Below are 72,089 nucleotides of genomic sequence, written 5' to 3'. Positions count from 1 at the left end.
CCATTCACGATCTCAAATCATCATCGAACCTTCATCCATCTTCTTGAGCACACCTTGACCTTCGTCAATCATCACCGTAATCTCAATCTGTTGCAGAACATTCAACGCAGATACCGTTCAGCACCAAACTCCACGCAACAATCTTCGACAAGTTTTCTTTGCTTCTGCGTCCAACAGTATCGATTTCCACAATATCTTCAACGTGCTTCAACAACAATTCGGTTCATCATCATCTTTCATCGTCAATGCGAATAACAACATCAACGCTGAATCTTCAATTCTCCGCAACCTCAACGCCAATCACTACAAACAACAGCAACCACACAAGAACTGGAAATCGCAAGGGAGATCGGGAAGAAGAGATGAAGAAAACATAAGCAGAGAGATAAAGAGACTCGTACCTGAATCTTTGAGAGGTTTTCCTCTAGTTTTCTCACCGGATTCCTCAAGATTGGAGAGTTACCGGATGCTTCTTCGGTTAAGCGCCACCGTGTTGTAAATTGAGAAGCTGAGACGGAGATAACGAGATGATGAAGGTTGTTCGACGGTGGCCGGAGGATGATCGGTCGGAGAGTGAGAGCTCAGCCGTGCGCCATTTGTGCGAGAACGAAGGAGATGAACCTTCGTGATTTCAATAAGCCATAACATGTAACCCTAATCCTTTTCATACTAATCTTTGCTTTTAGTTTCATTTAACTATAATAATCAGATTTAAATTGGATTAATTGTTGGTAATGGTTGTTTGATTGAGTTTAACGTGAAATGAGAGATTAAGTTGAATCAAAATCTGAATAATAACTTGGATCATCATGGATTAACAATAATCCTTGGGCCTTGGACGAAAATCCCTGCGCACACCCCCCTCATGAGCCCATTGCCACCGATTTTTTGGCTGAAAATTGAAACAATAAACATTCATTGGGCCAACAGCTTGGGCCTGGCGCCCTTACTCCATAGCACACCATATTTCCAGTAGTTCACCCCCTGTATGCATGATTTTGATGTTTTAGATTTAGTTTTTTTAACTAGTTTACTTTCCATTATTTTTAGCATAATAAAATGACATAGAATCATAATAAACTTTGTTAGATTTAGAATTTAATCTTGATATTGTTTTGTTAGATTTTAGAAGTTAATCAAATAGTTTGTTTCGGTAGCTTTTGGTTGAAATAAAATGCAATAAAATCAATTGTTTTGTTAGACTTTTGCATGATAAAAAATAATAAAAACATGTGATACTTTTTGCTTGTTAGAATTTAATTGTTTTGTTACATAGTTTAGTTCTAATTCTTTGATAAAATGCCATAAAAAAACAATTTAATTTTGTTAGATTTTCTTTTAGAATTCATTTAGAGTTTAATTGCTAGTATTTTCTATGGTCGGTGCATGCTTCCTTGTTATTACTGATTTGGTTGTTGAGATGTGCGAGGTACTTCGAGAGAGCCTTCGATTGCTTCGTGTTCCACTTTATTTGTGGGACACGAATTTATTCCCGATGCGATTCACCCGATCTCTCATTCATTGAGATGTATATTCCTGTATTGTCTGGATTGTGTTTCTCTTGCAGGTTGCTTGTGTGGTTGTGTTTGATACGCACCACATGGCGGTTGTGATTTATTTTCACACTGCATCGCTTTGACGCTTATGCTGGACTCCTGGCTTTGCTGGATGATAGATTATGTGAAGTTTCTTAGTTCTGCTTGTGTTGCTAGCTCACTGCGGATTTGCTATCCGCTCGGTATCTCATTGTCCCTTTTACCGTTTTCCGCATCATCCTATAACATGAGAAGTAGGACTTAGACATGCATCTGGCCAAGTCCTCGAAAGAGGCTCTGTTTTTGTTGGTGTGTTTACATTTGTGCTTTGCGGCAGGGAGTCATGGTGTAATAAGTCCTATATGGCACTCCGTTAAGTCCTTATGGAAGGCATGCGGAAAGGGTTAGCAATCAACCCCCGCCTAGTCTCATCGAGTCTGTTCAGTATGCGCACGCTACGCGTTGCTCGCTTCTGAACCAACACAAGATCTTGTTATCGAGTATGTCAGGAAAAGGGTTCATGCAACCGGACCCCCGCCTTTCTTATAGCTCGCGTCGCTCGACGTTGATGCTCGGTGTACGCACGCACCGTTTTCCTTTACGATCCGTGACGGCTTGGTTGCTGAGAGGGAATCGCTCCTCTTGTCTATGGCCCGTTCATTTTCGCGAGGTCTAATGCTTGGTTGACTTGGGTTGAGTTGCTCTCCTTGGCTATGGCGGGACCGCCTTTCTACCATTCGGCCAGTGCCGTTGGTTTGTTTGCTTTACGAGCGGATGCTCGTTTGTGTGATATTCTTGTTTGCTTCCCCTTTTTCCCGTAGGTTGATAGTTTAGTTTAGATTGGTACCCTTTGTATGATAACATTAGGTAGCAAGCTTTCCCCCTTAGCTTAGGTCTTCCTCATGCATTCTTTAAAACACAAACCACACTCTTTGATTTTCTTTTCTTAAGAGCTTGTTATTTCCGCTCCATTCCCAAGCATAAGTCTCCAAAGGTCGAGCAGCGGAGTGTGAATGTAACTCGTTCACCTAAAAAACACAAAACAAACAGAAATTAGTTAGCCGAGCTACGGTAGCTCTGATTCTGCAAAACAGATACGTAGGCAGCGGGGTAGGGCCCGTGCGAGCACAATTCTTTCTTTTCCCTACATTTTGCATGCATTTTAGTCCAGATTAGCGCAATTTGCTTATACACCCATAGTTTTAGACACAAGCGTGGATACCATCGAGTACGATGGACGCGTGGGGTGTTAATACCTTCCCCTCGCGTAACCGACTCCCTTACCCTTTTTCTCTGGTCGTGAGACCATTGTTTTGTTTTGTGATTTGCTGGCATTCCCTTCCTTTTCAGGATAAATATGTTAGTGGCGACTCTGTTAATTTTCGCGGTAGCGACAGCTGGCGACTCTGCTGGGGACGTCTCGACCTATTGCGGGTCCGGACTTAGCGAGTCAATCCTAGCGCTTGTGTGTTTATCTTTGGGTGTTTTACTGCTTTGCATATTTATCTGTTTGCATTGCATTCTATGTGCGCTTTTACTTTTCTGCATCATATTCTGGACTGTCTGGATTTCTATCTGTGGGTGGGTGTTTCAAGAGGTAAAAGACCCAATACACAGGTCATGAGTGATACCTTAGGAACTAGGACTAGAGTGGCCGTGACGGACAGAAGGCGTATGCCTGATTGATCTGATCACGTATCCACGGGCAGAGCTTGGTGGAATGAGGCAATATCGTATGATAACGCCTACATTCGATCCTCTGTTGACTTTTTGACCTACCCTGGCCTAGATTTACCCGTGAGTGGGGCGGGAATCAATCATTGCTTAACAGGTACATTGATGGCGACTTTGGTTCTTGTTCGAGGGTTACCGTGGTTCTTGTTCGAGGGTTACCGTGGTTCTCGTTCGAGGGTTACTTTGGTTCTTGTTCGAGTGGTTCTGTTTCCGTGATGGTGACTATGGTACTGTTTCTATTGGTTATGTCCCGTGATCTACGGGAAGTTCCGAATTGGTGCCGAACCTTTGAACCTGTGCCGTGTGATTTCTCGGTATCCCAGATATATCCAGTATTTGTGGTTCCCACCACTTTGCATCATTGCATATTTACTTTCAAAAAAAAATGATGTACAAAAAATAACTAGCATACATGTTCCTTCCATTTCAAAGGAATCATATCTTTAAGCCTCGTGTCGATCTTTTCCATCTCTTATTTGCTAAAAAATCAAAACACGAGATTTCCTTGGAAATCGAATGGACATGGCATTGCATTCATATCATGCATCTCATACATTTCATGCATAACAGGTGTTCAGGATCGAGGATCTCTTATTCATACTTGGTACTCTTCTTCAGACTCAGAGACTTTATTTGTTCTTATTGTGTGTTCAAAGATCAGTCATGAAACAACTTTGTGGGGTGATCAAGAGGAAAGCTCAGTTGAGGTTCTTTTTGAAGACTTGTCTTATGCTCATGTGCTTCCATGCTTGCTTTATTTGCAATTGGTTAAGCTCCGTACTGTATTGATGTTTGCAAGTTCTCTGCTTGATGATGATGGCACTAGGTGTGAGTTCTATTCTGGGGCACCTGGTCGTGATGTTAGTATTTACAAGTCTTTGAAGTTGCTTGGGGCTCCCGACCGAGGGATAAGCAAGACCATTCTGTCTTGAGCGTTGCACCATTTGCATTGCTCGAACCCCTAAAGCACTTACAAATTCCGTGTGACTTCGTCAGAATCTTCTGACAGGAATTAATCAAGAGTGTTCTACAGAGATACCTCTCATTCTCAAGGTTTTGCTCCACATCCTGGGTCACCCCCTCCTCGAGTTTCCTTTTCAGTAGCATTCGCTTGTCAACAGAGACGGAAAGAGAATATGAGAAGCAAGCCGATGTGATCCTAATGCCTTGTGTCTAGTTGCATCCTTGCTTGTTGGAATTGCAGTTGGTTAAGATTCGTGCTTTGGATGTTTCTCACCACAGATGGCTCCTGATTTCGATGACAATACTCGGTGTTTTCCATTCTCGGGGCACCTGATCATAATGTCAAGCCTTACAAGATGTTGAGGTACAATAAGTCCAGGACTTGCTCGATACAGAGATGTTTGAGTTCATTCATAATGGTTTCCACCGATCAATCCCATTTCATCTGCTGCAAATGGAATGTTTGGTCTTCCTCGAGGAGTAACTCATAAGAATCACTTTCAACTTGTACTACCAGAGGCTTCTTTCCCAACAATTGTTGTGTGTTCCAAGTAATGACTCTGATGGTCAAGCGTTAGAGGTTATTGTTGTTCGCTGATAGTAATACAAGTTTCCTCCATTCATGATGGTGTTTTCTGTTTCAGCAGCTATATTTAGGGCTCCCGACCGAGGGATAAGCAAGACTCCGTGTTCTTGAGTTTGCATCATTGGCAGCTCAAATCCCTAAAGCATTCACAAACTCCAGTTGCTATTTTGAGGGCTCCCGACCGAGGGATAAGCAAGACGCCTTGTATCTTGAGTTCGTGCACCACTGGCACGACTCAAATCCCTAAAAGATGGACACTTACAATTTCCTTATGACTTTTCCGGAATCTTCTGCTGGGAAGTAATCTAAAGTGTTATACGGGAACATATGCAACGCTTGGTGTGTTTTCCACTCTGGGGCACTTGGTTATCTGATTGAAGATTTACAGACATTCAAAGACAAGGTTCAAGACCTGATTTACTCAAAGGCTATCACATTCGTACCTAAAGGCCAGAATTGAAGTTCTCCTTTGACTCAATGGATCTTCTGAAGCAATAAGTCCATACGGAGAAGATCTCCTCAACATTGGCAATTCCTAATGCATGTTCATGTTTAAGCTTTCTTGCTTTGTTCAATACTGTTTGCATGCAAAACTTGTTTGTTTTTGAACTATAATCATAATGCACTGAATATGTTTGTCTTGAAAAAATCCATTCGCTTTTGCTCGTATGTGTTTTTCTACGCTTTTTGTGGTACTAAACTCTTGTTAATAAAGCATGATAACTCCAAAGGGAGAATGATGAACATTATACCAATAACCTCAAATGGTATGCTTTTGAGTAGAACCCTGTTGATGATGTACAGACATTGTTTCAAATTCCCAAACACCGGAGATATAAGGGAGATAGACCTTCGTTAACCCTTCTGAGCCTTCGAAGTAGGAGTTTCTTTTCTCTATAAAAAACCCTTATTTTTAACCCAGGGGCGGGTAGTATTCAGTTAACCTGATCAAGCATTCAAAATTCATCAGGAGTGTGCACCTAAGGATATAACAATGGTTATCCCTCACATTAGGAGGACGAAACGCCAAAACCACAACAGTTATCCCTCACCTCATAAGGTTGAGACATCAAAATTATCCCTCACCTCCGGAGGTTGAGACCAACATCAAAGTCGCGGTGGTTATCCCTCATATCATGAGGTCAAAGGATGACGATACCACAATGGTAATTCTTCATCTACCAAGAATTCAGGTAGTCATGATCACTTCCAATAAAACAAAGGTAGTGCGGGATCACACGACTTGTCAAAAAAAAAGAATGAAAAAAGAAAAAAGAGAAAGAAAAAAAAGGAAAGAAAGAAAAAAAAAAGAAAAAAAAGGAAAAAAAGAGAAAGAAAAAAAGGAAAAAAGAGGAAATGATAATGAAATTGTTAATCAAGGACAAAGTCGTGTGATGTTAAATCAGGGGATCAAGAAAGGTGAAGTGATTGTCGTGTCCAGAAGACCTCACTGACTCCTCAATCATTTCAAGACTCCTCTTGAAAGATGAATGTGTCATACCCCAATTTTTGACCTAAGATACCACCTCATATCATCTGCATATGCATCATTTGCATCTCTAACAAATTGCATAGCTTGTGTTTGCTACTTGTGCTCAGCAGGGTTTAATCAAGAAATCACTCATCAGTACTGGTAACAACCAATTAGGGTTTTGTTCTCCCTTCATTTCAAAAGAACTATCTTCATCAACAGTCACCATCTGGTCCTCAAAGTTTCATTTCAACAAGCTCAAAAGCTATGAATCAACCAGATTAGGGTTTTGACTGAAGACAGTATACTCCTGACTTTTGCTCAGGATTTGACCTAATGACTTGGGACATGACCTCAGGACCCCAAGTACATCATTTTGACCTAATCTATTGACTCAAGACATCTCCTACACAAGGATTGATCAACAGTGGAATTTCAAATCATCAGATTAGGGTTTTGAGCTATCAGGGACTAAAATCAGGGATCACATTTGGGAAACCCTAAAAAGCTCCAGGGAATCACTCAAAGGTTTCAATCATCTTCAAATAATCCCTATGACAATATCCAATGGAAATTTCATCTCAATTCAAGATCCACAGTCATCAATTTCATCAGGTCGACAATTAGGGTTTTTGACCTAATTCACCTGAACCACTGACTTTTTAATCAGAACATGGTACCACAACTCAAGCTATGATTAAATATCCTCTAATACCTCAATATTATCCATTCATACCATTCATTTGGTGAGGATAGCCTGGTTCATTTGAAATCTCCAGAAACGCGATTCGTCTGAAAAAGTCAATTATGCAAGATCACCATTGACTTTTGGGGAATTTTGGTCAACCATGACTTTTGAAGTTTTGAATCATCAATATATGATATATGAAGTCATTTGATCAAGAAAAATCAAGAAAATCAATCAAGACTCAAAAAGTCAAAAGTTTGACTTTCATACTTAGAAAATTTTCTAAGTGTTTTTCAATGGTTTTTCCAAACTTTGGAAGGGAATAACTCAAAATTTCACCTACAAACTGAAAAAAACTTCCAACATGAAAGTTGTAGATTTTGATCCAATGAACAACTTTGTCACATATAATGATTTTCCAAAAGATCAACCATTTAAGAGATATGGAGCTTCAAAGTTGGTATCTTTTGAAAAATGCACTTAAAATCTCATTTTCTTCAAAGTTCATGGATCTTTTTCACCCATTTCCTTAAAGGTCTTGAAGAAACTTTCAACTAGGATTTTGAAGTACATAACATGAGCTTTCCAAAATGTCCAAGAGCATGAAAAAATATGGAGTGTAGCTATGGCTTTGAATTTCTCCATTAGTGACCATTTCACTTGAAATTTCAAGTCATTTTTGCCAAAGTTATGTACTATATGACCTATAATGCAAACAATGATGCATCAAAGCAATAATTGAAAGATATTTTCTGATTTGAAGATCAGAATGGAAGAGGATAGGAAGCTTGGAAGAATAACCATGGTTAAGTTACTTTAACCATTTTGCATTAAATGTAAAAGATTCCATTTTATCTCTTAAGCCAAATCATCACTCCTTGATCAACTTGCAAAGGTCTGAGTTCAGAACTCTTGGCCTATAAATAGAGGTTCAAATCACTCTTCAAATCACACCAAAACCTCATAATCATAGGTTTTCTCTCTTCTTTCTTAAGTTGCAAGTTTCATAAGTTTCAAAGAGGAAGAATTGCAATTTCCATCTCTTGCAATTTCTGAGCAAAGTGTTGCTTCTAACACTTCCTAAACATCATATGGAAGTTGTTTGATCCACTCACATACCCCAAAAACACCTAAATCTCAGAATCACTACTTCACTTCCCAAATATGCATATCACTAGCCTTATCATGCCAATTTTCATTCTAGCTCATTTCTGTCCAAGTTAATCATCCAAACACATCCCATATACCATATATGAACTATCCCAATCATCATCCCTGACCTGTAACTCCAAAATCACCAAGCTTGATCCTCACTTGAGCCCTACTGCAGATCGGGTATCACCAATTGATTCAGAGGTTTTCAGTTCATTCCAATCATCCAAATATGTTCCATAAGGTCCATTGAAGCTGTCCAGATCAAGAAACAACATCTGGAACCTCTCATTTGCAGAATTCGATTCTCAGTTTTGGCATTTTTAAGGTAAGCTCTCTTGAACTTCAAACTCCATCATTCATGCATCATAAATGAAAAACTGGTTTACCATCATGTTTCTGCATACATATGGATCATTAACCCTCAATCAATTGCATCATAACTTGCACATACACGATTTCAGTTTGAATCATAGAATTAGGGTTCTTCACGATTTCCAGAAAATTGATGATCTTAGAGTGAAAATAAATGAAATTAAATGGTACCATCATGTTCCTTGTGAAAAATCGAGCAAGATAGGTTATTCACTTGATCCAAACAATTCAGTTTTCAGAATTTTCAAATTCAAATTGGAGTTGTGTTCTTGGCGCCAGATTTTGAAACTGAAATTAGAAATTGATTCAAAAATATAATTAATTCAAGTCTTAAACAGACCACGCGCGTGGTCTAGTTGGTTATGTTTTTGAATGGTAAACACAAGGGCGTGGGTTCAAGTCCTTTAGAAGACAAAACCTAATTATCTATCACTATTTTTCTCTATTTTTTTTACAACTTCAATCAATTATTTAACCAATCAAATCAATTCATTTTTTCTTCATTTTTTACACACTTCTCATTTAATATTTATATTTTATGAATATAAAAAAAAATCACAAAAAAAATATTTATTTTACACTTTTTTTATTAGGGTTAAAATGACTTATTTTTAAGTGTTTCTAATACTTTAAAAAATAGTTTTTTTCCACTTGATTTTCAAACTTAATCACTTGTAAATATTTTTTGTGATCAAAACCTAATCATTTAGGTCTTAGTTAAACATAAGATTTGTCTTTGTTTAAATTAAGTTGATTTCTTTCAAATTTCAAACCGTTTTAAAACAAACGATCACAGTCTTTCAAAACAAAACTTTCAAACTGTTTTCAAAACGATAAACATCGCGCTTTTAACAAATCATACAACCATGTTTTATAAAATAAAACAAGGGGCCTCCACATAGGTATAAGTCTCATTCCTGTACATGAAATTAGGTATTTCATTGTACACATACCTTTTTGTATATATCTCGTTCAATTTGTTTTTTTAACTTCGAACAACAAATCAAAAAATGAAGGTTTTCTTTAAATCTTCCCAAAAATACCATGGGCCTCCATGTAGGTATAAGTCCCGAGCCCTTTTGTGAATACTTGTTTACATAGCTTTTGAATAAACTCAAGTGGGTCTCTCCCCGAGTATAAGTCCCGAGCCCCCGTGTTTACAAACGGATCATGCTTACAGGTATATTTCCTTCATAAACTCCATTGTATACACACACCTTGTCATATATATGTGCTTGTTCATACTTGTTCATATTTGTTCATGTACTTGTTCATATTTGTTCGTACTTGTTCATATTTGTGATTGTGTTATATATATGCTTGTTCAACTTAGTACAACACTAGGTTCCCCATAGCCTCCTATTGGGCTTCGTGCAAAGAATCTCCCTAGTTTAGGTTAGGACATAGAGTATGGTTTCCCGGTGAAATCGCTCTAAGAGCTCAAACCAACTATACCATGCCTCCCCTTGGGCTTCGTACAAACGACTTGTCCCTCCCATAGCCTCCTCTTGGGCTTACAATGCAAGGACCCTCGGTAGTCCCTCCCATAGCCTCCTCTTGGGCTTACAATGCAAGGACCCCCGGATAGCCTCCTCTTGGGCTTCGTACAAGGACCCACGGGCTTCTTATAAGCATCCCCAATATCCAAATCAAATACCCTAGGAGATTAGACATTTATCATCTCTATGATAGGAGTATCTCTTCTATATCATCACAATCAATCAATCAATCAATCAATCAACTTAACTTTTTTGCCACAAGGCTGGCTAATCAATCAAACCTTTTTGCCACCATACTGGCTAATTAATCAAAGTTTTTGTCACAAGGCTGACTTCATTGAAACTTTTGCCACATGGCTGGCTGATTAATCAAAACTTTTTGTCACAAGGCTGACTTCATGGAAAGTTTTTGCCACAAGGCTGGCTAAAAAACATCTTTATCATTCTAAGCACCATAAGTGGCATGGCCCAGGGCTTATAATGAAAAGATTTTCAAACAAAATCAAACAGATGTATGTGATGATATAGATTAGATACATCGAACATTTAGATGACATTTGTCTCTTATCCTTTGCTTCCACTAGCATAAGTGGGAACTACGATTGCTCTGACTTTCTCAACATCCCTTTGAGAATACGTAGGCACAAGGTCGTATCCTTGGCGAGCAAAACTTCTCCCTCAAACCACTCAAACCTTAGCACCCGTAAACCCCGAGCTACAGGTGCTCTGATTCCCTCTAAGGGATATGTATGCAGAGGATCGCGATGATCTTTGCGAGCATAATCAAACAATCACCCTAGGTCCCACCTATCTCACAAGAACCTCTCCATAACATAGAATGAAACAAACATAACAAAGAAGCCTATAGAGTACTATAGATACGTTGGGTGCTAATACCTTCCCTTCGTATAACCAACCCTCTTACCTGGAATCTCTCCCCCACTTTTAAGGTTATTGCAGCTTTTTTCCTTTTCCTACTTTGGAAACAATAAAAAGTTTGGTCGAAACAAAAGAAAAATCATTTTTTTGAGCACTCGAGCCCAAAGAAGGCATCGGGTGTCTCATCCCACAAAAAAAGATACGATTTTTCCCCGCGACAAAAAAATGGCGACTTCACTGGGGAACCATCTTTTTATTGTTTCCAAAGGAAAGGTTAATTCTAATTGTTATGTTTTTATTTGTGTTACATGTGTGGTTCTGTTACAAGTGATACATTATGGACAAATCCTAACCCGGATTAAGTACACATAAGAATTAGGTGGAGGGTATAGTCATGTATAGGCGTACGTGAGAATCCTTCCGCTTAGTGGAGGTTCCTTGTTGGTAATATATGTTTAGCATGTTTCGTAGCGAAGACATTATTGCTTTCATTGAACTGTAGAAGCTGAGTTGGCCGTAGAACCCCAACCCATCCTGGCCTTATTAGGTTGTGGCGCAGAAACTATTCAGGTGTAGACTTGGATTAGTTGTCATGCGGAGAGCCACACTCAGACGAGTTTTTCTTGAGAATATTGCTAGCTCACAAGTTCAATTGTGCAAGTCGGTAATATCCGAAAGAAAAATGTAGACTCTGACGTATCAGTAGAACATGTTGTGCAGGTGATAAACCCTAGTACTATCCCATGTTTGGTTCTCTGACCTCATGCTCGTGACGCTGGACCTTTGAACCTATGTGTACCATGTTTGTATTACCATGTTTGCAATACCATGTTTGCGATACCATGTTTGCGTTACCATGTTTGCATTACCATGTTTGCTTTACCATGTTTGAATATGTGGCATTCATGCATCCATGCATTCATACATTCATTAAAAAAATCCATCTTTTCAAAAAAAAACAACATGATTTTTCCAAAGATTTAGAGGATTTTCTTTGCAAACATTATAGGATTTAGTTATGGAAGGGGTAAAAAGGCATACCAAAAAGTACGGTTTCAAGGCGCCTGATGTGGAAAAACTAAGAGAGTTAGCATCTTCTGTACAAGATCCTTCCGATTTTAGGAAAAGTTATGGAAAGCTTTTGCCTATCCTGAACACTCATGTTGATGAAGGACTTCTCAAAACTCTGGTTCAGTTTTATGATCCCGTCTACCGGTGTTTTACCTTTCCAGACTACCAGTTGGTACCGACCTTGGAAGAATATGCCAATCTTTTGGGTATTCCTGTGTCTGACAAAATACCCTTCAATGGTTTGGAAGCCATTCCTAAGTCACACGTCATTGCAGCAAGTATCCACTTGAAGAAATCTGAAGTAGAGAGTAATTGGACTACCAAAGGAAACCTCCCGGGTTTAACTTCACACTTCCTAATAAAGAAAGCCTTTGATTTCATCGAAACTGGTAGCATGATAGCTTTTGAAGCTATACTAGCCTTGCTCATCTATGGGTTGGTTCTGTTCCCCAACGTCAACGACTTTGTTGATATCAACGCCATAAAAATCTTTTTGAATGGAAATCCTGTTCCGACTTTGCTTGGTGACATGTATTTCTCTGTCCATCATAGGAATCGCCAAGGCGGTGGAATCATTGTATGTTGTGCACCTCTGTTGTTCAAATGGATTGTTTCACACTTACCTGAGTCTCCTATTTTCACGGAAAACCGAGAAAGTTTGCGTTGGCCTCGAAGACTTATGTCTCTTACTAATAATGATATTCATTGGTATACCTTGGCTCGCTGTGGTACAGAAACCATTGATAGTTGTGGAGAGTTCGCCAACGTACCCCTCATTGGTACACAAGGAGGAATTAACTACAATCCGGTCTTAGCCCGACGACAACTCGGGTATGCAAATTCAACTAAACCCATTGGTCCCACAGTGGAAGGCTACTTCTACCGAGAAGGGGATAATCCTCAAAGGTTGAAAACAAGAATGGTGAGAGCTTGGTACGACGTCTGATGGAAAGAAAAAGGTGAGGCAAGAAATTGCATTGCCATGGACGCCTACACCTGCTGGGTAAAGAAAAGAGCAAAGGAGTTTCAAATGCCTTATGCTTATGAAAAACCCATGTTCCCAGTGGTATCTCAACGGCCCAACATTCCCACTATGGAGGAATACCAAGACACTTTAGCCAAGATGAGGTTAGAAAAAGATGCTTGGGAAGAAAAGTTTCGTATAACTGATGTGGAAAATAGAAAGTTGAAGAAAAGAGTGAAAGATCACGAAGAAACTCTCTATTATCAAGATGGATGGCTCATGAGTAAAGATGAGAAGATCCGTCAGAAAGACGCTGCAATCAAGAGGTACATCAAAGAAAGCAAGAAAAAGTTTGAAGGCTCAACAAGCAACGCTCCAACTCCTGACGACTGGAAGAATGTTGTTGACAAGCTGAAGACCGAAAAGGCCGAATTGAAAGCTCACTATGGGAAAGAAATCCTGAAGCTCAAGCTGCACAACGCATTTGGTTCTTCGTCTGATGAAGATGCTTAGGATTGTTTAGCTTTTATTTATCATTTGCTTCTGTAAGGAGCTATGCTCCAATGTTGTAACATTTCCCATTATTTCAATAAAAGAATAGTTTGTGTTCAAATGTTTGCAAGAAAATAATCTTTAAAATATTTGGAAAAAATCATAAACTTCTTTTTTGCATACATCATTCTGCATATCGAGTCTGTTGTCTAGAGTCTTATCTTTTGGATTTTCCTCCATTAGATCGTCAAGCTGTCGCGTCTCAAAGTTTCTCGACCACGCTCACAATCAGATCACAGATACAATACTCGTTCAAGCAGAAGAAGAGTAATGGAACACTCTGAACAAGAGAATATTGAGCTCCGTGGTACAGTTGCCACCCTTCAAGAAAAGTTGGAAAGTCTCACTACTCTGGTTGACTCCTTAATGGCCGCACAGAATCAGCCGCCGCCACCCAATAGTCAAGCAACAGTGACATCTGAAGTCACTACTCCAGTCTCTACAGTTGCATTCAGCATTCCATCTTTCTCCATGCCAGAAGGTTGGGGCACGCCTTTCAGCTTTGGTACGGGTTTTCGCCATAATTTCTCTGGGATTCCAACATCCACAACTGAAGCGCCCGCTGCATAAAGTTCACTGTTCACTCCAAATCAGGGGGTAGTTTTTTCTCAGATCACTATGGCACTCTCTCAACCCACTATGACAGTTCCGACCCCTACGGTTCACACTGTTCCTTATGATGGCAATGAGATTTATCATGATCAAGGTGATAGCACAAATCAGTGAAACCTTGTGGAAGATCTCCAAGAACAATTCAACAAGATACAGCTAGAAGTTAAAGCTATTCGTGGGAAAGATTTGTTTGGAAAGAATGCCCAGGAGCTATGTTTAGTTCCCAGTGTACAAATACCTGCTAAATTTAAGGTCCCTGACTTTGAGAAGTACAAAGGTAGTTCTTGTCCACAAAGCCATCTCGTGATGTATGCCCGAAAGATGTCTACTTATGTAGATAATCATCAGTTGCTCATCCATTACTTTCAAGACAGTTTGACTGGTGCCGCACTGAAGTGGTACACAGGTTTGGATAGCACTAACATTCGAACTTTCAACGACCTAGGTGAGGCCTTTGTCCGACAATACAAATACAACTCGGATATGGCTCCAGACAGAGATCAGCTTCGATCCATGGCTCAGAAAGACCATGAAGCTTTCAAAGAGTATGCCCAACGATGGAGAGAAACTGCTGCTCAGATTAATCCACCGTTAAAAGAGAAAGAGATGACAAAGATCTTCTTGAATACTCTTGGCCCGTTTTATTATGAACGCATGATTGCTAGTGCTCCAAGTGATTTCACCGAAATGGTAAACATGGGAATGCGTCTAGAAGAAGGAGTCCGAACCGGACGTCTAACTAAAGAAGGTGGATCTTCAAGCGGAACCAAAAAGTTCGGAAGTGGTTTCCAAAAGAAGAAAGAACAAAGTGTTGACATGGTGTCCCAAGGAAAGCCAAGAGGAAATGTCAATCGTCAACAACAGGTTGCTACTATCGCGCCAGCCGTTAACACAGCACCAAATCCGGGATTTACCCCGCAATTTCAACAACAACAGCCTCGACAACAGGCTCAACAGTTTAACAATAATCAGAATCGTGTACAAAGAGCTCCACAGTTTGATCTGATTCCAATGACCTACACAGAGTTGTACCCTGCTTTGATTGAAAGAGGGCTTGTTCAAACTAAAGCACCACCACCAGTACCTGAGAAACTTCCATGGTGGTACAAAGCTGAGGTCTCATGCCCTTATCATCAAGGAGCACCTGGCCATGATCTTGAGCATTGCATAGCTTTGAAATATGAAGTTCAGAGGTTGGTTAGATCTAATCTCCTCTCTTTCAGAAATTTGAATCCAAATGTGCAAGCAAATCCGCTGCCCAATCATGGAGGGCATGTTGTAAACATGGTGTATGGCTGTCCTGGTCCATATCGAGTCTATAATATCAACTTCTCAAGAGCAGATTTGGTACAAATGCACGCTACTCTCTGTCAAGGGGCGAATTTTCGCCAGCATCACTACGGTTCCTGTAGCATATGTTGTGTAGATTCTCATGGATGTTCTATTGTGAGAAGAGATCTGCAAGTCTTGCTAGATAATGGTACTATTCAGATCTACAGAAATAGGAATGAAGATGAAGTTAACATGATAGGATGTTATCCGCATGAGCTTTTAGTCTCAGATATCAACTCAGAAATGCCTAAAGTTAACGTCATCGTTCCTCATTTCAACATGCCTGAGCGCATAGAAGTTACTTACAACAAGCCAAGGGTTCCTGTTGCTCCTTTGATCATTTGTCTACCTGGACCTGTTCCTTATGACTCTGACAAGGCAGTTCCATACAACTACAATGCAACAATGATAAAGGATGGACAAGAAGTTCCTTTACCTACTCTTTCATCTGTCGTGAACATCGCTGATGTGAGTCGAGTAACAAGAAGTGGACGTGTGTACACTCCACTACCTCCAAAGCAGCCTATTGCTCCCGCAACCAGGCAAAATCCTGTTAATACACCAGTGGGGAATCCTGTGGAAATTCCTATCAGTAATACAAACATTGATGTTGGTCAATCCAGTGGAACCAATGTCAATCCTGACTTTGATGAAATTTTGAAGCTTATCAAAAGAAGTGAATACAAGATTGTGGATCAGCTTATGCAGACTCCTTCAAAGATCTCAATACTTTCATTACTGTTGAATTCAGAAGCCCATAGGGAAGCCCTGATGAGAGTCTTGGATCAAGCTTTTGTAGATCATGATGTGACTGTTGATCACTTTGATGGGATAATAGCTAACATAACAGCTTGCAACAATTTAAGCTTCTGTGATGAAGAACTCCCGGAGGAGGGCAGAAATCACAACCTTGCTCTACATATTTCTATGAATTGTCAGTCAGATTCTTTGTCTAATGTATTGGTAGACACCGGATCTTCCTTGAATGTGATGCCAAAGACGACTCTTGCTCGTTTATCTTACCAAGGAATGCCTATGAAGTTCAGTGGTGTAGTAGTCAAGGCATTTGATGGATCACGAAAATCTGTTATCGGCGAAGTCAACCTTCCCATGACAATTGGTCCACATACATTTCAAATCACCTTCCAGGTCATGGACATTCAAGCTGCTTATAGCTGTCTGTTAGGACGACCATAGATCCACGAAGCAGGGGCAGTAACTTCTATGCTCCATCAAAAGTTAAAATTTGTAACAAATGGAAAATTGGTAACAATAAGTGGGGAACAAGCCTTAATGGTGAGTCATTTATCCAATTTCTCTTTCATTGGTGCTGATGATGTGGAAGGAACTCAGTTCCAAGGTCTCTCTTTAGAAGACGAATCTTCCAAAAAGAAAGCGTCAACCTCTTCTTACAAAGAGGCAGTAAAAGTAGTGAAAGATGGAACTACCACTGGCTGGGGGCAAGTTGTGATCCCGACCAAGAATGAAACTAGAGCAGGTCTCGGATGTTCGCCAACATTCTCAAACTGCACCAAGAAGGATGAAACCCTTCGTCCGATCAAAGAAACATTCATTAGTGGAGGATTCCTTAACCCAATTCCTCAAGAGGTTAATGTCCTTATCGAAGAATGCATCGAAGAAGGTCTCTCCGATCCTGAAGAAGAATGGAAATGTTATCTCAATGACTCGGGATACATATCTCAGGAAGAACCATATCCTCCTTCAGAGAAAACAAGTGCTAAAGAAATTCCGCCTATTCCTGCAGAGGTTTGGGACACCTTGGGACAACCAAGTGGAAAATTTGATTATATGGTGAAATACACTGCACCTGAAAGTTCAAAGATTGCGATTGAAGATATCCAACCAACTGGATGGGGAGATTCCTTTGAATATAATAGTCAACCAGAAGAGGCTTATCAGCCCTGTCAATTTTCTCAGTAGCCTGAAATTACTGAAGATTTCGGCTTCAACGCATCTACCAAGATTTATAATCCTAAAGATGGTTATTATCACATAAATTCCATTTTTGAAGATGAAGGGGAAGATGGCCCCGCAGTTGACTCGGAAAGTGTCTCTAACAATGAGTCTCTTCATCCTGAAGACTGGGAATTACATCCTGAAAATTCTGAAGATTGTGACTCATCTTATGCTCTTCAAGAAGTAGAAGAAGACCGTTTCAACTCTACAAAGAACAAGGGTGACAAACCAGGACCTTCAAATCCTGCTCGACCAGCGGTCAATGTCAATACTGAAGATAATTCTGAGGGGAATTTTCCTGAATACATAATACACAGAGGAGTTCGTTGCTACTGGAAAGCTGTCGACGTTCCGAATGTTGTTCGCCGCTCAAAGTAATCCCCTCGCTGTTATTTTGACCTCCTGTCTGGCCCAAAGCAGAGAGATATTTTATAGGGCTTTGCTTTTAAATGCTCCGCCCAAATAACTTTGTGTATAGGGCTTTGTTTTAAAAGTTTCCCTCTTTGTCCTGCCCAAGACAAATGAGTTTGTGTTTAGGGATTTGTTTCAAAAATGAATCATAAATAAAGTGTCATTTTGAATTCCCTACACTATGTGTTTTATTTTTTGCTTTTTTCTGGAAATGGTAATCCTAAAAAACAAAACAAAAAAACTTTTTCAAAAAAAATCTGCATACACTCTTGCATTCATAAATTTTCTGAAATAAATATAAATCATATGTGCAGATTAACTATTGATAAACCCATTGAATGCAATAACCCTATGCCCTCTCCCAACTTTGAGTTTCCTGTGTTCGAAGCCGAAGAAGAGGAAGAAGAGGAGATCCCGGACGAGATCTCCCGATTACTTAAGCACGAGGAAAGAGCCATTCTGCCTCACAAAGAGCCTTTAGAAAAGATCAACTTGGGTTCTGAAGAAGACAGAAAAGAAGTGACCATTGGATCGCTGCTTGATGCTGATATCAAGAGTAAGTTGACAGATCTTCTCAAAGAATATGTTGACGTATTTGCTTGGTCCTACCAAGACATGCCTGGGTTGGATACTAATATTGTTCAGCATTACTTGCCATTGAAGCCAGAATGTCCGCCGGTTAAGCAGAAACTGCGAAGGACTCACCCTGATATGGCTAACAAGATCAAAGTGGAAGTTCAAAAACAGCTCGACGCAGGTTTTCTAGTCACCTCAGAGTATCCTCAATGGTTGGCCAACATTGTGCCAGTTCCGAAGAAAGATGGAAAAGTCAGAATGTGTGTTGACTACCGTGACTTGAACAAGGCCAGTCCAAAAGATGACTTTCCATTACCACATATCGACATGCTGGTTGATAACACCGCTAAGTTCAACGTCTTTTCCTTCATGGACGGGTTCTTCGGTTATAATCAGATCAAGATGGCTCCCGAAGACATGGAGAAGACATCTTTCATCACCCCATGGGGTACCTTTTGCTACAAAGTGATGTCGTTTGGATTAAAGAATGCAGGCGCAACTCACCAAAGGGCAATGACTACTCTCTTTCATGACATGATGCATAAAGAAATTGAAGTTTATGTGGACGACATGATAGCCAAGTCCAGCACAGAAGAAGAACATATTGAATACCTTTTGAAGTTGTTTCAACGACTAAGGAAATATCAGCTTCGCTTGAATCCTAACAAATGTACTTTTGGGGTTAGATCTGGAAAACTCTTGGGTTTCATTGTCAGCCAAAGAGGTATCGAAGTAGATCCCGACAAAGTCAGAGCTATTCAAGAAATGCCTGCACCAAAAACTGAAAAGCAAGTAAGAGGATTTCTCGGACGATTGAACTATATCTCCAGGTTTATCTCTCAAATGACTGCTACTTGTGGGCCAATTTTCAAGCTTCTCCGCAAAGATCAAGGGGTTGTATGGACTGAAGATTGCCAGAAAGTGTTTGACAGTATCAAGGAATACCTGTTAGAACCACCAATATTGATTCCTCCAGTTGAAGGAAGACCATTAATCATGTACCTTACCGTATTGGAAGAATCCATGGGTTGTATGCTTGGACAACAAGATGAAACCGGTAAGGAGCATGCCATCTATTACCTGAGTAAGAAATTCACAGATTGTGAGTCTCGTTACTCCATGCTCGAAAAAACATGTTGTGCTTTGGCTTGGGCTTCAAAACGTCTCCGCCAGTACATGATCAACAATACTACTTGGTTAATCTCCAAAATGGATCCGATCAAGTATGTCTTTGAAAAGCCTGCATTAACAGGAAGGATTGCCCGATGGCAAATGCTGTTATCCGAATATGACATTGAATATCGTGCTCAAAAAGCAGTCAAAGGAAGCATTCTCGCCGATCATTTGGCGCATCAACCAATTAATGAATATCAATCTCTCAAGTTTGACTTTCCTGACGAAGATGTCATGTACTTGAAGATGAAAGATTGTGACGAACCATTACCTGAAGAAGGTCCTGATCCTGGATCAAGATGGGGCCTAATTTTTGATGGAGCAGTAAACGCTTTTGGCAATGGAATTGGGGCAGTTATCATCACTCCCAAGGGTACTCATATCCCATTCTCCGCCAGACTGCTATTTGATTGTACCAACAACATCGCAGAATATGAAGCTTGTATCATGGGTCTCGAAGAAGCCATTGACTTAAGGATCAAGATCCTCGACATATATGGAGATTCAGCTCTCGTGATCAACCAAATCAAAGACAAGTGGGAAACTTACCACCCTGGTTTGATTCCTTACAGAGATTATGCAAGACGTCTGTTGACTTTCTTCAACAAGGTTGAATTGCATCATATACCTCGAGATCAGAATCGAATGGCAGACGCCTTGGCTACTCTATCTTCCATGTTCAAAGTCAATCATTGGAACGATATGCCTAAAGTCAGAATTATGCGCCTTGAAAGGCCCGCCTATGTGTTTGCAACTGAAGCAGTCATCGATGATAAACCGTGGTTCCACGACATCAAACGCTTCCTTCAAACTCAAGAGTACCCGCTTGGGGCATCAAACAAAGATAAGAAAACTCTAAGGAGGCTTTCTGGCAGTTTCTTCCTGAACGGAGATGTGCTATACAAAAGAAACTTCGACATGGTTTTGCTCAGATGCGTGGACAGACACGAAGCAGACATGTTAATGCATGAAGTACATGAGGGGTCCTTTGGAACTCATTCAAATGGGCATGCAATGTCCAAGAAGATCTTAAGAGCAGGATACTATTGGTTGACAATGGAATCTGATTGTTGTAAACACGTGAAGAGATGTCACAAGTGCCAGATCTATGCAGATAAGATCCATGTGCCACCGACTCTACTCAACGTTCTCTCATCTCCATGGCCTTTTTCCATGTGGGGTATCGACATGATTGGAATGATCGAACCAAAGGCTTCAAACGGTCATCGTTTCATCCTGGTGGCAATTGATTACTTCACCAAATGGGTCGAAGCAGCATCTTACGCCAACATTACAAGACAAGTGGTTGTGAGGTTTATCAAGAATAACATCATTTGCCGATATGGTGTTCCCAGCAAGATCATTACTGACAATGGTTCGAACTTAAACAACAAAATGATGAAAGAGTTATGTGAGGAATTCAAGATTGAGCATCATAACTCTTCTCCTTACAGACCAAAAATGAACGGCGCCGTTGAAGCCGCCAACAAGAACATTAAGAAGATTGTCCAGAAAATGGTCGTCACTTACAAAGACTGGCACGAAATGCTGCCATTTGCTTTACATGGGTATCGTACTTCAGTGCGTACTTCAACAGGGGCAACTCCCTTTTCTCTAGTATACGGCATGGAAGCTGTGCTCCCCGTAGAAGTTAAAATCCCATCAATGAGAGTCCTCATGGAAACTAAGTTATCAGAGGCTGAATGGTGTCAAAGCAGATACGATCAGTTGAACTTAATCGAAGAAAAACGTATGACTGCTCTATGCCATGGACAGTTATACCAAGCAAGGATGAAACAAGCCTTCAACAAAAAGGTTCGACCTCGTGAATTTCAAGAAGGCGACCTCGTGCTTAAAAAGATCTTGTCTTTTCAACCAGATTCTAGGGGCAAATGGTCTCCTAATTACGAAGGCCCGTATGTTGTCAAAAGAACATTTTCTGGCGGCGCCATGACTCTTGCAACCATGGATGGTGATGAACTCCCACATCCTGTGAATGCTGATACAGTCAAGAAATACTTTGTCTAAAAAAATACAAAAGAACAACTCAGTAAGTCGAAAACCCGCAAAGGGCGACTTAGGCAAACATGAGCGTCTCGGTGGACTGAAAACCCGAAAGGGCGGTCCAGGCAAAAATTAGAGACAATAAACAGAAAAATTTATCCTGGTAGATTGAAAACCTGAAAGGGCAATCTAGGCAAAAATTAGGGATTCATGACAAAATAACTGCATCAGTCCGTACTTTGTCACCTGAAGAGTCTTTTTCATCAAAGGATCTACAATCAAATCATCGCCAATCTGAAGCGACAAGCACAGTTGGAACTCAAAGTTGTTAGGGGAGAATAGTGGTTATTGCTTTCAATGTAGCCTTTTCCGCATATTTACCATTTCCAGCTTTTGTAAATACTCTATGGAATCACGCCTTTAGCTGGTTACCATCCTATTAAATAAATTTGAGCCTTGTGCCCATTTGTTTGCAATTCTTGATTTCTTCTAGCTTGCAAAATGACGCTTTAATTGTGTTATTCACTTTTGAAAAAAAAGAGAAAAAAAGTTTTAAATGAATTTACTTTTCTTTTTCAAAATAAAAGCGAAACTTTCCTTTGAGTGGTGAACAACCGAAGGAACATCAACAGCTATCTCCATAGGATGAATCAAAGATTATGATAGGAAAAGCTCTTTTATCCCCAGTGAAGAAGGTCTTTTATCCCCAGTGACGAAGATTTTCTATCTCCAGTGAAGAAGTTCTTCCATCTCAATAAGAAAAGATGCTTATCTTCCTCAGAGAAGTTTAAAGCACGCAACACCATTCATCAACTGTATTATCTGCACCGTGTTGAAGAACATTTGCCAAGTATCTGGTTGTATTGCGACGTCGGCCTGTCTCCAGTATACACTTCTTTGTCCGTCAATTTCGTCAGTATGCATGCTACATTCATGGCATTCATCATTCATACATATTTGCATCATTTATGCATTCTTGCAATTTTCAATGTATGCTTTAAAATCACTTGTTTAGGATATATCTATCCTCAAAAAAAAAAAAAAAGAAACAGGTATGGGCGTGTCATCTCTCCAGTAGGTTGTCACCCATAAGCAAAAAGAACATATTCTTTCTCCAGTTCCCCACTGAGATCATTCCTCGTGGAAGAAGGTTGCTTCAGTTTCTCCTCTCAAAACAAAGGAGAAAATCCCCAGTTGAGTTCATTCCTCATTGGGTACAAAGTCTTGTTTGACTGTTTCTTTCCAATTCATTCATGGATAGAACCCTGTCTTTACCAGAGATTCAAATTCCGATTCCCCAAATAGAGTCGTGAAAAACATACAATAAGCAATAGCCTCATCATCCGAGCAGCTTATGTCTCTTTCAAAAGCTTTTTCCTCTTAAGGAAATCAATCATGAAGACCATTTGACAATCAGGGCCTTATTACTGTTCACAAGGCTGAATAACCAGTAATTTCCCTAACAAAGTCTCCAGGATCATTTTATCACTCGGCTGATAATTGATCATGTCTTCAAAACCACTATCACGAGGCTGGTAGTTGGTAACCTTTTTGTTCCGGTTATATTATTAAACATGTCTATCACCATGCTGATAGTCGGTAATATTAACCGAACCTTTGAAACTTTTATTTATCATGTCAAGTCTATCACCATGCTGATAGTCGGTAATAAAGTTTCATACCTTTCACCATCGCATTATTAAACAAGTCTATCCCTGTGCTGATAGTCGATAATGTCGATAGGTAAGCTTTTCTTACAAAGCTATCATTCCCCGGTGAAGCATACACTTGCTTTCCCAAAAAAAAAAACGGGTTCTCTTTCTAAAAACGGATTGAGACATCCTTCCCGGTCTCTTTTCCCCAGCGGAGTCAGTTCTTGATATTCCCTCGGTAAAGATATCCTTGCATCATTCGCAATTTTGGTATCTTAGGTCCAAAATTTGCGTCTTCTGATATTTAAGTCTCTTCCACCTATCAAAACGAAGATTTTCAATCTTCATGTCTCAGGTTGAAGAAACTTAAATAGGGGCATCTGTCATACCCCAATTTTTGACCTAAGATACCACCTCATATCATCTGCATATGCATCATTTGCATCTCTAACAAATTGCATAGCTTGTGTTTGCTACTTGTGCTCAGCAGGGTTTAATCAAGAAATCACTCATCAGTACTGGTAACAACCAATTAGGGTTTTGTTCTCCCTTCATTTCAAAAGAACTATCTTCATCAACAGTCACCATCTGGTCCTCAAAGTTTCATTTTAACAAGCTCAAAAGCTATGAATCAACCAGATTAGGGTTTTGACTGAAGATAGTATACTCCTGACTTTTGCTCAGGATTTAACCTAATGACTTGGGACATGACCTCAGGACCCCAAGTACATCATTTTGACCTAATATATTGACTCAAGACATCTCCTACACAAGGATTGATCAACAGTGGAATTTCAAATCATCAGATTAGGGTTTTGAGCTATCAGGGACTAAAATCAGGGATCACATTTGGGAAACCCTAAAAAGCTCCAGGGAATCACTCAAAGGTTTCAATCATCTTCAAATAATCCCTATGACAATATCCAATGGAAATTTCATCTCAATTCAAGATCCACAGTCATCAATTTCATCAGGTCGACAATTAGGGTTTTTGACCTAATTCACCTGAACCACTGACTTTTTAATCAGAACATGGTACCACAACTCAAGCTATGATTAAATATCCTCTAATACCTCAATATTATCCATTCATACCATTCATTTGGTGAGGATAGCCTGGTTCATTTGAAATCTCCAGAAACGCGATTCGTCTGAAAAAGTCAATTATGCAAGATCACCATTGACTTTTGGGGAATTTTGGTCAACCATGACTTTTGAAGTTTTGAATCATCAATATATGATATATGTAGTCATTTGATCAAGAAAAATCAAGAAAATCAATCAAGACTCAAAAAGTCAAAAGTTTGACTTTCATACTTAGAAAATTTTCTAAGTGTTTTTCAATGGTTTTTTCCAAACTTTGGAAGGGAATAACTCAAAATTTCACCTACAAACTGAAAAAAACTTCCAACATGAAAGTTGTAGATTTTGATCCAATGAACAACTTTGTCACATATAATGATTTTCCGAAAGATCAACCATTTAAGAGATATGGAGCTTCAAAGTTGGTATCTTTTGAAAAATGCACTTAAAATCTCATTTTCTTCAAAGTTCATGGATCTTTTTCACCCATTTCCTTAAAGGTCTTGAAGAAACTTTTAACTAGGGTTTTGAAGTACATAACATGAGCTTTCCAAAATGTCCAAGAGCATGAAAAAATATGGAGTGTAGCTATGGCTTTGAATTTCTCCATTAGTGACCATTTCACTTGAAATTTCAAGTCATTTTTGCCAAAGTTATGTACTATATGACCTATAATGCAAACAATGATGCATCAAAGCAATAATTGAAATATATTTTCTGATTTGAAGATCAGAATGGAAGAGGATAGGAAGCTTGGAAGAATAACCATGGTTAAGTTACTTTAACCATTTTGCATTAAATGTAAAAGATTCCATTTTATCTCTTAAGCCAAATCATCACTCCTTGATCAACTTGCAAAGGTCTGAGTTCAGAACTCTTGGCCTATAAATAGAGGTTCAAATCACTCTTCAAATCACACCAAAACCTCATAATCATAGGTTTTCTCTCTTCTTTCTTAAGTTGCAAGTTTCATAAGTTTCAAAGAGGAAGAATTGCAATTTCCATCTCTTGCAATTTCTGAGCAAAGTGTTGCTTCTAACACTTCCTAAACATCATATGGAAGTTGTTTGATCCACTCACATACCCCAAAAACACCTAAATCTCAGAATCACTACTTCACTTCCCAAATATGCATATCACTAGCCTTATCATGCCAATTTTCATTCTAGCTCATTTCTGTCCAAGTTAATCATCCAAACACATCCCATATACCATATATGAACTATCCCAATCATCATCCCTGACCTGTAACTCCAAAATCACCAAGCTTGATCCTCACTTGAGCCCTACTGCAGATCGGGTATCACCAATTGATTCAGAGGTTTTCAGTTCATTCCAATCATCCAAATATGTTCCATAAGGTCCATTGAAGCTGTCCAGATCAAGAAACAACATCTGGAACCTCTCATTTGCAGAATTCGATTCTCAGTTTTGGCATTTTTAAGGTAAGCTCTCTTGAACTTCAAACTCCATCATTCATGCATCATAAATGAAAAACTGGTTTACCATCATGTTTCTGCATACATATGGATCATTAACCCTCAATCAATTGCATCATAACTTGCACATACACGATTTCAGTTTGAATCATAGAATTAGGGTTCTTCATGATTTCCAGAAAATTGATGATCTTAGAGTGAAAATAAATGAAATTAAATGGTACCATCATGTTCCTTGTGAAAAATCAAGCAAGATAGGCTATTCACTTGATCCAAACAATTCAGTTTTCAGAATTTTCAAATTCAAATTGGAGTTGTGTTCTTGGCGCCAGATTTTGAAACTGAAATTAGAAATTGATTCAAAAATATAATTAATTCAAGTCTTAAACAGACCACGCGCGTGGTCTAGTTGGTTATGTTTTTGAATGGTAAACACAAGGGCGTGGGTTCAAGTCCTTTAGAAGACAAAACCTAATTTTTTATCACTATTTTTCTCTATTTTTTTTACAACTTCAATCAATTATTTAACCAATCAAATCAATTCATTTTTTCTTCATTTTTTACACACTTCTCATTTAATATTTATATTTTATGAATATAAAAAAAATCACAAAAAAATATTTATTTGAACCTTTTTTTATTAGGGTTAAAATGACTTATTTTTAAGTGTTTCTAATACTTTAAAAAATAGTTTTTTTCCACTTGATTTTCAAACTTAATCACTTGTAAATATTTTTTGTGATCAAAACCTAATCATTTAGGTCTTAGTGAAACATAAGATTTGTCTTTGTTTAAATTAAGTTGATTTCTTTCAAATTTCAAACCGTTTTAAAACAAACGATCACAGTCTTTCAAAACAAAACTTTCAAACTGTTTTCAAAACGATAAACATCGCGCTTTTAACAAATCATACAACCATGTTTTATAAAATAAAACAAGGGGCCTCCACATAGGTATAAGTCCCATTCCTGTACATGAAATTAGGTATTTCATTGTACACATACCTTTTTGTATATATCTCGTTCAATTTTTTTTTTTAACTTCGAACAACAAATCAAAAAATGAAGGTTTTCTTTAAATCTTCCCAAAAATACCATGGGCCTCCATGTAGGTATAAGTCCCGAGCCCTTTTGTAAATACTTGTTTACATAGCTTTTGAATAAACTCAAGTGGGTCTCTCCCCGAGTATAAGTCCCGAGCCCCCGTGTTTACAAACGGATCATGCTTACAGGTATATTTCCTTCATAAACTCCATTGTATACACACACCTTGTCATATATATGTGCTTGTTCATACTTGTTCATATTTGTTCATGTACTTGTTCATATTTGTTCGTACTTGTTCATATTTGTGATTGTGTTATATATATGCTTGTTCAACTTAGTACAACACTAGGTTCCCCATAGCCTCCTATTGGGCTTCGTGCAAAGAATCTCCCTAGTTTAGGTTAGGACGTAGAGTATGGTTTCCCGGTGAAATCGCTCTAAGAGCTCAAACCAACTATACCATGCCTCCCCTTGGGCTTCGTACAAACGACTTGTCCCTCCCATAGCCTCCTCTTGGGCTTACAATGCAAGGACCCTCGGTAGTCCCTCCCATAGCCTCCTCTTGGGCTTACAATGCAAGGACCCCCGGATAGCCTCCTCTTGGGCTTCGTACAAGGACCCACGGGCTTCTTATAAGCATCCCCAATATCCAAATCAAATACCCTAGGAGATTAGACATTTATCATCTCTATGATAGGAGTATCTCTTCTATATCATCACAAACAATCAATCAATCAATCAATCAACTTAACTTTTTTGCCACAAGGCTGGCTAATCAATCAAACCTTTTTGCCACCATACTGGCTGATTAATCAAAGTTTTTGTCACAAGGCTGACTTCATTGAAACTTTTGCCACAAGGCTGGCTGATTAATCAAAACTTTTTGTCACAAGGCTGACTTCATGGAAAGTTTTTGCCACAAGGCTGGCTAAAAAACATCTTTATCATTCTAAGCACCATAAGTGGCATGGCCCAGGGCTTATAATGAAAAGATTTTCAAACAAAATCAAACAGATGTATGTGATGATATAGATTAGATACATCGAACATTTAGATGACATTTGTCTCTTATCCTTTGCTTCCACTAGCATAAGTGGGAACTACGATTGCTCTGACTTTCTCAACATCCCTTTGAGAATACGTAGGCACAAGGTCGTATCCTTGGCGAGCAAAACTTCTCCCTCAAACCACTCAAACCTTAGCACCCGTAAACCCCGAGCTACAGATGCTCTGATTCCCTCTAAGGGATATGTATGCAGAGGATCGCGATGATCTTTGCGAGCATAATCAAACAAACACCCTAGGTCCCACCTATCTCACAAGAACCTCTCCATAACATAGAATGAAACAAACATAACAAAGAAGCCTATAGAGTACTATAGATACGTTGGGTGCTAATACCTTCCCTTCGTATAACCAACCCTCTTACCCGGAATCTCTCCCCCACTTTTAAGGTTATTGCAGCTTTTTTCCTTTTCCTACTTTCGAAACAATAAAAAGTTTGGTCGAAACAAAAGAAAAATCATTTTTTGAGCACTCGAGCCCAAAGAAGGCATCAGGTGTCTCATCCCACAAAAAAAGATACGATTTTTCCCCGCGACAGAATGCTCATGTCAAGTTAACTGAACTTAGGACTGGAGAACATCATGAAGGGGGTGGGCACCAAATAATTTGAGCCTAAAAATCTTTTTTTCTAAAAAAACCATGAACTTGGCCACGTTACAACCCTTAAAAGTCCAAATTGAAGCAGGGTTAATTCGAAAGCAAACTATACACGAGAATACGGTAAGCTGACTCCTAGGAGATCCGCTAAACGCTTGAGTTGGTATCACACCACCTTTTCTTTCTTTCAAAAAAATCGATGTTACGACATCTTTTCAAAAAGTTTCTTTAAACTTCGAGACAAACATACTCTTTGCATTAGAATTATATTTCTCATAATAAACATTCTTTGCATATAAACAAGTGCTCGACACCAAGAAAGTTTTCATCATGAACTTTAGATGAAAAGTTGTATCCTCCCGAAGGACGAGTTGTCTTCAAAACTCCGTTGAGCAGAGGCAGTAATATTTCAAAGTCTGATCACCTTCAGGGGCACAAAAGCATTTGAATACTTTGTCAAGCAAGTTTTCAATCAATCTGAGGCAATCAGGTCAAGATTCGAAGAATCTCTCAAAATGCTAAGCAATCAGGGGCATTCATCCAAGCGTAGCTGAACCTACTTACAATACAAGTCAGGCAGGGGCATGGTGCCAAAATTCTTGATACTGGGGCAAGTCAGTTTGATATGAACAGATATCAGAAAGTCCTTACGAGACGAATCTCTTCAAAGTCCTTATAGGCTGGGGCAAAGAAATATGCAGTGGCATTCTTTTCTCATCAGGAGATGTTCAGTTTAAAGTTCAGGTGTGAGCTAAACAAGTTATGAACTTGAGAACCATTAGGGTCGTCATCCTCAACGGTCTGAAGCTGAAAGTCCAATCTTTAGTGGCATCTCTTTGCATTTCGGGGCAATTTTCAAATCCTTCCAGAGGTTGCAACCGTGGTTATCGGTATCCCTCAACCAAAGTTATGTCATGTGGACATCGAGTTCTTTGCTTTCCGACCCTCGAGTCGTGAGTTTCCAACCCTCGTGTTGTGAGTCCTTTGCTTTCCGACCCTCGAGTCCTTTGCTTTCCGACCCTCGAGTCGTGAGTCCTTTGCTTTCCGACCCTCGAGTCGTGAGTTTCCAACCCTTGTGTTGTGAGTTCTTTGCTTTCCGACCCTCGAGTCGTGAGTTTCCAACCCTCGTGTTGTGAGTTCTTTGCTTTTCGACCCTCGAGTCGTGAGTTTATTCCTTTCCGACCCTCGAGTCGTGAGTTTATTCCTTTCCGACCCTCGTGTCGTGAGTTTATCTTTGACCCTCGAGTCGTGAGTTACCTCCTATCCGACCCTCGAGTCGTGAGTTTATCTCCTTTCCGACCCTCGAGTCATGAGTTTGATTCCTTTCCGACCCTCGAGTCGTGAGTTTGATTCCTTTCCGACCCTCGTGTCGTGAGCTTGATTCCTTTCCGACCCTCGTGTCGTGAGTTTATCTCCTTTCCGACCCTCGAGTCGTGAGTTTTCCGACCCACGAGTCGTGAGTTTATCTCCTTTCCGACCCTCGTGTCGTGAGTTTATCTTCTTTCCGACCCTCGTGTCGTGAGTTTGATTCCTTTCCGACCCTCGAGTCGTGAGTTTATTCCTTTCCGACCCTCGAGTCGTGAGTCTATCTCCTTTCCGACCCTCGAGTCGTGAGTTTCCGACCCTCGTGTCGTGAATTTCCAACAATTGTGGATGATTGTCATATACAACCCAATGTGTCTGTAAGCCCATTACTTGTTGACATCCTTACAATCAATACGAATATGCAGAAACACTATGAAAGCCAATGCCTGTTTGGTCCCTTTGAAGTCAACACTTGCTTGCCCCCTTAAGCCCACATCCTGGTGGCATTCTCTTGGACAGTGCATGTTTGATGCTCCGGCCGATACTTGTTTGGCGTTCTAGTCACTGCTTGCTTGCCAATTCGTGAATCTATTGCTTGTTTGGAAAGTTTCAAGCTCAGATGTATAACATTTTGTTTGCTCTTGCATTCTCTCATTATGGGTGAGCATTACCGTTCTCTGCCATGTGAGGAGATCTTGTGAAAGATGTCATGCTATATCCGGGGGCATCATCATTTGCTTATCTCGCAGGTACATATTTTGAGCACACCTTGTCAGCGCGTTGGCGGATCTAGCCAGGTGAGAGATTCTCATTCCCCAACTAAGTATATCTGGATGAGACTTTCTTCGTTCTAAGATTCTCATATCCTTTGCAAAGCACATCTCAATGCAATCTCCGTGTTTCAGAAGCCCTATTCCCCGGTGGAATATCTTCTCCCCAGTTGAATCATGATTCCCCAGCAAGCTCTTAATGAGGTTCCTTGCCCGAGTTCCTCGTTTTCCCCAGTAGAGTGTTTTTCTCTCCAACAGATTGACATGTTTTCCCTAGGAGAGTCATCTTATTCCCCAGTGGAGTTGTCTTAACAAGAGGTTCTTATGCCGAGTTCCTTATCCCCAGCGGATTTCTTATCTTCTCAATGGACCATTATGCAGAAGTATTCATCTTTCCCACTGAGTCTTTCCTCAACAGAGATTCACATGCATCCTCAGCAGAATCTGTGTCCGTCAAGGATTTCCCCAGCTGAACGCATTCTACTCAAGCAAGTTGGTTACTCCTCATCAGAGTTATCTCCATGACTTGCTCTTATCTTCTCATCCCCAGTGTGTCGAGAATTTTCTTCTCCAGTGAAGTTGCCAAGGTATTCCTCAAGCAGTCAATTGGGATGTTCATATTCCCCAAGCAGGATTTATTCCCCAAACAGAGCTCGCATCCAGATTTGATCGTCTCCAGCAGATTTCTGATCCATCCTTGCCAGCTCGCAGTTTGTGACTCCTGGTCACTCATCTTGTCCTCCCCGCAGAGTTCTATAATCTCTCCAGGACTTCTTCAGCAATTTAGTGCCCATCCGTTGTTTCCCTAAGCAACGTTCGAATCATGCATCATTCACATTGCATTCTCTAAGCGTGTAGCGTCTTCCTTCTCGGAAACGTTATTGTGTACACATTCATACATGCATCATGCATAAATCATATCATATATGTTTCTCTCTATAGGAAAGTTATCCAGATTCAAATGCTCCCTAGAGAGCAATATTCGCCTAGTCATTACAGGCGCTTATCCTGATGTTTTGAATCAGAAGAGGATTGTTCTACTTATTTTCTGGCATAGCTCAGATCAGTTCAAAGACATTCCTATTCCCGATGCCCCCAGATCGGTGGAAGATATTTGTTCCTATCCTGATATCCAGCTCAGTTGAAGGAACCGCCTCCGGATCTCTATCGATCTTCCGAAGGAGCAAGCCCTCTGATACATCAGATCAGTTGGAGATATCTACTCCCTGACGATTTAGTTCGTTCAGAAGAAGAAACTCGTCTGCCCAGTCCTGATGCCTAACCATCAGTTGAGGACGCTTTCTTTACCCGGCGTACATAGTTCGGAAGAGATATCTGTTCCTATCCTAATATTCAAATTCAGATTAGTTGAAGGAACCACCTCCGGATCTCCCAAGATCTTCCGAAGGAGCAAGCCACTGATATCATCAGATCAGATGGAGATGTCTGCCTGATCGACTTTGTCTTTCAGATGAAGATTGTCCTACTTATTTTCTGGCATCATGTCCAGATCAGTTTAAAGGCATTCTTTCCCCGGCGTACACAGTTCGGAAGAGATATTGTTCCTATCCTGATTTCCAGTTCAGTTGAAGGAACCGCCTCTGGATCCCCGTGGTCTTACGAAGGAGCTAGCCGCTAATTCCCAAATTAGTAGGAATATCTACCTGATGATTTAATTGCATCAGAAGAGATGTCTGCCCAGATTCCCAGATCATGATTCCCAGATCAGAGATACCTATTACCCGTTGATGTCCGAATCAACCGATGTTTCTCCCTCGATTCCCAGATCGACTTAAGACATCTATCCCGATGCAAGTTCGGAGACATCTGCTACGTCTGATACTCAAATCAGTCGAGATGTTCCTTCTCTTGATAACCAGATCATTTGAAGTGTTTCCCATGCCTGTGGGTGCCCGTTCCTTCTTATCACAAGTTGGAGCTTATTTAATTATCCAGGTCAATTGAAGTTTTTTCTCCTCGTCTGCGGGGTGGTACATTCCTTCTTATTACAAGACGAAATCTTCTATTCATCAAGAGTGCAAATTTTCGAGTTCATTCTAGTATTCAATCTCCTTCCGCCTCAACAGTTCGAAACCTTCGTTTCTCACTCGTCAGGTTCAAGAAGTTTGAATAGGGGCAGCTGTTGCACCCTAAAATTTGCCCTCTTTCTCTGTGCTATAAGTTATGGATGGCGTTTATTTCATCGTTCAAAAATCAAGGAAAAGTTAAAAGAGTTTCTATTGTTTGAGGTCATTAAGTCAACATGCTTGTAGGGTGAATTGCAAGGGAATGAGCCATGGTATAAGGTTATGGGCTTGAGGAGAACATTATGTTCAAGGCGTCATTTTGGTTCCAATTTCTTGGTGGTTTATATCGTACAAGTTTGGTTTGAATCAAGGCACCAAGAATGAGTCCATTGAAATTTGCAAATTGTTTAAGATTTATTCACAAAAGATATCCATTCAAGTATTGATGCAAATTCCATTCAATTTCATTCAATCATTCATTCGAGATCTACACATCACCGTTATTCATTATTATGCAATATCATTCAACGTCATCCCATTTTCAACCGCATGATCATTGGATTCAAAATTCATTACAAAATTTAAATACAAAAAAGACCTATTCAAATGTCCATCACAAAATCTCAAAGTCCAAGTCATTGTTCATTACAAACCATGTCCAAATTATAAGGTCCAAGCCCATTACAAAATAAAGCCATGTTCATTACAGAAAAAACCAATTGTCCATTATATTACAAAATTCAAAATCAATTCCATTGTGAAATCCATGTTTATTATCCAAATGTACCAAGTTACACCATTAGAAGAAAATTACATACAAAGAAAATCTCATAGAAGATTCGAATTAAATTACAACGTAAACCAAGCCCTACAACATCCAGAATATTAAACTTTCAAAACCTGCGCCATAAAACTCTACAAAACAATTCGGCTTCTACCGGCATTAAAACCGAACCGCAACTTGCATAAGAAAAAGGACCTGCATAATTAAAAGAAACAGGTTCAATCAAGCCGCTCCAAGTCAAAAGAAAAGCTCAACAGAAAACGTAACAGACTTTTATTCTCCCTCCATCGATTCTGAACATTCTTCAACCTTTCCAATTCAATCGCAAGAAATAAGAACAGAAATTCACCAGAAGAAAATTATAACAGAAAAAGGAAAAAGAATGTAAAAAACTCTTTCGATCTGAGGACTTCATTGCTCATCTTCATCTTGACACCAATTTCTTCATCTTTCTCTCTCGAGCCTGAATTCTCAAAACAAACTTCACCTTCTTTATCATCTCAGAACCATTCAATTCACCTTCATCTTCATCACAGAATCATCTACGCTTCAATCTCCATTCACGATCTCAAATCATCATCGAACCTTCATCCATCTTCTTGACCACACCTTGACCTTCGTCAATCATCACCGTAATCTCAATCTGTTGCAGAACATTCAACGCAAATACCGTTCAGCACCAAACTCCATGCAACAATCTTCGACAAGTTTTCTTTGCTTCTGCGTCCAACAATATCGATTTCCACAATATCTTCAACGTGCTTCAACAACAATTCGGTTCATCATCATCTTTCATCGTCAATGCGAATAACAACATCAACGCTGAATCTTCAATTCTCCGCAACCTCAACGCCAATCGCTACAAACAACAACAACCACACAAGAACTGGAAATCGCAAGGGAGATCGGGAAGAAGAGATGAAGAAAACATAAGCAGAGAGATAAAGAGACTCGTACCTGAATCTCTGAGAGGTTTTCCTCTTGTTTTCTCACCGGATTCCTCAAGATTGGAGAGTTACCGGATGCTTCTCCAGTTAAGTGCCACCGTGTTGTAAATTGAGAAGCTGAGACGGAGATAACGAGATGATGAAGGTTGTTCGACGGTGGCCGGAGGATGATCGGTCGGAGAGTGAGAGCTCAGCCGTGCGCCGTTTTTGCGAGAACGAAGGAGATGAACCTTCATGATTTCAATAAGCCATAACATGTAACCCTAATCCTTTTCATACTAATCTTTGCTTTTAGTTTCATTTAACTATAATAATCAGATTTAAATTGGATTAATTGTTGGTAATGGTTGTTTGACTGAGTTTAACGTGAAATGAGAGATTAAGTTGAATCAAAATCTGAATAATAACTTGGATCATCATGGATTAACAATAATCATTGGGCCTTGGACGAAAATCCCTGCGAACACCCCCTCATGAGCCCATTGCCACCGATTTTTTTTGGCTGAAAATTGAAACAATAAACATTCATTGGGCCAACAGCTTGGGCCTGGCGCCCTTACTCCATAGCACACCATATTTCCAGTAGTTCACCCCCTGTATGCATGATTTTGATGTTTTAGATTTAGTTTTTTTAACTAGTTTACTTTCCATTATTTTTAGCATAATAAAATGACATAAAATCATAATAAACTTTGTTAGATTTAGAATTTAATTTTGATATTGTTTTGTTAGATTTTAGAAGTTAATCAAATAGTTTGTTTCGGTAGCTTTTGGTTGAAATAAAATGAAATAAAATCAATTGTTTTGTTAGACTTTTGCATGATAAAAAATAATAAAAACATGTGATACTTTTTGCTTGTTAGAATTTAATTGTTTTGTTACATAGTTTAGTTCTAATTCTTTGATAAAATGCCATAAAAAAACAATTTAATTTTGTTAGATTTTCTTTTAGAATTCATTTAGAGTTTAACTGCTAGTATTTTCTATGGTCGGTGCATGCTTCCTTGTTATTACTGATTTGGTTGTTGAGATGTGCGAGGTACTTCGAGAGAGCCTTCGATTGCTTCGTGTTCCATTTTATTTGTGGGACACGAATTTATTCCCGATGCGATTCACCCGATCTCTCATTCATTGAGATGTATATTCCTGTATTGTCTGGATTGTGTTTCTCTTGCAGGTTGCTTGTGTGGTTGTGTTTGATACGCACCACATGGCGGTTGTGATTTATTTTCACACTGCATCGCTTTGACGCTTATGCTGGACTCCTGGCTTTGCTGGATGATAGATTACGTGAAGTTTCTTAGTTCTGCTTGCGTTGCTAGCTCACTGCAGATTTGCTATCCGCTCGATATCTCCTTGTCCCTTTTACCGTTTTCCGCATCATCCTATAACATGAGAAGTAGGACTTAGACATGCATCTGGCCAAGTCCTCGAAAGAGGCTCTGTTTTTGTTGGTGTGTTTACATTTGTGCTTTGCGGCAGGGAGTCACGGTGTAATAAGTCCTATATGGCACTCCGTTAAGTCCTTATGGAAGGCATGCGGAAAGGGTTAGCAATCAACCCCCGCCTAGTCTCATCGAGTCTGTTCAGTATGCGCACGCTACGCGTTGCTCGCTTCTGAACCAGCACAAGATCTTGTTATCGAGTATGTCAGGAAAAGGGTTCATGCAACCGGACCCCCGCCTTTCTTATAGCTCGCGTCGCTCGACGTTGATGCTCGATGTACGCATGCACCGTTTTCCTTTACGATCCGTGACGGCTTGGTTGCTGAGAGGGAATCGCTCCTCTTGTCTATGGCCCGATCATTTTCGCGAGGTCTAATGCTTGGTTGACTTGGGTTGAGTTGCTCCCCTTGGCTATGGCGGGACCGCCTTTCTACCATTCGGCCAGTGCCGTTGGTTTGTTTGCTTTACGAGCGGATGCTCGTTTGTGTGATATTCTTGTTTGCTTCCCCTTTTTCCTGTAGGTTGATAGTTTAGTTTAGATTGGTACCCTTTGTATGATAACATTAGCTAGCAAGCTTTCCCCCTTAGCTTAGGTCTTCCTCATGCATTCTTTAAAACACAAACCACACTCTTTGATTTTCTTTTCTTAAGAGCTTGTTATTTCCGCTCCATTCCCAAGCATAAGTCTCCAAAGGTCGAGCAGCGGAGTGTGAATGTAACTCGTTCACCTAAAAAACACAAAACAAACAGAAATTAGTTAGCCGAGCAACGGTAGCTCTGATTCTGCAAAACAGATACGTAGGCAGCGGGGTAGGGCCCGTGCGAGCACAATTCTTTCTTTTCCCTACATTTTGCATGCATTTTAGTCCAGATTAGCGCAATTTGCTTATACACCCATAGTTTAAGACACAAGCGTGGATACCATCGAGTACGATGGGTGCGTGGGGTGTTAATACCTTCCCCTCGCGTAACCGACTCCCTTACCCTTTTTCTCTAGTCGTGAGACCGTTGTTTTGTTTTGTGGTTTGCTGGCATTCCCTTCCTTTTCAGGATAAATATGTTAGTGGCGACTCTGTTAATTTTCGCGGTAGCGACAATGTGTCTAGTGCGTTAGGAGAAAAGATACTAGAAGAGAAACTGGTGAGAAAGATGCTCAGGTCTCTTCCCAAGAGATATAACATGAAGGTGACTGCCATCGAAGAAGCTCAAGACATTAACCATATGAGATTGGAAGAACTTGTAGGATCTCTTCAGACTTTTGAGTTGCGCATCAATGATAGAGCTGAAAAGAAGAACAAAAGCATAGCTTTTGTAGCCAACCCTAAAGATGAAAAGGAGGAATATGATCTGGGTTCAGATGAAGGAATATCCAATGTTATAGTACTACTTGGAAGATAATTTAACAGGGTGATAAAGAAGATGGGGAGGAACCCAAGATCAAATGTCCAAAACAACTCATCTGACATTCACAAGTCAAATGATGCTGGAAGAGGGAATGCTGAAGAAAAGTCCTCTCAAGAAAAGGGAATACAATGTTATGAATGTGAAGGTTTTGGACACATTAGAAGGGCTTATCTGTAACTTGGTCTGAAGAAGACTCTGAAAATGATCTTAAAGAAGAATCTGCCAAATATGTAAAGGCTTTAACAAGCATATGGTCATCCGATGAAAACTCTGGTGATGATGAAGCAACCTATAATGAACTAACTGCATCATACAGAGAACTGTGTCTCAAAAGTGCTAAAGTGTGCCAAGAAGGGGAGAAACAAAAAGTTCTATTATACCAACTGAATACAGAAAAGAAAGAACATCTGAGGATTATCTTTGAACTGGAAGAAGAAGTGAGCTCTCTAAATTTTGAACTTGACAAGGTTCAAAAGTCTGTTAGAATGCTTAATAATGGGTCTGACTCACTTGATGAAATTCCCCAAGTCGGAATAATGACAGGAGACGTGAGTGGTCTAGAGCTCAATGAGAAAAAGAAGTCAGCTTCAGATTCTAGTCATCCCAAGACTGGATCAAAGATGTTAAATCAAATGCTTCAACATCTTGACAAGAAAAGTATGGCCTTTGCCTTGATCTTAGAAAATTCGAAGATCAAAGAAGATATGAGCCCTGAAAGTGCATCCGACGACCTGGCTCTGTTGAGAAAGAAGTTCAACAACATATCAAGGAAGCCCAGGTTGAATCATGAAGGGTATGAACAAGTTAAGCAAATCATATACTTCAAGAAGCATGGGAGGGGCTCATTTGTGTCATGGTCAGGGGAAAAGTTCAAAAGAGAAAACAGAGAGAAATCAATCAAACAAGAAAATATCATGAGTGAAGCATGTGAAATAACAATTTTACAATTTTACATTAATAAACCTACAAAATTAAACTAATTATGTAATAAAAAATAAGCATTAGAAACTTCCAAAATATCACTAATTATATTTTAAAAAGTAAGTTCTCAAAGTGTTAATATTAAATTTGTTAGTTTAATATTTAAAAAAATTTATAAATTTGATATTACTTTAATATTATTACTTTAATAAATAATATTTTATATATAAATAAATAGTATAAATATGTGAAAGTTTGTAATTTAATTGGAGCAAGTGTTACAAATAATGGAGTTAATATATAGCCGATATTCCGTAATTTAGTTAAGTAACTAACAACTAGAAAAGGGGAAAAATCCTAATGATTTAGAGCATAAGGTTTGAGAATCTATAATATAAGAAAATTAATGGTTGTGGAAAAGTCAAAAATACCCTTATTTGATTTTTTGCCACCACATTAAAATTATGGTTTTTAGGTCTTTGCACCATAAAGTTCTTAATTTTATTATTAAAATAATACAATTCTTATATTTTATCAAACTTACCAAATCTCTCTCTATTCTCTATTTTTTTCCTTTCATCACTTTCTCACTTCTTTTTTCCAAAAAAAAATCTATTACTGATATATATTTTTTTATATACGAAAAATGGTATTTATGATCGAAATATTTTTTCGTCAAAAATGATATACGGAAAAAATTTATTCAAAAAATCTATTATTGATCTAAATATTTTTATATACGAAAATTTAATATTGATCCAAACATTTTTGTAAATGATACCTAAATAAAAATAATATTTGTATACGCAAGAAATTTATTATTTACGAAAAATGGTATTTATGATCCAAATATTTTTTATTCATAAATGAAATAAAGGAAAAAATCTACTATTGATGTAAATATTTTTATATACGAAATTTAATATTGATCCAAATATTTTTGTAAATGATACCTAAACAAAAATCAATTTTGTATGCGGGAAAAAATTTATTATTGATCTAAATATTTTTATATACGAAAAATTTTATTTATGATCCAACTATTTTTTATTCAAAAATAGAATAGGCAAAAAAATTTATTATTGATCTAAATATTTTTGTATACGAAAATTTGATGTTGATCCAAATATTTTTGTAAATGACACCTAAACAAAAATAATATTTGTATATGAAAAAAATCTATTATTTATGAAAAATGGTATTTATGATCCAAATGTTTTTATTCCAAAATGGTATACGGGAAAATAATCTACTATTGATTTAAATGTGGAGTATCAAGCTCTATTGATGCTTTGATTGTTGCACAATTGCGAGAAAGAAAGATTTTCTTATAAAATAAAAATAGAAGAGAAATATTATGTAGTAATAAATCAATCACATTTTTTTAAGTTTATTTATTTATTATCCTTCAACTACTTTAAAAATACGAGTGTTTTCCGCTTAGAAATTTGATATGTCATTGAGTTTCGTTAATTAAAAAATTTTATTTTTGTTTAATAAAGTTTATTTTAATATTTTTTTAAGTAATGTCTTGGTTTAAAGATCAATTAAATGTTTTATGTGCACGGTACATAAAAATGAAAGATTTGGAAGAAGACATGTTCTAGACAAGCATACATCAAATGTTATAGTAATTTTGAAAGGATATAGGTTATCACTGTTTTGCATATATGTACTTTTGAATTTGAATAAGAGAGATTATGAAGTTTATGCAAATTTTAATTATTTTAAAAAAGTTTCTTAATATATTTTGATGTAATATAGTTCTTATTAATCACAATATATTATTAATCTATGATAATGAAAAATTTAAGCACAAATTTGATGTTGAAAAAATAATTATGAGTATTCATTGTCCAATCCCTTTGTATTGTTTTATAAGTATATACATCAGGAGAATCTGCATTGCTTAAAATATATATAAAACACGCATAAGACACTAGCGCTTTTATCAGAAAGCGCTGCCTAATGATGCCTGACACCAACACTTTTATAAGAAGGTATGAAAAATTGTGTCTAAAGAGACTTACGCCAGTGCATATATAAAAAAGTGTTGCCTAAAGAGCACTTAAGTCAATGCATTTATCAAAAAGTGATGTCTAATGATGCCTTACGCCAATACTTTTATAAGAAACCTCCGCCTAAAGAGCACTTAAGCCAACGCTTTTATCAAAAAGTGCTGCCTAATAATTCTTTACGTTGGCACTTTTATAAGAAAGTGTTTCCTAAATAGCATTAAGGCTAGTGCTTTAATCAAAAAGCACTGCTTAATGATTTCTTACGCCACCGCTTTTATCAAAAAGTGCTGCCTTAAGAGGATTTACGCCAATGCTTTTAATAGAAAATGCTGCCTAAAGTGAACTTAAGCCAACACTTATACATTAAAAATATGTGTTGTCTATACTGACAGCAGCACTCGAATACACAGTGCTTGAAAACGCTGTCTAAGATATGAAAAAAGCGTTGTCTACGGTCTTATTTGGAAAAGTGTCTCCATACATGTTGTTTCTTTTGTTCAACCCTATTCAACCACTTAATATATGAAGAGCCATCACCTAGTGGAGGAGATGACCAGAATACCCGATTCTTCAAGATGCTAAAATTAAAAGATTTATCATGGAAAACCAGGGGTTTGCATGAAGGGTAGATGGGAAAGAAATTTTTTAGAACATAGGGTTTCCTAACATGCCTAGGAAAGGGATCCATGAAAGCGTAAGTGGAATTTGAAATGGAGTAGGAAATCAATGCATCAGAATACCATCCTTCATGGGAAGCTCCATACGTAGGTGCGATCATTTATAACAAGGAGTTCTTCAATGGGAGCAGCAAAGGGAGAGTGCGGAGAAGGCATGAACGCGCTTGTTGGAGCCATTGTTGATTCACAAAAGCTTTTTTGGTTAGAAAATGTGTTAGAATGGATGGAAAAAATTGCAAAAGCTCTCTAGTTTTTTCTTTCAGGGAAGAAAATGGTGAAAAGGAAAGGAGTCGAAGAAGAAATGTTTAAATAAGCAAAAATGAGAAAAGGGAACGTTTTAGTTTTTCCCTCCAAAATTTGGACAAGTGGCATATTCGAACCAACAGATGACACTAAGAGTTTGTGGGAAAATATGAAATATTGGAATTAAATAATTCATTTTTAATTTCATTTAAGTTTGTGGCTCATTAATCTCCTAGAAAATTAGAGATGATGATGATCAACCATACACACGTCTGTGACGTGACGGTTTGGTAGAAAGTTGTGATGATGACTAAAAAGTGGCTTATTGATGTGACATGTACATGCTATTTAAACAGTGTCGAAGAGTTACAAAAATACCATATTTCTTCCATCTGACATATATGATCAAAAGTGGCATTTTTGGGGGGCATATGTAACCCTGGAAATTTCAGGTAAGGAAAAATCAAAGAATGCTACGTTGAGAAAATAGTAAGTGTTAAAGAGCATTTATTTATAAGCTTCGACAGGAACAACCACGTCGACTAAATTAGTTCGACTAGCGTGGTGAGCATTGTTTGTAAGAATCTCAAGAACAGATCCACAAGATTAGGATTACTCTTCAAAACACGTCCAAAATCTCCAAAAAAGGTTTTCGAAAAAATTGTTGGATTTGAAGAGTTCACTAGTTATTTGAGACTTATTCATTTTTGGGTTAAATAATTTTTTGGTCCCTCTAAATATATCAAATTTTGTTTTTAGTCCCTCTAAACATTTCTTTCAAAGAATGGTCCCTCTAAAATTTTCCATCCACACTTTTGGTCCCTCCTACTAACATCCGTTAACAGAGCTGACGTGGCACTAACACGGGGCAGTTCCACCTGTCAAATATGCTAACATGGCATGTCACGTGGCTAAAGTCAACATGATACTTGAGCCCATAAAATTTCGTAGCTAATTCGTAGCTAAAATCGTAGCTAATCTCTAACAAAAACTTATTTAACTCTTTTAAAATATAGATAACCTTGAAGGTTCTATTTTGAGACATAGGAGCCTTCAAGATTAACCTTATACCTGTGTCGACGACTCTCATCATCTTGTCTTTGATCGAACTTTGTAGTTTTTTTCGACCAACTACCCAATGCTGAGCAAATTTCTCTTCATGCCTGGTATGTACAACACATTAGAGATTACTGACCTCTTGCCATATTTCCTCATAATCAGAACATCTCCAATACCTTCAGCTATTAGAGTATTGTCATTTACGAATTTCACCATGTTCTTCATTGAGGGCTTTATGTTGACAAACCAATATTTCCTTCCAGACATGTGTGATGAGCATCCTAAATCCAAGTACCACTGGTCCTTGAATTTATCTTAATCTTTTGTTGTGACCGTCTGCAACATCTCTTCTTCTTCTTTTGCAAACTTTGCATCACTTTCTTGATCCTTATTATTTTCTGGACACTTTGTAGAACAGTGACCATACTTCTGACAATTAAAACACTGAATGTGACTCTTGTCGCTTTCGTCTACCTGCAACTCCACCTCTTTGATTGCTTGTGTATGAGGGTTTTCTCTGATTCGACCAGCTTCCTTCTTGTTGACTTCGACCAGTTGAATGGTTGTAGCCACCTTTACCCTTATTTCCATTCCAACTTCCTTTTCCTTTATTTTTGTTTGCTGATTGAGCTTGCAAAGCCACATCACTCTTCGACTTGCCTACAACTCTTTCAGCCATTCGTTATTCATGAGATTCAAACGCCCGTTGAAGCTCTTCTTTTGTCAACTTAGACAAATCCTTTGACTCTTCTATGGCTACTACCACATGGTCGAACTTAAGGGCTAAAGACCTCAAGATCTTCGAAACAACAACTCTTGTTGTTAGCGCTTATCCACATATCTTGATTTGATTCACTAGTTTAGTAACCCTGGTGAAGAAATGCATTATGCTTTTGCTATCTTCCATCTGAAGCAATTTATACGTTCTTTTGTGAGTTTGTAACCTCACATATTTCACCTTTTTTGTGCCTCTAAAAGAATTTTCAAGAATCTCCCAAGCTTCTTTTGCAGATTCGGAATCACTTACCTTTTTGAAGTTGTCTGGAATCAGACATTGATGAATTATAAAGAGTGCTTTATAACTCTTCTTCTCCGATTCTTCATGTTTTTTCCTTTCTTCTTCTGAAGCATTTTTTTCAAGCTCTTTTACTCCATCCTTTACAAGATCTCAAAGACCTTGACACCTGAATAGAACCTTCATCTGTTTGCACCAATTCTCATAGTTATCTACTTTTAGAATTGGTAAACTTGGTGGATAATTTCCATTCCCATAATTCACCACCATCGTGATTTTCTTCTTCTTCCATTGATCGATAAACCGGAGCTCTTGATACCAAATGTTGGAAATCCACCAATATCTATGATGAATTTCTATCAATCTTGATGAACAAGATTGTTATCACTCACACAATAACGATGAAAATAAAAAAGGAAATTTTAAGAAGAAAAGTGATTAGGGTTTCTGCAGAGTAACTCTCTACCCATAACATGTTGAAAACTTTATTATTCACCTGCAACTACAAATCACTACGCCAAATAAGCTATTTAATAGCGTTTAATTTTATTTTTGATAGCACTTAAAAGCGCTATTAACCGCGCCGCTATTGTAAACGTTTTTTTTAATAGCACTTTAAAAGCGCTATTAAAGTAACAGTTTTTAATAGCATTTTTTTAAGCGCTATTGAAGTGGACATTTTGTGCATTTTTTATTTGATTTTGATAGCACTTTCAAACTAAACGCTATTATAGGACACATGTTTGATAGCACTTTCAATGAAAGCGCTAATATATGGCACATATTTGATAGCATTTTCAATGAAAGCGCTAATATATGAAACATGTTTGATAGCGCTTTCTCTTAAAAGTGCTATTATAGGATGTTTCATCAATAACACTCTTTAAAAAATGCTATTGTAGTACATTTTTATTTTTATTTTTTTTTACACAAAATCATTCTTTTAGTGTGCAAATATCCAAAAGCTACATTCAATTCAATACCAAATACCACTTTAAGTTACTCATTGCATACATATTATGATCCATCAATACCAAATAACATTTTAAATCAAATTCACTTGTTTACACATTATATAACATATATAGAGGGCATTTAGTGTACTAAAAAATAGAGGTCATTTGCATAGTCAAATTTGTAGACGCTTGCATTCCAACTAAGAGTACTTCAATCCAAATCTCAAAGCAAGTAGCCATATTCTCTAAACAAAAACAAGAAAGGACAACAAAACAACACCAAGTAGTAATCACCCTTCACGAATCAAAAGTGTTGAATCCACAGATACAATCACTTAGCTAAGCAAAAGAACTGCTTCTTGTTTTCCTGTATCATAGAAGGAATATTAATTATGTTTTGTACAATTAAAATCAATTCAAAATATATAGAGTAATCAAACATTCGCTACAACCAAATAAAAAAGGAAAATAATACACATAAAAATGGATCAATATATATATATGTGTCCATATAAGAAATTATAGTGGTACTTAACCAAATAGAACTATAACAACATAAATTTCTTATTATTAAGAAATAATCATAGAGGATAATGTGAGTTTTCAATTTTCAGAAAAGTGTGGTAGCAATCCTTAGAAAATATTTAACGTGGGTATAACATGAAACCCATAAAATAAAGAATGATTGTTATATACTAATAACAATAAAACCAATATAACTAATGCAATAATTGAACTAATTACGTAATTACGTTTAACAAGAACATGACTTATAAATAAATAGATGTGTGCCTTAGGTCAATGTCATGACATGTGCATTCTAATATAAACTACTAGCATTTTAGTGTTCTATCACCATCTGTCAGTTCATTTATATATCCAATTCATATACACACACTTTGATTAAAAGAAAAATTGGTTAACAATGTCAGTATACACAATCATGATTAATACCACTAACCAAACTCATAAAACCTTCACCAAATGATAGGTAAGTATTTAAATAGTTAAATGCATAAAAAAGCAATGCAGACTTAGTAGGACTATGACCAAGAGTTGTACCCTTATAAAGTAACTTGTGGTGACTACTATGAAACTATTATATTTCTAACAATTTTTACAAACACATACCAAAATAGAAGGGATGGTGATGAATGTTCATTTAGTAACGTTACTGATGGGGCCAGCATAACACTTAGCCAACAAATTTAACATCACTTTACTTGAATCAATAAGAAAAAAACTTTATATGTTTTCTATATATTAACAATTAGAGATTCAAGTGGCAATCAAACAGCGACGATAATACTCAGAGAAAGATCATTGGACGAGACTCTCAGAAAAATCATTTATATGATCACAGCTGGCCAAGTTGTAACTAAATAGAGATTGCCGAGCTTGTACTTGATTATTGCATTGCATTGATTATTGCATTGCACACAAACATTTACAGCATGCTAAAAGTCAAGCCAAATATGTTCTCCTAATAGTAATTATGGCTAAGACTCGATCTCAAGTGCTGTTGAGTGAGACAAAGTGCTCATCTACTATAAAACAAATCATCTCTAGTTAAGTTAATACAATAATTGAATTTTCTTAATAATGTATAACGAATCAGTACACATAACATAACATCTCTTATGTCCATAGCTTAAAGCTTTCTATTAGGGTTCAGTCTCTCTAAGGTTTTTCTTAAGCAATTAATGTTTCCTAACTACACATACTGTTCCAGGTACATCTACCTAAGTCAAATCTGTAGCCATCTATCTGAGAAGTTTGTCATCTACCAATTACCACGCCATATTAGCTAGTTTGAAACTATAAGTTAAGTTACTTTACCACACCATATGCCTTTAAATATCCTGCCGTTGGAAGGGAAAATCTGTACCATAAAACTTGCTCATAAAGCAAGACTTGCTTTAATCAAAGGGCTGCCTGCAAAACCAAAAGAAAGGATAAGTTAATTGTTGTCTACTTGGTACAGCATAGCAGAAAAAGAGAAGAAAAAAAAAAGGAGAAAATCAGCACTAAGTCAACTTAACTTAGGAGTTAAGTTTGTTTTTACCCTTCAGTTTTTAGCCCAAGGTTCACCCACTATTCTTCTATAAAAGGGCAACAAGAATCAAGCAGAGGGGGGAGGAAACACAAAAAAAACTTTCCTTGATTTTCTGTTGAGTCTTCACAGAATTTCACAATAAAAACTCTCCAAAACTCCCTTCAAACATACCCTGCACCAAGGAGAGATCATACTCTCTGTAGAGCCTTTCCCAAATGTAGAAAATCTTCATACACAAATCTGTAAAATCATTTCACAAAACCAAAAATCAGACACAACAACACAAACCAAAACTTATTCTGATTTCCTGCTAAACATCACTTACAGCACCATAGCAGCCACAACCAACAAACCAATTCAAAAAGCTGCAGCATCAATTAATTGAACAATGAGCCATTGAACTCATCTGCTTCATCACCTCACCTGCAATGAACCAGACCTGCAGAAGTAAAACGATTGCAACTCAGCTCCAACAACAAAATGAAATCGAAGTATTAACATCAGATCAAGATATTCATCAACAACACTAAATTTCGAATACAGAAGAAGAAGAAAGGTGGGACCACGAAGACTTACCCGAGTTACTGAACCACCGCCGGAAAAGGAAGTCTCGCCGGACAAGCTCCGACCGTGTAAGATCTCCTTCTTCGCTTTTTTTTAAAATACCACTGTGTTCATCGAGACTTGATCGGTAATAGCCCCCATGATATTCGATTGAACTTGCACTCCATTGCTATTTAATCTAATTTTGAAACTCTAGGGTTTTGATGACATGAGAATGTTTCTGGTTTTTGCTGTTTGAATCATGGAGAACGATGAGAACATAGGGAAACTGAAGGTTGTTGTTGATTGAACAAGAGAGAGATCGATGGAGAGAAACAGAAAGATATAGTAATCAAAGAGAGGGAGACCGAGAGTTTTCGTGAATTGAAACGAAAGAGAGGGAGCTATCGGAAAGAGTGAGGGAGACCGAGTGTTTTGTTTTTTTTTATTAATTATTTATTATATAAATCAATAGCGCTTTAGATAAATGCTAACAAAAATAATAGCCTTTTTATTTTATTAATTAATAATATATGATAGTAAAATAATAGCGTTTTATAAGAAAATGCTATCATAAAAAATAATATTAATAGCGTTTTAAAGAAAGTGCTATTATAGAGAAGTTTAATAATAGCGTTTTGTGACAAAGGCTATCAAAACTAGATTCTTTGTATCCTATAATATCGCTTAAGTATAAAGTGCTATTATATAGAAATTTAATAATAGCGTTTTGTGACAAAGTGTTATTATAGATATGTTTTATCCTTTTCAATATCACTTTTTTTAAAAGTGCTATTAAATTAGGCGATACAAAAAATCAATTGACTTGATTACAAAAATAGGGGTTACTCCCTCTATTTATAGATTTAGGTTAGCTTGCTCTCTAAGCCAATGCCCAAAACTATAAAAGCTTAAAATACCTATTTTGAAACTAAATTAAATCTAATATATTTTAGACCTAAATCAAATCTATCTAATATAGATCTAAATCAAATATGTGTGTAACAAATTGTTTCCACACTTCCAAATCAAATCAAATCTTTTCGACACAAGGAATTACAATTTAACAATATTTAGAAGGACCAAAAACTTATTTAACCCTTCATTTTTTAAGGCTAAGAGTCAATTAAGTGAAGGGATGTTTCGACAAGTGTTGAATCAGATATTCTTGAAGACATTTGAGAGGTTCGAAGTAGTTATCAACATGATACTTGGTTCTTTAGCAGTTATGTCCTTGAATATGCATGGAAAGACATTAGAGTGTAAAGGTCTAAGTAGGAGGATGCGTGTCAGATCTTTAGGATTCAACCATTATCGACCGTTATTGTTAGATTATTCTAAATAGTAGACTCATGCATTGTAATCAAGGTCGTAAGATTCATATATTAGTCTATGGAACTAAAGAACCTGAGTCAAAGAGCGAAACAGTTTGTGAGGAACAAGTATGAGTCCCCGCCCCTTGCTTTTATTTTCTTTATGTTTTCTTAATTGAGACACTTTGCTTTATTGTCATTTACTGTTTAATGTCAGATATTGCCTTTTTTTTGTTCATTTTTTTATCCAAACTTTTTTGTTATTAAAGTTTGTGTCCATTTTATCTTCATTCAAACATTTTCATTGAATTCACACACAATTTTTCTCGTACATTTATTTTGCACAGATTGCTTTCGAGATTTTTCGAGTTAATCTCACTAGTGAACTAAACTCGTGGTTGTTTCTTAAAATCACTCGTGAGTAACATGCCTAAAATCTTACCCCGTCCCGAAAAAAATTGAGTGTGTGGAGGGGCGGACCCTTAGACATTGCACATTTTAAGCTTAAAAATTACAATTTTTCATGATAATGTCCGCGCCCGCAAAATTTCAAAAAAAAACCGGACGGAATGGGACGAGCATATAAGAGAGTTTAGGGTTAAAACCTTGACTTCCCTGCAAAAAAATGCGTACAAAATGGATATGTCTGACGGATCCGTCCCATTTCGCCACCCTTAATCTTAATCTTATCGATTGTCCAAAAAATTTGAAAGCTTTGAATTCTAAGGCAGGGAATCATCATCCATAATTGGCATACAAATACAATAGGTAAGCCCTATTAGATACGAGTCCAAATAGAATATCTGGCGTGTCCAACTATCCAAGTGTTTTTATTTTATTTAACACACCATTTCTCCAAGTGTCTACAAAGCAACATAACGAATCAATATATTCCCAGATTTGGTTATCGTAAATGAATATAACATAAATTTTATTATAAAAAACGAGCATGATTGAAAAAGGAAAATAACATAGATATTTTCGTAGAGAGAATATTTTCTATTAATAAAATAGTCAATACTTTCCTCCTAAGCTTCGGCAATAATGCATAGAGATATTATTCTTCCTTCATCTATAAATTTGGATCCAATATATTCGTATTAAATAGCATCAAAGTGAGAACAAACTCAAAGAAAAACCATTTCCTTCCTTAAAGACATGGCTGATCAATCCAAGAGATTTGTTATTGGTGTGCCAAATAGCAATAATGATGGTGGTGAAACACAGAAAACTACTCACCCAAAAATGCCACCTTCTTTTCAGATTCCTTTGCCGGGAAGGAATCGATATAATAGCTACTTCAATTACAATAGGAGTTGGAAGCAAAGGTTTCTTCACTTAGGGCAGAACAAAGGCAACTCCCAAGGTGAAAATGAGCAATCAACTTTGAAGACCTAGAAAGCTAACTCAAGGAAGATAATAGTATAGTAAAAAATAATTGATGTTTACCATGCATGCATCTTGTATAAATTATAAGCACTTTTAGTATAGATCGACTAGTATAAATTTCATGCTTTTGCATGAATCTAGGGCAAAGTAAGGTAGAAAATAGACATGGAAATTGTCACGTGGTGTTAGAACATTAGTTTTCTTAAATATGGTGTGTTTTGTATTTTAAGAGCCTTTCAAACTTGAGAGTATACAACTTTTGTTTGATTTTTCTTCTTAATTAGGTCCCAAGCGATGGCCTAGCTCTTGTGTTTTTGGTTTATAAATCTTTAAAATACTCATATAAAAAATCATTATGTAAATTAATTAAATTAACCAACTTTCAACGTGTTTTATATTATTATCCAAAGTCTCATCAAGAAACTAAAAGAAACACTTTTAGATTTCTCAAGATCGGGTTGTTTGAAACAAATTAATTTAGATAAAAATAATCTCTAATTTTACTTTTGATGAGAACAAGATTTAAAATAATATTTTTATCATTTATTGTTTGTTTCAAATGTAAAGCCCTTTGAATTAATCAAAAGAAATATGTTAGGAAAAGAAAGCATAAAAACATGCTTTAACATTTTTCTTTGCTATGGTTAGTACGTGAGATATTTTTAACAAACAGAGAAAGAGAAAATAATATAAAAATAAGGTTTATATATTATTTAGTTGAATTGTATAAATAATGATATGATATATATATATATATATATATATATATATATATATATATATATATATATATATATATATATATATATATATATATATATATATATATATATATATATATATATATAATTTTAATTGGGTTTCGGCTTACACAACTTGGATTATATTTGATATTATATCTAATATTTCAATAATATCTCAACATATCACCCTATAATCTAAGTTGTTGAACATACTTTAAAAATAATCAATTTGAACCATTCCTAATTTTCTTTCTCAAATTTAGGAATCTGTCAATCTTCAATCAGTTGGTGAAAATGTCGGTCAATTGTGCTTCACTCGAGCAATGCCTAACTTCAAGTTCACCTCGATTTTCCTTTTCCCACAAGAAGTGAAATCTAGCTTCGATAAGCTTACTCATTCCATGCAGAAATTGATTCTTCGCCAGATATATGACTGACTTGTTGTCGATTTGAAACACCAGAGGTTTCTTTACTTCGACCTCCATTTCTTCAAGTATCGATCTGATCCAAATTGCTTGACATGGAGCATAGGATACTGCTACATATTCAGCTTCGAACGATGATAATGCCACCACAGGTTGTTTCTTTGAACACCATAAAATTGAGGCACCAAATACTTGAAAGAAATATCCTGTTGTACTTCTTTGATCTTTCTTTTCTCCACACCAATCAACATCTGAAAAAAAAGTATTTATTGCATATTTGCCTTCAGAGTTTTGTCGAAATAGAATTCCATACTTTATCGATCCTTTTAAGTATCTAAGAGTTCTTCTTGCAGCCTTCATGTGTGACACTCTTGTTACTAGAGAAAATACTTCAGTGTAGTAGAGTCATGCTCTTTGAAGAAAACCTCGAGCTACTAATCTTTCTTTATGTCTTGCTATCGAACCATCATCATTGTGTTTCACCTTGAACACCCACTTTACTTTGATAGATTTTGTATGTGCTGGAAATTCGACTAACTTCCATGTGTCATACCCCAATTTTTGACCACTGAGATCCCACCCTCATTTCAAGTAGTAGGATCATCATCATCATTATCATTATGCATACATCATTTTCTAAACAAAAAATACCAAAAAAAATTGTTGTTTGTTGCTTGTGTCCTAAGATAGGAGGCTGATCAAGAGGAGACTGGACAAATTAGGGTTTTGAGGCCCACAAGGAGTTCAAAACTTCTCCTATGATTCAAAGGATGATTCAAAGGGTTCTCTCATCAATATCCAAGTCCAAGGATGACCCAATTCAAGATCAACAACTTTCAAGATCACCTGATGCCCAAATTCGGGTTTTTGACCTAATTCCACTAGAGGGTTGACTTTTAATTAGGACATGGCTCCAAGACTCAAACCATGATTCACAGGAATCCAAATAAACATTATAATCCATTCACATCATTAATTTTAAGAGGAGACCTTGATTCATGTGGAATCCACAAAACTGCAGTTCATTTGAAAAAGTCAACTGTGTGGGTCAACCTTTGACTTTTGAGAAAAATGGTCAACCATGAACTTTTTAAGGATTCAAATCATCATCATATGACTATTGAAGACATTTGACCAAGAGAAATCAAGAAAATTTTCCAAGAATAAAAAAGTCAACAAAAGTCAAAATTAGGGTTTTTAAGTGAATTTGACCTAATTATGAGAACTCCAAATTTTGCCTACAAACTCAAAAATCTCCAAACATGAAAGTTGTAGATCTTGATCAAACAAACAACTCATCACAATGAACATTTCTTCAAAAAATGATTATTATGAGAGATTTGGAATTTTGAAGATTATGTTCCAAAAAAACTTAGAATTTTTTTAAGTGTTTTCACTTAAATTTTTCTTAACTTTATGGCCATTTTTCTCCATGATCCTAAGGGAGTTTAAGGAAAATTTTAACAAGTGGATTGAATTATGTAACAAGGGCTTTCTAGAGAGATCAATAGCATGAAATTCCATGACTTGACCTAGGAGATATGATTTTGTCAATATGGCTCCATAACACTTGAAAAACTCCATGAACATGAAGAAGTTATGAACCAAAACTACTCCAAATGCAAAGATTCCTTTCTTGAAGCCCCTTTAATTTGTTCAAGGCACCAAACTCAGCTGATTTCACTTGCTTTTGAGCTATGATCGATGTGTTTTAAGCATTGTCCAAAGTTTCATTCCATTTCAAGCATAAAGTGGTGACATCCATTCTTGTAAAGCCACTTTAATCACAAAGTCCACTCTCCTTGAGCTTCCAACTTGTTGCTTCTGCATACTCTCCATCTAAAACTCGGACCAAACATGTTTAAAGCAACCAACAACTCCAAGCATGCTTGTACCATACCATTGGAACCATAACTTTCATGTTTCTTCATGAAGAAGCAAAATTGTACAAGTATCACATGTGAACTTCTTTTGATCAGATTTTTCCCTCCACAAACCACAAATTATGCCTATAAATAGAGGCCTTTGCTTCTGAAACTGTAAAGAATAAGTATAGTATCTTTAAGAGGAATATTTAAAAGAATAAAAGGAGACGAGATATCAACCTCGAGGAGAAACATAGAAAAAACTCCTTCTAACAAAGAAGACGAAGTATGCTTAAAGGCATCCTACAAAAAAGATTATGAGGTAACTAAACCATGTTATAAGAAATTGTTTAGAATTAATGTTATGTTGGTCAAAGAAAATTATAAAATTAACAATTTAGACCTAAGGAGTATTTAGGTTTTCATGAAGAAAGCAATAAATCTTTTAAATTAGAAATAACCAATATTAGAAACTCTTATTAATCATGTGAAACTTGTGTCTTTTTGAATAAGGAAGTAAGTGAATTGCATGAAATGCCATGTAAGTTTAGCCAAGGGAAATAAAAGCTTGACTTAAATAAGAATGGGCTAGGATTAAAAAAGGATAGAGAACCTAGTAAAGGTGTAGATCACAAGAAAAATAATCGTTCAATTTATAAAAGAACACACTACAAAAGATTTGGCCAATTAGAGCGCTTATGATTAGACAAATAGAAAAGATCTAAAGGTAATAACCCTAGACCTTCTAGAAAAACTAACCCACTTGGACCCAAGAAAATCTGGGTACCAAAGGTGAAACCTTAGTGTGTTTTGCATGCATGCGTTCCATCATGAAGCTCTTAAATGATTATTAACAGGAGGTGTTCAAAGAAAGATGTATAATCATAAGTATACAATAAGTCTTTAATCTAAAAATGTACGATGATGGTCAATATCAACGTCAATGGTCAAAACAAATGTTTTGAGGAAGTCTCAATATTTATGATCCTTAGTGATTAGTTAACCTCATAGTAGGTTTAATGAGTATGTCTGTAATCGACTTATCCTTCTCGGTTTTTATACCAACGCTCACATCCAATGATACATAGGGAAAGACACACCCAAATATGATTGGAGTTCCATTTAAGCGAAGTTTTTAACAAGGCCTATTGATATTTGAGGTAGTACACTATTTTAAGATTGAAATGATCGAAAGAAACTCTAATTAATCATTTAAAATATTTGTTGTAAATTCAATGCCAAGAACAAAGTATAAAACAAGAGATGAATAAAGAACAAGGAAGAAGAAGAACACAAGAATTGGTTATAAATGCTATTCTTTTACTTTCTTTTAGAAAACAAGATTACAAGTTTACAAGAATAACAAATAACCTCTCTCACCCTAAATTAGGATTTGCTGTGTTGCGATAATGAGAGACTAGTATGCTATTTGTAATAAAACCTAACATACTAACTAATGAGCTTTTTCCACAAGGCCCATTACACAAGCCAACTTAACAATCAAGCTAACTTAACAAATTAGGGTTTAAACACTAAAACCTAATTTAACATGCTAACAACCCTAGCATCTTCGACACCTGCATGCTAGACCCATCTTCGACTATAACATGCACACTTCGACACCAGCATGTTAACAGCCTTCGACTTCATGCTTAACCCTGTCGAACTGTCGAACCAAGAAGCTACCCATAGACCATACTAGAGTTCGATCCAATATCTCACAATAGTGGTCTTAATTTTTATCATCTAAAAAAATTATATTTACTAACCACAAAGGCGAGTTTCTAAGTGTGTTATAGAAAGAAGATGAACATAAGGCTGAACAGGGGTGCAGAAAAGTAATAAAATCCAGCACAAGACCCAAAATGCACCAAGGAGGTTGAGTGTCGTAAGTCCAATCAATTGGCATCTTATGGAAAAAGATTGGAAGAGGTTGGCGCACATATTTTCAAATTAAATCCAAGCCAAATATAGTCTCCAAGGAAATCAGATTGTTGCAATGATGACAAGCCCCCAAAATCCTATAAGATCTGATTCTCTAATCGATTGGAGCCCATAGGTAATCAATTGGCACACCCAATTTGGAATGATTTCAAATACATTTTCAATGAGAAGAATCTCCAATGACTTCTTTCTAGAAATACATGATCAAATCTAGGGTTGGCAAAACGGGCCCGGCCCGCGGGAAAAGCCCGTTTTACCCGCATGTTTTCGCGGGGCGGGGCAAGGTTTTAGGCCCGCTCCCTTGTATGTGCCCGCCCCGCCCCGCCCCGTTTTTTTGCGGGCTTTTGCGGGCATAAGCTTTTTCATACAATTTTACTATTTTTAGGCCTAAAAGGTTCAATGCCCGCGGGCTTTTCCCGACCCGCCCTCACTTTTTTGCGGGGCGGGACAAGGTTTTCGGCCCGCACTCTTCAATATGCCCGCCCCGCCCCGCCCCGTTTTTTCGCGGGCTTTTGCGGGGCGGGCCTAAACGGGGCGGGCATGCCCGTTTGCCACCCCTAATCAAATCACCATAAGGCGCATTATAAATAGTTATGCTCTATCATTCATTCTTACATCTAAAAAATTTCATCCCCTCTAGTATCTTTCTTGTGTGAGTTTTGTTTCTCTCGTTGTAAGCATCATCATGGCCTATTTAACCCACAAACTTATAGAAGCACCAAGAAAGGATGTTTTTTACTGACGGGTTGATAAACAGCGAGCAAGAAAAGAAGATGATGATCTTAGGGAATAAGGTGATTCAACCATGGTACTTGGAGCCAAGCCTATTAAAAAGTCACAAAAATTTTCATCAAATATGTCAAGTCTCCTTCAATGATTTATTTACATAGGTACCAGAGAGAACATTCCCAAACCTTGTAAGAGAATTTTACTTAAACTTAAGAAATGTAGGAACCTCACTAAGAACATTAGTAAGGGGATTGGAAATAAATATCCACCAGGACAATTTTGGAAGAAATTTTTAGCTACCTTTTGAAGGAAAGTCCTATACCCATGATAGAACCTTAGGATTTAGAAACTCTAAACACTTCATATCCCTAAGTGGCATTGTTATCAATCCCATGGAAAAAAGAATGGTCCCTTTCAAATCAACCCACTTAAAAACAAATATTTGAACCTTTCACTACCTTCTAACTAGAATTATCTTTCCAAAGAATGTAAACCATAGCTACGTAACTAGACAAGATGTTGTACCCCTACTAGACAAGATGTTGTACCCCAGATGATTAGCTTCAAAGATAACCAGTCAACAAGACTCCCTTATGGGCCAATATCACCAAGCTCTTAACAACATTTAACATTAACACCATGGATGCTGTTGTAGAATTAATCAACCATAGGATCACCTATACTTATCTTAGAGAAATAAAGTTTCTCATCAAACATGGAAAAATATAGGATGATCCAATAATCAAGGAAGAAGAAGAAAATCCAGAAAGAGGTAGAAGACGCCAAGATCGAGAAAGTTTTGAAAATAAGTTAGAATTTTGCCAAGGATATGAAGAAGATCAAGAAACTCATCACAAGGGATAATGATGCTTCTTGCAATGAATGATCTCATCAATGTGTTTTAGAATATCTAGTCTTTTTCTTTAGTTCCTTTTTTCCGTACTATTTCATTTCCATAATTTCCCTTTTGTACTTTGAATTCCTAGAAGTTTTCAACTAATTAAAAGAGTGATGTTTTAATTTCCTATATGTATAATTGCTAATATTTTTGCATGTTTAAAATTGTCGCAATGCATCTTTACATGCCTTTTTAATTTCGACAAAGGGGGAAGTATATTCACAGGGGAGTAGAGAATACTCTCTACTTAATTGTAAGAGAATTTAATTACTCCAACCTAATATTTGTTTCTTTTACTATCTCCATGAGATAAGCGTTGTCATCATTAAAAACGGGGAGAATATGGAACTATGTTTTGCTGGTTATTAATCAAGGAAGCTCTCTATAAGAGGAAAATGCTTTTGAAGATGGCAACTTGGTTTTAATGATAGCAACTAAAGTCAAGTATAAAACAGTTAAAGATGCAAAAAGATCAACAGGGTTTGAGAAACTTGATTATCTAATGATGGATCCTAAATGGAATATAACTCAAGCCTCATATCCAAGTAAAGATCAAGCAAAAGTCCATAGTATTGAAAGTATTTGACAATTCTTGAAGCATATGAAAGCTCACCCTAATGCGTTTTAGTGGACATACATTGTAAAAGCATAAGGGCTTTATCACAAAGTATACGGCTAATCACAAACACATAAACAAGTTTATAAACTTATTTTTCTCAAGAAAATTCTTCTAAAATTTCCTTGAAGTCGTTTAAAAAAAGCTCAGGGAAATCGATTGGCACTTCACTTAATCAATTAGGTTGGTGCAAAAATGCATCATAAGCGATTAGGACATCATCTTAATGATAGGAAACGATTATATATCTTTCATTTAATTTTAAAACTTACTAACTAATTAATTTTATGCCAACCAATTTATTGGTACATATGCCAATTGATTGGCTAATCAATTATGGCCCCAAAAACATTCTTTTTTTGTGTCAACCTGATCTAGCCTATAAATAGAGATATCTTTTCATAAATGTCAGCTCTCATACCTCACTCTTTCTCTAAAATATTTTTCTTTACTTTCTCTCATTTAAACATAGCCATAGCGCCATAGAAAAAGTTATTTTTCAAGTGAGGCATCTTGATCTTTTTGCATTTTTAAAATAGTTTTGGAAGGGTAGATTTGTAAATTCACCATGAAACATGTATTTCTAACATGGTTGAATAATTCATCCATTTATGGATTTTTTATTTGTGTTCAAAGATAAACATGTTAAAAGCTAAATTTTGGGGATTTAGTTACAAAATCGTCTGTTTGATTAGAAGGCTTAGTCTATTTAAAAGTCTTCACTGGTTCAAGATCAACCCGATGTTAAAATCTCATATTGGTTGGCGGTTATCCTATGTAAAACCTCTTTTTGGTTCAAGCTCAGTCCGATATTAAAAGCTTACAAAGGTTGGAAAATAACCTGATATAAAATCTCCTAGGTTTGTGAGTTTAGCCCGGTTTAAAAGCTCACCCAGGTTCAAGATCAATATGTGTGAAATCTTTGTTCAACTTGAAGAATAACCGCTCCAAGTTAGAGTTTTGGAAGAAGACTAACCTCTTCAATCAATCATTCGGAAGGAAGCATCACAACTTATCTTTTTGTTCTTTGTTTAGTTTAAAGTTAGCCACAAACTTCATTTTCCTTGGATAAGGGGGTTTAAAAGTTGAACTTACTAAAAGCTCTTAAGTTCATTGGATACTCTCTAAGAAGAGAGATTTCCTTACGATAAAGTCATGTCAGTAATCATATACCAAGACTGGTCTGGCTGAGCAAGATTCATGGTGTGAATAGAATTTTCAATTTTAGTTGGGTTCGGTGCATTCACATTGAGCATCATGTGTCTTGGTCCAAGAATTCCTCCTTGTTGGGAAACATTGTTAGATTGATTCCAATTTTAATATGGATAAGTACAAAGTGGAATGGTCCAAGGAGCGCACTGCTATTAAAAGGCCATTGTTTCCAGTGTGAAAGTTTTTTGTGGTCGTTGGTCCTGCCACCTCTCCCACAGTTTCGATCACCAAAATTATCGCGGTTATTCTTCTTTCCACTTTCGTGATTGTTGTAGTTTGTAGAAGTCTAGTGTTGTATGGTGTTTGTTGAGAACTCCGATGGAGGAAGAAGATTAGAGGTCAGTATAGTAGTGTTGGCCACGAGCGTCGCTAGTGTGGATGAGGAAGAATCATGAGAAACCCTTTGAATAAGAGTTCATTCTTCGAGTTCAAATATAGAGTTTGCAGCGTAGAATGTTGGTAAAGGATTGTGTTGTTGGATGTAAGTCACGAACCCGACATAAGAATTATTGAGATCAAAGATCATTTTCAATACTAAACAGGAATTTGAGACCAGAGAATCAAAATGTATAAATTGATCTGATAGGAGATTGAAACGGTTACAGTAAGCTTTGATGGATGGAAAATCCTCTAGGTTGGTATTGCTGAAATAGTTTTCAAGTTATTAAACCTTTGAATGTTCGTTATCATTGAACATGGCAAGGAATGCGGTTCTAACACTGTTCGACTGAATCGTCAATCACGTGGATGGAAGTAAGGATGTCTTATTAGACGATTGCATACATCCATTGCAACACAACATTATCTAGACGATTCCAAAGATCGAAATCGCTAGCTTTTAGAGTTGCTGGTGCGTGGATTACTTGTTCATTAGAGGGATGAGTGACATGATCGAGCGTGTTGTGAATGCGTGTTTGCACCTTAAACAGGGCCGACCACGAGATATAAAGATTGAAGTCATTATACAACATCACTGAAATGATAGTTTTGACATTAATGAGCGAAAGGGTAGTTAACTTTAGTTTTTTCGCCAATGAATTTGGGTTTAACGTTGATGAAGTGTCATCAATGTGGTTTGTGGGAGAAAATAATTCCTGGCATGGAGGTAGTGAGGAGAAGGGGTAAGGGTTTAGAGGCTTAGGACCGATAAAGTTGATACCATGTAAGAATATAATTTTATGTTTTTCATTGATACAATTTATGAATTATATATAACTATTTTCGAATTCTATATAGATGCTTATAAATATAATTGATAGCTAATACAATTAAAATCTAATGAATATGATACATACAATGAATATATACATATTCTAATAGTAACAAATAATAATTATTAGGGAAGATAGTAATATATATATATATATATATATATATATATATATATATATATATATATATATATATATATATATATATATTGTTCTGGACTAGCCCAATTATTTTAATTGCCCCAATCCACTCTTTGACCCAATACACATTGGCCCAACACACTCTGTCCGCAGGAAAAGGCACATCCCTCTCTATCGGGCACGACTGACAACCAAACGAGCACTCAGAGACCCCGTCCTCGGCAACGGCTAGTTCCCCCGTGCACGACTGGTCGGAACCCAGTCTAACAGTCTCCTATATTCTGGGCCGCAAATAGCGCCCAAGCCCATAAAATAGGGGATCCAATCCAAAGAGATTATTATAAATTTCTCTCTATCTCTAGAGGGAAAATGTAATTCATTTCTCTCACCCAAAATCTAATACTTTCTGTTGTACCTCTTTGTTCCTTCACTTACTGTGGCATCGGAGTGCCTTGCAGGTACAACCCTTTTACCATCACCAAAGATCAAGCCTACCATCGCTGGTCACCTGTTCAACCAAAAAGAATAGGTTTGCTAAAATAGACCTATTTATTTTTTTAAGGTCTATTTTAGTAAGAATTGGCTAAAAAAGGGTAAATGCACCTGAAGGTGCATGTTGCTAAAACAAACCTTAATCAAAATAAATGGGTGTATTTTAGCAAATCCCACATAGGTTTGCTAAAATACACTCACTCATTTTTATGAATGCGTTTTAGCAAGTTTTAACTAAAAAAATTATTAAATGTACTATAAAGGGCATGTTGCTAAAATAGACCATCATAAAATCAAGTGAGTCTATGTTAGCAAACCCCATATATATATATATATATATATATATATATATATATATATATATATATATATATATATATATATATATATATATATATATATATATATATATATATATATATATATATATATATATAATAATGTCAAGATATATCATGGAAAATTTTATTTATTATCATTGTGAAATATATAATATTTATTTAATAAAATATTTATATTTAGAGTTACAATAAAAATTTATTATATTTTGAAATATATAATGTTTATTTAATAAAATATACTCTATATTAAACAATTAAAATAAAAAATGGAAAAGGAGGACCACCAACCAATTGGTGGGTGCTTGTAAAGTTAGGAGAGAGAGAGAGTCAATAGCATAGGCGGACCTACTCCAAAAATGTTTTTTATTTGAAAGATTGATATTTGTGTAATATTTTGAAAATGGTGGTGAAGTGGAAAATAAAATGGAAAAACATGGTACTAAAAAAATTTCCCACACTAACTTGTCATGTACTACTCAAAATCATTATGTTTTGGTTTCTATGGAAAAACAATATGTAAAAAATCATAAAGAAATACTCAAAATGTTACTTCGTTCACCAAGTTTTCATTTCAAGTTAATTTGAGTTTATTATTTTACTTGGGCTTGAAAAATGGATCACACTTTATCGTTGTTGAAAACTTTGTAATTTACTATTAATCTAAAAGAAAATTGACACTGTGGTTAGGAGTGTTCATTTGTTCAGACAAATTTAAATCAAATCAGAGTTGTTCTCAATATAAGATGATTATTCAGGTTAAGTTTGCAATCCCACCAAGTCTTTTATTTATGCAGGTTCAATGTCTAATGATAGACACTGTTTGTTGGCTAATAAAATAGGGTTTTACAACGGCCAACACCCTTTCACTTATCTGGGGGTTTCCATTTTCAAAGGAAGGCAAAAAATGATCTATTTCCAACCTCTAGCGAATATGATCAAAAGCAAGCTTGTTGCGTGGAAAGCTAGTTTGCTCTCTACTGCATTTGGTTTGGTCGGTCATTCAAAGCATGATGATTTATTCTATAATTATTTTCTCTTGGCCTATTAGTCTAATCAAGATGGTGGAAAGGTGGTGTAGGAACTTTATATGGATTGTTGATATAAACAAAAGGAAATTGGTCACAGTGGCTTGGAAACATTGATGTAGAGAAGTGAAAGATGAGGGTCTTGGTATAAGATCTTTGAGGGCTCCAAATGACACTGCTGATTTGAAACATTGTTGGAGTATTATTAATGGCCGGGAAGATTGGGCTAGAATATTGAAGTCTAGAGTATTTAAAAGAGGAAAACGGGTGAAATACCATGTTTTCCCTTCTTTCAGGTTAGTGAGTAAAAATTTTCAAGTAGATATTAAGAATAATTCAATTTGGATGGATGGTAATAGAGAGAATATTAATCTTTGGAAGGACAACTGGTACGGGCAAACTCTAAAGGATTTAATCACTGAGGAAATTCATTTTGAATTATCAAACTCATTTGAAGGATTTTATTCATGACGGAAAAATTGTTCTTCCTTCAGAAATTCTCAGTTTATGTCTTTCGTAAGTGCAATTATGTGATAACGTTTATGCCAATCAGCAGGTGCAAGATATTCTGATCTGGAAACCCACTGATAGTGGTCAATTGTCCCTTAAAGTGGCATATAATTTCTGTAGCAGGCCTAACAACCATTCTCAGGGAAGTATTCTTTGGAACAATGCCATTCGTCCCACAAAGTCCTTTCTTTTTTGGAGACCGGTTCATAGAAAATTGCCGACTGATGACAACTGATCGGTAAAAAAGGAATTGTACCATTTTGAGTTTTGTAGTAATAATAGGGAAATTCCCCGAATGTCGATCTCAATTCTCAAGGACTGCGTACTAAATATTGAGTTCAATGCATGGATCAATTAAACAAAAACTAGAATGGGGTTTTGTTTTAAGATTAGTGTTAAGGTATTTGATTACACAACTAGTGATAAGGTCTTTGATTACACAACCTAATTACTATGTCCATAGGAAATTACGATTGTGATCAAGCATTCAAATAACAAGAATAATCCGGTTACGGTTAAATATCCCAAGTCCTAGGTGATATTTTTTACCACATGTTCTTAATCAGATCAATGAATAAAAGCGGTCCGACATAATTTATTCATGTAAACTCAGAATCCATTTGTCCGACGGGTAAAGCACTAAGAACAGATATAAGTACAAATCAACCATTAAGAAAATATCATTGTCATTGCATCAATAAAATTGAACTCATTACATCCATAATCAGGAAGCTACTCATAATATTCAAGAAAAACATAGTATTTAGTGTAAACATTACATATAATGGATGGAAAATAAGTCTTCAATTGAAGAATCTCATGAAATCTGGATTTCAAGCATAAATCTATGTTCTCCAGCCTGGTACGGTGTTCTTTGCCGTCAATTTCGTCTCCCAAATTCAACAACTCGTGCACATAATTCTCCTTTGTTTTTTATTTCCTCTTTTTGGGCTTTCAAATCCAAGATCCACAAAACTTACGCCCACACGCGTATTGGGACGCATCTGGCCTGTTGACACGCGTTTGGGAACACATGTAGGAAGTGACATGCATGTGGGAAACTCAAACGCGTCTGGGTATGCATCTGAGCATTGACATGCATTCTCGCATGCATGTGGGAAACTGGCACGCGTCTTGGCACGTATCCGGGAAGTCACATGCATTCTGGAATGCATGTGGGAAATGGTGTAACACCCCATATTTTCCATTTTAATTTAATTAGAACATTTAAATTAATTATTGGGATTATTTGGTATTTTAAATTGGATTAATTGGAGAAAATTGAGAAATAATGTTATTGGGCTTGGTGTTGTGTTTAGTAAAGGGGGGTGCTAAGTGTTATATTCTATTTTTCATAAATGAGGGAAAAGAAGGAAATTGGAAAAAAGAAAGCAAAAAGAGTCAGAAGAAGAAAAAGAGCAGAGTACGTGAAAGAGTTTGAAAGAGGAAGAGGAAGATCCAAGAACTTGTGCTAAGGTAAGGGGGAACTTTTTCGATTACCATCTTTTATTAGTTTATGAATGGTAGAACTGAATTTGTGTATTGTTTGATTCAATTAGGATGTATGTTAGGTTTTGGGATGTTGGGGTTTTGAAGCTTTTAGGTTCAATTTCACAATTTTTGATGCAATTGATTATGGTGGATGGTGATTGATGTTAAATAGAATTGTAGTACGATATAATGGTGTTAAATGAGTGAAGTTGGCTTTGTTATTGGTGTATTCTCGTATTGGTACGATTTGGAGACATATAGAATGGGCTGAGTTGCTGTCAAACTCGTTTTCTGCTACAGGGGGGCGTAATCGATTACGGTAACCGGTTACACTGAGTGTTATTTTCAAAAATCTGCATTTTTGAGCTCGTAATCGGTTACAGTAACCGATTACAGTTGTTTTCAAATAATAGCGAATAGGTTACGTCAAGCGTAAGCGGTTACGCTATTTCTCGTAACCGGTTACACTGGGCGCATTTTGAAAAATAAGTGGTTTTTCATGTGTGTAATTGTAATACGGTGGGAGAACTGACTTTTTGAAATGTCGCGGATAGCAAGAGTCGCCACCGACTTTTATTTTATCCAATTAGGAAAGGCATAAAAGAACAGGAACGACCTTCTTTGAAAAGAGATGGAGTTCGGGGGGTAGGTTATGCAAAGGGAAGGTGTAAGCACCCTTTGCATCCATGGTTATCCATGGGCTCTTAATTGCTTAGCTCACTTTGTTTGTTTTGAAATGTTTGAAAAGTAAGTGTAGTGTTTGAATAGTAAAAACTTTGTTAAGGACTTTAGCTTGTAAGTAAGCGTAGCCTTGTTTGAAAGTATTTGAAAAGTAGTGGGAAAAAGATAGTTTTGAATTTTGAAAGGAGCAAGCATTTAAGAGCACCTACCCTAAGTTTTGAAAGAAATGTTCTTTTAGCTTTTCAAGGTGAAGGGGCTATCCATACCATAAGTGGGTAGGAAGTCCTTTCATTGGATGTGGAAGGGTCATCGAAGATTATCGTTCGCCATAAGACTGTCCCTACCATAAAGAGGGTAGGTAGTCTTTAGGGAAGGATAGAATAGTCATTATTCTTTAGGCAACCAGTGAGGATACCTTAGCAATTGGGACAAATCATCATTTACCGAGGCAACATCGAGGGACAAGATCACTTTTTATCGTAGGCAACTTCGAAGGGACTATGATCTTATGATGATGAACTGAGAGTAACATTTGCTTTAAGTATCCTCGAATTCGAGGGACTTGACTATTCTAATATTGAAAGGCAACAGGCAACAGGCAACAAAAGAGGTTACCCTAAAGGTGTGCGTGTGGCCCAATCAGGTGGTTAAGTTCAGATATTTTATCTTGTAATTAGAGTGATACTAGGTTAATTTTAACAAGGCTTGCACTCCCAAAGATTACTAACCACGCAGTTTAAAAATAAAAAATAAAGACAGAATTAAAAGTTCCTACGCTATTACAATAAACACCTGTAGGGCAGAAAAATAAAGGCAAGAAAGTAAAGGCGGAAATTAAAAACCTAAATCTATTACAATAAACACCTGCAGATGAATAGAGGCAAAATAATATAAACTCCTAGCTATTAACAGGCTTTGGGGGCAGTTACAATATAGAGGAAGAATTGGGCGCGAAAATAAAAGCAAGATAAAATTGAAAGGAGAGCGAAAAGGCAACAAAAAGGTTTTTTGAAAACAAGGCTAACAAACCTAAAATTAAATTAATTAGCCTAAAAATAATTATTAGGTTAAAAATAAATTAATTAGCCTAAAATAATTATTAGCCTAAAAATAAATTAATTAGCCTAAAAATAAAGAATGTGATAAAATCCTAATCCTAATTCATGAAAATGGACAACATCTACCTATTATATATATTTTAGGGTTAATGGTTAAAAAAAAAAGATTTTACCAAGGTTTTCAAGGGCAATGAAGCAAACAAATAAGGGTAAGGAAGAATTGACACCTGCTCCCCTTTGGCCAAAGGGGTACCTGCAAAAATAGAATAAGAATAAGAATATTAGTAATAGTAATAATAATAACACAAGAAAAGAATTGGGGTTTAGCAAATTAAATTATGGACAAAATTACGAATAACCTTGATTTGGCCAAATACCAAAAGGTTTTTGGCCAAATATGAATAACCTTGATTTGGCCAAATACCAAAAGGTTTTTGGCCAAATATGAATAACCTTGATTTGGCCAAATACCAAAAGGTTTTTGGCCAAATATGAATAACCTTGATTTGGCCAAATACCAAAAGGTTTTTGGCCAAAAAAGCAATTGGGGTACCATCCACTTGGTCAATCGATAGAAAACGTGTTCATAAACCAACGCAATATTACGGTTAAGAAAACAAATGGAAAAATAGAAAAGTGATTAAAATAAAATCAAAAAAATATAAAAACCTGATTATAAATCAAATAAAATAAGAACACGAAACTACAATTTTTTTTAGATTTTTTTGAAAATATGAAAATAGAAATTAAATCAAATAAAATAGAAAAAAAAGAAGAATTTGCGATTTTGAGGGTCAAAATTCTTTAGAATTCTATTCTAAAGAAGTATTGTTCTACGATTTTTTTCTGAACTTCTGGAAAAAATTCGGAGCAAATCGAAACAGTAGTTTCAGAATTCGACTGATAGGCTGGAAAATTTATTACTGTGCTGCAACCGGAATTGCAACCCTAAAGAAGGAGAAGTAGGAGAAAATATTTTTTGTGTTTGTGATAATAGAGATTCGGAGTAAGGGTTAGAATTGTTAGTCCTATTTATCATCATGAATTAGGTTAGAAGAAAAATAATTATAGTAAAATTATGGACCAAATCAAAGCCCAAAAATCAATTTGTTTTAATTTTAATAAAAAATTAAATCAAACTAATTTAATAAGATTGACTTGTTCCCTAAGTTATAAAAAGTGCTAAAAATAAGACAAATAAGATTAAAAACTTTTTTTTTTGAATATTTTATGATTTTTGGTGATTTTTTTGACTAAAAATGCAAAAAAAGTTAAAATTGCTTATTTTAAAAAATGCCTATTTAATTAATACGAAAATTAAAAATAAAATGATAAAAAATGATTTTTTTTTGTGATTTTTTAATATAAATGAAAATAAAATTAAAACTATAGTTAGAAACAAATAAAAGAAAAAAGTGTTAGAAGTGAAATTCGAACCTGGGACTTTGTACTTGCAAGCCTTACCTCCTTACCAATTGCGCTATATTATTTGTTTAAAATAAAAGCCAATTGAAAGTGTATGAAGCATGGGAAAATATTTTGCTATTTATTAAAAGATAAATAATTTAAGAGTAAATTATTATATTTTAAAATAGACTTTAAATCGAATATTTATAAAATTCAAGACGTCAATGTGAATGACCTCAAAATTTTATAAAAAATTCAATTTTGAAATAATTTGAATATTTGAATATGGTGGGCAAATTTTGGTGTATGACAGTAATCGCTTACACCATTTTGGTAACCGGTTACACTGTAGCTTTTTGAAAAAAAATTAATATTTTTCAAAACTCAACTTTCAAACCGTGTACCCGTTTTAAGCGTCGTTTTAGGCGTTGTAAAGCTAATTAAATATTTTATGTGATAAAATGGTGAGATGGGCAGTGGCCCGATTTTATTTTAAAAACTCAATTTTATTTAAAAGCTCGATATTTATGGTGGTGATGTATACCTTGTATGCATAAATGATAAATGTGTTTATGCGGTGGTATTGTGGTAATATATTTGCTCTGTTGATATTGTGTTAGTGCGATGTATGCATGAAATAATTGTTGCACGGTGTTGAAATATGAATGCATTATTCAGTGTTGATGATTAGCATGTTATAGGTTGTGCATGCATTCATACTCGTTTGGAGTTGTATCATGGTGGTGTTTGGATCAGCGGTAGCTAATTCCCATTGTGTGGAATTAGTGAGTTGGCAGTAGCCGTATCCTGGTGGTGTTTGGATCGGTGAGATGGGTTAATACCATGAATTGGTACCACATGCATGTAGTTCATTGCAATAGTATGTACGCATTATTATAAAATGAATGGAAGTTGTCCAATGTTATAATGTGATGCGATTGATTTTATTTGGTGTGATTGATGAATGTTGCTGTAAATCTGAATATATTGCAATTGGGTGAATAATACGCTTATGATGTTTTATTGTTTATGGACTCATAACATTTGTTAATTGTGAATGAGACTCACCCTTACTGTTGACATTTTTCAGATTGATGAGTAGCGGCTTTGAGCTTTGGTGAGGATAGCTTGTAGAGTAGCTCTTTTAGTTACGTCGTTTTGGTGTCATGCTCTGGTCTTGTAACACTGGGGAACGTTTTCTTTAGAGTTATTTTCATAAACTCTTGTTTTTAGTTGTTTGGTTTATTCTGATTGGATTACGAGTCGATGGCTCTTTGGTGATGAATGTTAATCGTTTTGAGTTATTCGTATTTTGAAACTATTCCGCTGTGTTAAACATGTTTACTGAATAACGCCGTTTTATGTTCCTCAAAAGGCATGACATGATTGAATGTTTTAATTCTTTCGGAGTTGTAATTCCCTTGTACATTTTTTACTCTTAATTTATTTAATATTCTACAGGGTTTTTAGAAGGGTGTTACAAATGGCACAGGTCTATGAACACATATGGGAAGGGAGATGCATTATGGCATGCATATGGTAGACTGGCACGCGTCTAGGGACGCATCTGGCCAGAAAAGTGTAATTTTCCTTCCCGACACACGTCTGGGAATGCATTTGGTCAGGGAAACGCGATTTTGCTGATCCACACGCATCTGGGTACACATTTGGCTAGTGCTCCATGACTCTTTCTCTATTATCTTTATTTTGTTCTTCAAAACAGACAATACCTTTCCAAAAACGATCAAAAGCATTTGATACTATCTAATCAAACAGACAACTCTAAAACCATGACATCTTAATATAAATATCCTCATTCGATAAGGAAACACTGCAAAATATTGGCAGAACAACTCATAAAACATAGTAAGAATGTGACATATCAACAACCTTCTTATGAATGTCAGAATTTACCTTGTGTTTGTAATCTTTGTTACACCAACTCTAAGTCTCTTAACCATTTTTTCGATTGTCCCTATGCCAAATTTATTTGGAATTGGATTTGCAATATGTTGGATATTAGTACAATCATTACTAGCTTGGCATATTGTATAAATGTTATTGAAGAAAATCATCTGCCCCAATGCCATGTAGTCATCATGGCTGCTGTTTTGAACTCAATAGCTAGCATATGGAGTGCTAGAAATATAGCAAGGTTTTAGAACAAGAAGACTCATTAGAAATGTCATTGTGCTTGCATCCTTTCTCATTCTTCTTTGCCGGGTAATCTGAGTCAGAGCAAAGGTAACTCATCCGTTTCAGATTTTGTGATTTTAAAGAATTTTAGGGTTGATATTCATTCCCCTCGCCTCCAATCGATTTTAGAAGTTTTATGGTCCCATCCTCAACATGGATGGGTTAAGGTGAACATTGATGGTGGCTCTGCTGGTTTGTCGTTGGTTGTAGGGTGTGGCGGTATCTTTCGCAATGAGTTTGGAGAACATTTTGGCAGTTTTGGTTGCAATTTGAGATTTGTTAATGCTTTATATGTAAAGCTCATGAGAGTCACTTATTCCATGGAAATAGTTATTAGTAAGAGTAGTCGGTCGAATCTTTGGTTGGAATCAGACTCTTCTTTAATGGTGTCGATTTTTAGTGATTCTAATGTTGGATTGTTTCGCTTATATATGATCTTTGAAGCAAAGCAGCAAGTTGAGTTTATGAATTTGTATTATTTGAATATGTGGTTTTTTTCTTTCTTTAAGAGTGCAAAAGTTAAATTCAAAAAAGACACACAAATCAACTAATGTGTGTCTTTTCTGATTTGGAGTTTTGCCCTCTTAGAGAAGGAAAAAAAACTACATATTCAAATAATACAAATTCATAAACTCTACTTGTTGCTTTGCTTCAATGATCTTATATAAACTAAACAATCTCATGTTCAAATATAAGAAAAATTAGATTTTTTTCTAAACAATTTTGATAAGAGACACTGCTATTTGGGGATGTGTGAAAATATGATTAATCAAACCATATCCCCATTGAATTGTATTAGACAAAAAAAAAACTTGAACAATTTAAATTATTCAAACTGAACCATATATTATAAATAATTTAATCAAAAACAAAATTTTCAATTTTAATTTAAGAAAAAAAATATAAAAACTCTAATTTTAGTAAAAAATAAAATTTACAGTTTTTTTCCTAAAATAAAAAATAAATTAATGATTTTTTCAAAAAATAAAAAAGCAAAAAAAAGTTGAAATTTTCTTTTTCTAAAAATATAAAAAGATGTTTTAACAAAAAATAATTTTCTTAAATTGTTTTCTTCAAAACAAAATTAAAAATTATTTTTATAAGAATTCAAAATATAAAACTGATTTATAAATGTAAACTAATTTTAAATCAGTTTATATAAAAAAAAAAAGTTTAAACTGAATTGAAATCTCATTGACGATTAACTATTTTTTATTAAAGTAATTATTAAAAATTAAACTAAATCATTAATGTGATTTGATTAAATGTAGTTAATGAATCACGAAAATCCCTAGCGTTCTTATAGTTAAGAATTATATCCATCACATTAGACAATTAGTAATATTCCTCCCACTAGCAAACCTCTTAATTTCATGTATAATATTAAATGTATAAAATTCATTAAATCGAATTGATCCATTTTATGTGATTTTCTCATTATGATATTTATGAAGTCTCTTAATTTTTTATTAAATTAATTTTCTATTTGAAACAAATATTTTAAACTTAACAAAAATATCACTTTCATTTTTCTAGAAATATACATAGGTATAGTCGCAACAATCACAACAATCGGATGTTATCAATTTCTAGTAGATTTAATTTTTTTAATTATATTTAATTTAAATAGCTAAAACAGTATTTGATATATAACTTATGAAGTAATATAATAAAAAATTATAACAATTTTATTTAGAAGTGAAATCAATACATATATTCCACTAATTTTAATACAAACCCTTGAGAGTGTATAATTGTGATTCTAAGGTATGCAACAACATTGGTCTTGAACACAACTTCCACCATGAGCGTATGTTAAATCAGTACAAATCTTAATGCATGCAAGAAGATCTGGACATGGCGCTTTCCCCTTGCAATGCATCAGCGGTTGCGCTTCACCTGTAATCAATATCATTGTCGTTAAAATGGATCGGATACTAACCGTGAAAATTAAAAAATAAATTCAATTCTGATTTAGAAAACATAGATTAAACTCATGAGCAATAAAACCAAACTTTTTCCCTTTAAATAAATACCTTGAATAAAAAGGGAAGTAATGGAGAGAATTGCAATGAAGAAATACAAGTAGTGGATATGTGTAGCCATGTTGTTATGAAAGATAGACAAATTACACCTACTGTAAATTACTAATCAGTTCTATTTATAAGTAAAAGAAAACTCCCTTTTCGATCAAAGAAGTTATTAGATATAATAATTTTGAGAAACTAAATTATTATTTTGATTAAAAAACACAATTATAAAATTACATTAAGTTATATTTAGAAATGAGAAGATTCACTTATATGGAAAAGACACATTGCATAAAAAGATATTTTAAAAGTTAAATACTATATTTGTATTTAAATATTAAGTAGTTGTTTGGATTACTACACTTTATATCATATTTTTAATTAAATTTATTTATTATAATTGAGGTATTTCTTTTTTAATCTAAATAGTATAATATATTTTAAAAAATAGATTGAACATTATATAATTTTTTGGAGGCTTGCTATTGTTACACAAGATTTTGACACCGTATCCATTCTACACCGTAGCCGTAAACATGATTTATAGTGAGACTTAAATTCCAATGCAACACAAAACTAATAAAAAAAATGGCTTGTACATGGTATAATGCGGTGTAGGTGTCATATTCTAGTGTAACAATAGCATTTCTGAATTATTTGGCTTACACAATGATTCCCAAGCCATATTCGACTGCAAGATACTGTCTTTCCAGTTTAGAGGTAGGCTCTACAGATTGCAGTTATAACTTTAATAACTCTCTTTGACACAGTGATGATTTGACTCCAATAAGTGTGTATAGTAAAAAGAACTACATGAATTAAGATAGTTCTACCTGCAAAGGTGTCGCCCTCGGTTTTTTATATCTCGCGTGAGATACGAACTGACTCTTCTTTTGTTTTTGTTTTGAGTTTTGAAAATCAGAGAGTCGCCACCGACTTTTATTTTATCCAATTAAGGAAAGGTTTATAAAAGAAACAGAAAAAGACCTTTAAGAGATTTTGGGTTCGGGGGTAGGTTATACAAAGGGAAGGTATTAGCACCCCTTTGTATCCATGGTTATCCATGGGCTCTTAATTGCTTAGCTCACTTGTTTGAATCATTTGTCTTGCCTTGAAATGCTTGTATGTGGTTTTAAAATACTTTTGTAATTTAACTTTGTAATGATCCTCGTGCGGATGTATACAAAGTGTTTTATCTTTTGAAAAGATGGAAAAAAAAGATCTTTAATTTCGTAATGATCCTTGTTTGGATATATACAAAATGTTGTCTTTTTTTGAAAGTTTTATTTTGAAAAGCAATGAATATGTGAGACATTTGTTGTTTTGATTTGAGCAAGCAATTAGGAGATCTACCCTAAGTTTATAAGGACCTTTCCCATTTCTTTTAGAAAATTCTCTTTTGACCGGATGTAAACAAAAGTTTAGATTTGCATTTGAAACAGTAGAATTTTATTTTTGAAAAGAGTAACAGAGGGATTACCCTAAGAGGTGCAAGTGTGATTGTGTTTTGATTCAGATATTTTTGTCTTTGAAGTTAGTGATCTAACGCTTCAGTTTTTATCTTTGACATACACGCAGTTTTATATGTACAGAATTTAAAGTGCGGGAATGTAAAATGCGGAAAGTAAATCTACGCTATTACATCGATTGTGCGGGAAATGTAAACTACGCTATTTACATGATTTTGACAACCTATACACTTTATCTAGGAATTTAAATTGCAATAAGATAAAAGGAAGTATTTTTTTTGGATTTTTTGTATGGTT

The 72,089-nt window shown here is 36.2% G+C and overlaps 1 protein-coding gene and 2 long non-coding RNA genes across 4 annotated transcripts in view; 2 read left to right on the top strand and 1 right to left on the bottom strand.

The window, feature by feature from the left end:
- Positions 1-16,610, top strand: part of LOC131595274 (uncharacterized) — a 17,509-nt gene extending 899 nt beyond the window's left edge. The window contains exons 1-2 of the mRNA XM_058867580.1: positions 1-8,457; positions 13,653-16,610. The exon at positions 1-8,457 is cut by the window's left edge and continues 899 nt beyond it. Of these exons, the coding sequence (XP_058723563.1) occupies positions 14,388-16,610 (2,223 nt within the window). The 5' untranslated portion in view covers positions 1-8,457; positions 13,653-14,387. The remainder of the gene's footprint in view (positions 8,458-13,652) is intronic.
- Positions 16,611-43,825: 27,215 nt separating this feature from the next.
- On the bottom strand, positions 43,826-47,054 carry LOC131595272 (uncharacterized). 2 transcript variants are annotated; one of them, XR_009281798.1, is made up of 5 exons: positions 46,640-47,054; positions 46,389-46,502; positions 46,073-46,303; positions 45,847-45,942; positions 43,830-44,374 (listed from the first exon to the last, which is right to left on the bottom strand). It is a non-coding gene; the product is annotated as an uncharacterized LOC131595272 (long non-coding RNA). The 2 variants fall into 2 exon arrangements; XR_009281797.1 differs by having other exon boundaries at positions 43,826-44,374; positions 45,847-46,303.
- On the top strand, positions 46,297-49,578 carry LOC131595273 (uncharacterized). The gene is made up of 2 exons (XR_009281799.1): positions 46,297-46,695; positions 49,183-49,578. It is a non-coding gene; the product is annotated as an uncharacterized LOC131595273 (long non-coding RNA).
- The last annotated feature ends 22,511 nt before the right edge of the window (positions 49,579-72,089 follow it).

The sequence above is a fragment of the Vicia villosa genome, linkage group LG4 (genome assembly GCF_029867415.1).
Source record: "Vicia villosa cultivar HV-30 ecotype Madison, WI linkage group LG4, Vvil1.0, whole genome shotgun sequence".
Classification (NCBI taxonomy): domain Eukaryota; kingdom Viridiplantae; phylum Streptophyta; class Magnoliopsida; order Fabales; family Fabaceae; genus Vicia; species Vicia villosa.
This window is presented reverse-complemented; position numbering and strand designations above follow the sequence as displayed.